This window comes from Lactuca saligna, chromosome 9 (assembly GCF_052625555.1).
Source record: "Lactuca saligna cultivar CGN05327 chromosome 9, ASM5262555v1, whole genome shotgun sequence".
Classification (NCBI taxonomy): Eukaryota; Viridiplantae; Streptophyta; class Magnoliopsida; order Asterales; family Asteraceae; genus Lactuca; species Lactuca saligna.
The window spans coordinates 61,982,881-62,054,969 of record NC_136425.1 but is presented as its reverse complement, the minus strand read 5'-3'; the positions used below and the strand labels follow the sequence as shown (position 1 = coordinate 62,054,969).

Below are 72,089 nucleotides of genomic sequence, written 5' to 3'. Positions count from 1 at the left end.
GTTCCCTGATTTTGGTTCTGGGGAGGGTAAGCCTTGCAGTACTTTGCAGTGTGTCCCTTTCGGTTGCAACTGGTGCACTGAAAATCCTTGCATTCTCCATAGTGATGGAAACCGCACTTGTTGCATTTGGGAAGATTACCAGAATAAGGTCTGGAAGCATTTGAAGTGGCTGAGGTTGGAGCATGTGGTGCGGCTGGAACCGGTGCGGTAACAACATTAACCGCCACTGTCTGCTGCTTCTTGGAGGTGTCGGGGCCCTGGCGCCCCTTCCTTTTATTGTTCTTTCCCCTCTTGCCATCACTTTCCTTCGTCTTCTCAGTCTCCACTGGCTTCTCTCCCTTCTGGTTGTTATGGTCATACAACCTTTTTGCCAATCTTTTCGCACTTTCAAATGTTTCGGGGTTTACAGCTATCACATTCCCTTGAATTGGTGATGTGAGTCCCCAGATGAATCGCTCAATCTTCTTTCCTTCCGAGGTGATCATACCCGGGCACAACAGAGATAGTTCGCTAAATCTCGATATGTAGGCATCGATATTCGCGTTCTGCACAGTGAGGTTCCATAGCTCTTGCTCCATCTTCTGTATTTCGCCTCGTGGGCAGTACTCAGCCATTAACATTTCTTTCATCTCTGTCCACGGCATAGAGTTGGCTACAGGGAGCGTCATGGATTCTACATGTCCGTTCCACCAGGTGAGCGCTTGATCCACAAAAGTGCAGGCCGCGAACTTCACCTTCATGTGCTCAGGGCAATCGCATATCTCGAATACCGACTCCACCTTTTCGATCCATCGCTTCAGAGTGATCACCCCTCCAGTGCCATTAAAAGTTCGTGGTTTGGCGTTTGTGAAGTCCTTGTAGGTACATGTCTTGGGGGGTCCTTGATTCATTCCGTTGTTCGAACTTCCGGCTCCTTGCCCATTGACTCCTCCATTGTTCCCTTGATGAATTTGCGCAATCGCTGCAGTGACTGCTGCAGATACAGCTGCCTGGAAAGCGGCTGAGTCAACTTCAGGTGGGGTTGGTCCTGGGTTTCCGCGAGTAGGTCGGGGAGGCATCTTTCTGTCACAATACGGAAAGATGTTGAGGGTATGTTGTTTCTGTGAGGTCGTGATCCTACAGACTAGGTGCATGGTACGAACTTAAACACTACTACCATTGACCAATCAATCATAATTTCTCAACACATAGCAATTTGCAATATCGTAATAAAACACGTAAAAATTTATTAATATTATCCGCATTTGATACATGAAAATTTGCTCGTAGGAGCATACATGAGTGATACTAGTTCGACAGCACAACGACTCTATGAGTAGTGTAGCCACTTAAACATAGAGTCGGAGTACATAGCATATTTCCTAACGACCTACTATGATAAGTCTATCCCTAACCGCGATGAGCTGCGTCCTACTATAACGGTGAAATCATATGCTGAAGTGCTGAGCCAACAGTTGGGCCATCTCAGTCATGTCTAGAATGACCTCATCCCTCTCAAGCTCTGCTTGCACGGCACGTGCTTCCATGGCGAACAGTTGTTGCCGCAAGTCGGCAATCTCGGCTTCTGGGGAGCGATTTTCCCTCGCGGGATTCACTGGTGGGACGTGGTGATCCTGTTGCGCTTCGCTAACAGGAGATGCGACGTGATCTATGTCCGAGGCCTGATCCTCCCCCATGTCATCGTCGGTCTCCTCGAACTCGTAGTCGGTGTCCATGTATTCGTCAGGTTCAACGCCGTGGACTCCCTCCTGATTCCCCTCTGGTTCGTCTTCGAGTATCCCGTGTGCTCCTAGGGCTTGGTGAAACTGAATGCCCTGATGCTCTCCCTCCATGAAGACTGGGAGAAAGTATACGAATAAGCTATCACTTTCCTATGACTCTACCGCTATTGCACAAGCTAAACAGGCGTTCTCTTTTTGGTGGTAGGGGTATAGTTTTAGATTCCTTAGCTATCCTGATCTCATCAAGACGTGTGTTAGTTTTACTTTGGAGAGAATGTAGTTGATCAGGCTACATTCACTCCTTGGTGTCACTAAGAACAGTCCCGAATCAACCGAGACACTAGTATTATTTTTGTTTGGTTCGTCGTTATGTTCCTATTCCTAGTGCAAGCAAGGGTGTTTTATTTACTTGTTTTGTTCAGAGTTATGTTAGTCCCTCTTTTTGGTTTATAGTTGCATATCCATGTGTGGCTAGATATGCTAGTTCACTATAAACAAAGCTCTGATACCAACCTGTCACACCCCCGAACCAGACGGCGGAAACGTCCGGGGGCTGTCGTGACTCAATTGAATACCATCACAATGAATATACATGAAACATAACATTATACATCACCAACATTTGGAATGATACAACTGGTAGTGTTTACATCCATTACATTGTTCCAAAACATTACATTCTCAAAAATAACTGTTCGATACTAAATTAAACCACAGCAAAACGTCATAGAGTACAATTCATCCTTCACTTTATCTGTTACCTGAGAATACAAGTATTTTGAAAAACGTCAACATATGAAATGTTGGTGAGTTCATAAGTAATGTTTGAAATCCAATGTTTGTAATGTGTTGAAAAACCACCAGAAAATCCGATATTTTCTGAAAATAGTATAGTCAAAAAGGTGTGAAGATCAATAGGTATGCTTGTTTGTTTCTATACTTGTAAAAATTGTTCATTTAAAATTTTGTGCATTCCGAATCCGTATGTATTGAAATACCCTAGGAAAACCCGATGTTTTCCTAATTCTTTGAATTACATGAATGTACATTGAAACAATTGCAACGCGTGAAATTATCAGTACCAGGCGACGTTGGATTATTTTTGAGCATGATTATTTGCTACAAACACACGTTACACAAACGACTAGTCTATAGCAATACTAACGATCCCGTAGGCGTCGTCCGTACTAATCACGTTATCCAACTGCCCTGACTACGTGTAGTCCCACACCCGAAGAGAACGAGGACACGAAGGCCTCGATGGCTCCATTAGCCGGTTGGGGATAAAAAGGTACGAGGGGTCCCAGACCCGCCTCGCATGAAAAGGTAGACTCTACTAGCAATACCAAAGGACCCTTGGGGACCAGTAGTATACAAGCCATTGAAAGTCCTTTTACATTATGTCGGATCGGTAAAACCCAACACTTCGTAAGATAGAGGTCTTCGGGCCTTAAGATCAGGTCATTGGGCTAGCTAGGCTCAACAAACAAGATTTTACACTTTTGGGGCCCAAAGATGGTGCGTAGACGTCTGTGCACACTCGCATGTATATTGAATTCCCAAACGTTATTAGTTATGAATCGTAATGTCGTAGTGTCATAGTGTCGTCGTGTTAGTAGTTTCAGATTTTTATTGGTTCGAGACCGAACCAATTCGTTTAACAACGATTTTTGGTGTTGTAATGTGTTGTAATGTATTGTATTTCGTCGATAGTCGTGGTACCATCATTTGGTCAAATTGCATGTATTGAATTAGCCTTGAAAATTTTCTGTTTTCAGCCCCTCCTTGTTTGTAAAAATTTACTTTTTCAACCCTTTATTTAAATACTTTCCGGTTTGGTCCTTAAATCAATTTTCTTGACATTTTAATACCAAAAAGTATTGAAATAAATATTTTCCAGCATATTTTTCCTAGAAAACAGCTTAAGTCCCTGAAATTTCAGTTTTCTCGGTTATAACCCTTCTTTTTCGCAAGTTTGACAATTTTGGCCCAAATTGTAAAATTTTGCAACTTTAGTCCCTTTTAAATTTAAAAAGCATTTTAAACCTTTGAAAAGGACTTGGATCACTTATAGTCCACTGTTTTACAGAAAAACATAGTTTTGGCCCTCCAAAACAGAAAATTTCGCATAATGGGCCTCATTGGGCCAAAAATGTCATTTTTAGCCCATTAAGCTTGAAATTTATGTTTTTAATCCTCTAAATGAGTATATTTCCAGAATTTTTTTTATTGAAACTGTTTTGACACAGTTCATCCATCAGAATTCGTGATTTGTCAATTTGGGCCCTTAATTTTTGTATTTTTCACATTTTAGGTCCAAAAATTGTGTTTTTAGTCCAAAGAAATTATTACTAAACCACTTAGCTATTTTTCTAGAGACACTTAGTATGTAGAAATATAGTAGAGGCTAAAATCATTTAACATAAGGTAAATCTCGGTTTTGAGGAGTTTTATGGCTAAATCCAACATTATAACTCACAAAAGCACACATATAAGCATGGAAATCATACAAAGCATACAAAACACATATAGATCTACACTTTCACTTGTATTCCCCCCCCCCCCCCCCAAAAAAAAAAAAAAAAAACTCATAAAAACAGAAAATAGGGGGTATGAAGCTCACCTTGAGTTGTAGTTTCGGTTTTGAAGAGAGAAAAGAAGAAAATTTTGATCCTAGCAAGTCTCCTTGGTAGATCTCGAGTTTAGTGACTTCTAAGGTGCATGATCACAAGTTGGAATAGATTTAGAAGAGATTTTTGATGAAATGAGGTAGCTAGATCATGGATTAGTCATCAACTTACCTTAGATGATGTGTTTGTGGGAAAAACCTCCTTGAAAAGCTCTTGATTCTCGAAACTTTTGAAGAAGGAGGAAGGAGATGTCCTTCAAGACTTAGAGAGAATGAAATGGATTTTTGTGAGTGTGTGTGTGTTGTGTTCGGCCGAGAGCAAGAAGAGAGAGGAGAGGAGGTGACCTTTGAAGTGCTATGCATGGAGATATGGGATGAGTTGCATGGATATCCAAAAGGCAATAATGAAGTGGCAAGACAAAGTCAACTCTCATCTTATCCTTGGGTTTGGGCCTTGGGCCGAGATTTTTGGAAGGAAAAAGGGAAAATTTGGGCTTTAATGCCCACAAGCCCATGTGTATGTTAAGTTGGGTGAGTTTTAACCTAAAATTATAATATGATTCTTACACTTTGTTGGGCTAGTCTAGGTTAATCATGGTTCAAAATTTTGAATTTATTTCATTCTAGGCCCAATATAGCCCAAAATGTTGAAACAAATAGATGTGGGTCCAATTAGAGCCCATTTAAGAGTTCTAAACCCAAGATAGTCAAATTGGAAATTTATTGGTCCATTAGGCCCAATAAGGAAGTTCTAGTCCAAAATGGACCTAAATAAGAACTTCTAGGGTTTCCAATTGCTTGTTGACTATTTGTAATGTTTGTATGGTGTATTTGATTGAAATTTTGTTGTCGCAATCATAGGTGTTACACATGTTCTTAAGCTTTTGATTCACTTTAGCTTGAGTGTATAGTTTACATGACACAAAATTTCCAGTTGTGACAACTCGATTTCGACTATCGACCTCAACGTATTGACCTCGATGTGTTCGATTTCAACCACTCAATCCTAGACCATCGACTCCTAAGCTTCAAAATCGATCTTACGACCATCGACATCAAAACCAACAAACTTTCCTATTCACTATCATTTTGAAATCAATATTCAACCCTTCAAAATCGATCCTTCTTCCCTTTTGTTATCAATCAACCTCCAAGACTCATCCTTCGCTTTCAATCACTTAACTTCAACTATAGTTTAGGCCCATTGACATCGATCCCGAATCAACACTTGACATCGAAATCATAGCCTTCATTTTATAGTAAATGACCCTTCGATTTTGATTCCACAATCAGTCGACCCTCAAGTAAATAACGATTTCGAATCAATCTTGCTATTGGGATTAAAACCCTAATTGTGATTTGATGAACAAGATGCGGAAAATAAGAACACACACAATAAAGAAGATATGTTGAATGATCACTCGATTTATTCAAAACATGAGGAATAAATTACACTTTCAGAATAGACTAAAGAATCTAACTCTACATAAGAAACCTCACAATGTTTGGCGGCTACATTTTGCCTCACTCTTAACCCTAATTATGAATAATACATGACTATTTATAGGGAAAAGACAAGTCTTGGGGCTTTTAACCTACACTTCATCGAGGGGGCCATTGCCATAATCCATGGAGTACTTTGAACCCTACATTCTCCCCCTCAAAGTATGGAATGGATGACAAGGCTTCAACTTCCAAAACAAGCATCTAGAAAATATGAAAAGATCTCGCGACGAGGAATATGTAAAGCAATCCACAAATCTTGATTCTTCAATAGTCTTCAAAAATGGGTTGTAGGATATATATATATATATATATATATATATATATATATATATATATATATATATATATATATATATATATATATATGAACCAAGCACTGAAGTAATGTTTTTAAACTTCATTTTCTAATGTAATCCCAAAGATCTTCAATAAAGCCAAACTCGCCATAAAAACTCATTTCTAAATTAAGAAACAAAATCACTTCTTGTCTTTGAAGAACTCCCCCTCCAAGTCACAATGATCTTCAAATAAGCTAATGATATAAGCAACTGAAAAATATCATGTACCAACCCAAATTTAAGATTAATAACGCCACTTGATTGAGAAAATACTAGAAGTCGGAGATATATCAAGGCCTTAGAAGAGCTCGACGAAGAACGGCTACTGTAAATGCTACTTCTCTGTTAAAGCTTTAAAAGAACTCGATTAAGAATTGCTACTGTAAAAGCTACCTTCATTTTTCTACCACAAGCTTCATCAAAAATCTTCAAATTTGAAAAGTCACAAATCCAATTTCGAATGGCCATATCAAATTCTCGCCCGATTTATAATAAAAAACATGATTATAAAACCTTCAAATGGTCATGAGAATGATCTTGAATGGATACATAATTAGTGTGCTCCCCTCGACAAAATGATATAAACAATGAAGTTTAAAATCTGAAATAGTCGAAAAAATTTGACGTTATCGCGAAAAACGACTTTCCGAACTGCCAAGACTTGTTGAAATCCATAATTTTCTGTTCACGAAAAAATATGTGCAATAAAAAATCCAAAACTATTCACCAGCCGTTAAATTTGCAAACTTTTCGAAAAATTGGCTGACACTATCACATTGCTGAAATTCTGGGACTAAAAAGGTAATTTTGCATTAATTTCCCATTAATTGTAACAATTTTTGAATATGATCCAAAACTGCCAAGTCACGAAAAATACAGGGACCAGAACTATCAAATTGCTAAACTTGCAGGGACCAAAAATGAAACATTGAGTTTTCTTCCCCATTTAGACGCAGATGAATGAGCACAGCGACAACAACTCACGATTAAACTATGAATCCAAGAAATCAACAACCTCCAAATTATACTTTCGTTCCGAGCACAAAGTTGCGAATCCGACCCATTCGCAGTCTCGATTGTAAGTCATTTCACTATGAATCATGTGATTTCAGTCTCGCTGCAAATCCCAGTCAACCATGAATCCAAGGTATCAAACTCCGAACGTTCGTGGGAATAGAATTACGAGCCCAGAAAACCTAGTTCCGATCATTCGTTGGTTGTCAAGCCCCAATCATTCGCAGGTTAGACGTTCGCAATACATCAATTTTGACTTTTTGGCTTGACTTGCATGAACATCTGCTCGAATCATCCTGAGTTCATTCGTTCGCATCATACTTTTGGTTACGACTTAAGCCATGATTGCAACACCCATTTTATTACAAACCAGAAGAACATGAAGCACCAAAATTTGATTTTATCAGTGACCAGCAAACTGCGAATGTAAACCCAAAACCATTATGATTCCGAGACCTATTTATGAAGACCGAATCATGTTCTGGTTCCAAATGCTTCCAAAAGGAATGCTAATTACGATTCACATCGCATTCATATTGATTATATTCGCAGGTGAGATTATACATTCCAATTTTGACTTTTTGCATAGAATACCAAAACAATATCCAACACAGTTCATCCCATCTTCATTTGTTCATCATAAGTCGACTATATTCAACAACCACCCAATTCCTACTTTCAAAAATTGATTTCGAGAATAAGCACCCAATCGATTTCAAAAATCGTCAGAGCACTTACGATCAAGGATTCAAAACGATTGAAACAAATAAGTTATTTAACCACAAGATCGTATAACAAATAACACAATTGATCAAGTATTGATTTACAGAAAGAATTTAAAATAGAAAACACACTATAACGTGAATTCTATTATCATGAGGATAAAACCGATTGAAAGCGTTTGTAATCGAAACTTATGGAAAAACACAAGAATTTTGAATCGATTAAAATAAAGAACACTTAATCGACATAAGATTGAACGAACAAGGGGTTTTGAATTGCGACTTGAATAAACACTTGTTTGTTGGGTCAAATGATGAATATAGGACGACAATAATGTTGGGCTCAAGAACAACAATAGATCGACTTGAATAAAAAAATGCGCTTAATTAAGTGAACTAGATCTGGGAGGGAATAGAATAAACTTGAATTGAACAATTGAACAGATCAAATCAGAACATACCTAGATGAACAGTAAGATAAGTCTCCATGAACAATTGCTTGAACAGAAAAACTTGATTCCATGATGCCAAAACACCAAAAATCTTCAATAACCGTGCAAAAAATCATCAAACTAAGAACCGATACTGCAAAAATCAATAGATCTTCAAAGACCCGCTCTGATACCACGTGTTGGGATTAAAACCTAATTGTGATTTGATGAACAAGATGTGGAAAATAAAAACACACACAGTAAAGAAGATATGGCGAATGATCGCTCGATTTATTCAAAACATGAGGAATAAATTACACTTTCAGAATAGACTAAAGATTCTAACGCTACATATGAAACCTCGCAATGTTTGGCAGCTACATTTTGCCTCACTCTTAACCCTAGTTATGAATATACATGATTATTTATAGGGAAAAGACAAATCTTGGGCTTTTAACCTACACTTCATCAAGGGGGTTCATTGCCATAGTCCATGGAGTACTTTGAACCCTACACTTGCATACAATCGAACCCTCTCATCCGATTCTCGATTAACAAACCTTCGAAATTAAGAGCTTACGACCATTGACTTCTATTCCATTATCCCCAAATCTTCAATTTTCAAATCGATTCAGTTTCTAGTCACAATTGACTCTAATTCCAATATTGTTCGACTCTAATTCCTCTTGGTTCAGTCGACTAATAGCATCGATACACAAGTATCGATCATCGACACCTCAAAAAAATCAATACCCAATCAAAAGTAAATTCGACCCCAAGTCAGTCTGAATCTTAATCCAAACATCAGATTTCTAAGCCAATACTTGTCATTAAATCATGGACTGGAAATACTTTCTTAGATGCGAATTCGATTCGACCTTAACTTACATCAGCCGAAATTGCAAGGTGCAATTCGAATTACTCCAACACAATTCCACAAAAATGTGATGTCGACTCCAAGAAAAATGATTCTTTAACTATGAAACCCAAAAACACATTCGACACTTATCATTTGTAATTAGTCACATCACTCGTTTCAATCACTGATTCAAACTCCAACTATCTGATTTTGACTTTTTGAGCTGACATTCGAAACACCTGATTTGGGCTTAAGAAAAGATCGATGAATAGTAATGGACATTTGATTTGGGTATATGAATAGTATCTGAACGAATTTTAATCAATGTGACCTGGATCAAAATTGTTTGGGCTTAGAAAACTGAATTGATTAACATTACAGGTTTCAAAATATTAGATCAATGAATGAAATGTAGGCTAAATCATATATTATGAACAATGAATTTCAATATAAAAATATGTGAGAATATGATTTTATTTTGGATTGATCTAATCAAAAAAATAATCGGATCAACAATGGGGTAGAAACAGATTTGATCCAATGAGACAAATCGATCAAAAATGAAAAACGCAAATCATGAATCTAATTCATGAACGTTTTGGAATCCATTTGAGAATTTGAGATACCTTTTTGACAATCCGAGATCCATTTGCAATGAATGAATCAATCTTTGATGATCTTGGTTCTTTAGTTGGAACAAGGAAATCACCAAATTGCAATTCGTACCACCCTTGATGCGTGTTGTACAATTCGTTCTTCGTGTTCTTCAACGACCTAACACCATCTTCATAAGAACCATCAAAAGTTTTGGGTTTTGAATTCAAATTCATTGCAACATTTGGAGATTGTTGCTTTGGAAGCCAAATTTGTTTCATGGATTTTAGCTTCATAACAACATTTGACAATTTTTGTGAATAAACCAACTTGTTCTTACGTTTGATCTTCTTCTTCTTTTTCTTTCTCATATTTTTGCATCTTGAAGATTTGAATTCAAGAACAATTTCATTCTTGACAACTTCAAATTCGCAAGTTTGAATCAAATCTTTTGGAGTTTGATACTTGTGAATTTCTTGGATTGATGGCTTTCGATAAGGAATCATTCCTTCAAATGAATCACAAAAACACAAAATATCATCGGTTGAAACTCCAATTGAGCAATAAACTTTTTCATCTTCATGAGAATCAACTTGAATATTCTTATCATGAAATTCAAGAACATCAAGAACATTACATTGAACTTCGGAGTCTTGAACATCAACAAACTTAAGGGCATGAATATCATTTGTGTCTTCAATTAGATAAATATATCTCTTATCAAACAAATATCTTTCTTCTCCTTCCTTTTTATTATCACTCAAAGATAACATGTCCATGGGAATTTTTACCAACCATTCAATCTATGAAAGTGGTTGAAATATCAAGCTTCCATGATCATCCTTCAAACCTCCAGAAGAAACCAAAGTCTTCCATGAAATCAACCCAGCTTTCAAAAATAACCTAGAGAATTGATATTTGTTGACTTTGTATTTGACATCTTTAATAATCACAACCCAAGAATCATACTGCAAGTATACCATCTTTGATTAATCGATAAGATCTTGGGTTTTTATAGAGAGAGAAAGTGATTTTTAATGGGTTCCTAGAGAGAGAAAGCAAAAATCACTTGAATTCTAGTGAAGAAAATCAAATTATGAATTAAATCAAGAAACAATTCGATTTCTAAAATCCAAAAACTCTAAAACACAAAGATCAAAACACAATGAAGAATCACCAAATCAAGAATATCATCATGGATCAATTCTTGATAAAATCAAGAACACCTGCTCTTATACCAATTGTAGTGGTGTTAATCATGATAACGAATGCGGAATATGAAATGATTTAGTGAATCATACAAGAATCATGAACATGAAGAACATAAGAGTAAATAAATCTCGTTTAAGCTGTCATTAGTTTTTAGAAAGAGTACAAATGGGTTTGCAATAATTCTCTCCCTAAACTAATCTCTCATAAATGTTCCTTACATAAAATAATTGTCACTCACTTCCTTATAAAGGAAAGATAACTCATTACACACATACAAAGGAGTAAGCACACATGATATCCAAGAGTGACTTTGCACCCGAACTGTAACATCCCAAAAATACGGTCCAAAATTTTCATTTTTAATTATTCATAAAACCATAAATACCATCCAACATCTCATAAAAACATAAGTAATGTATCACAAAATCATCATATCAATATACTGTATCAAAACCATGTGTCAAAATATCAGAGTCTAAAACATCCCAGGCTGAATGAATGGTGTGTGCACTGCAATCATCTTGAGCTCTTCCCTTTGCTATCGGAAGTACCTGAAACCAAAACTAAAAATTATAAGCACGAAGCTTAGGGAGTCTCCCCAAACTACCATATAACATGCAACTAGGAGATTTGGGCCCCACCCACTCTCATGGAGATTTAGGCCCTGCCCACACTCTGTTGTCTAGGAGATTCAGGCCCCGCCCACACTCCGCTGTCTAGGAGATTCGGGTCCCACCCACACTCCGCTACTACATGCATACAAGTATCACACAAATAACAAGTATCTCTATTTCTATCAAACAGTCACATATCTATACTCAGATAATACTACAAGATTCGGCCCCTCCCATACTCGACAACTATGAGGTTCGAGTCCTGCCCACACTCAGCTACTAACATATCGCATATACAGGTCGGCCTTGGTGCCTTGGACCCGTTCCTACTGAACGAAACTCACCTCGCAAAGTTGACTACTAAAATCTCAAGTGAGGAATCTCCGATGGCTGCTCCAACGACTCCTGAGCTATTAATATCACAAAAATACTTAGTAAAAACCTAATAATCCTTCTTAGAGTAAAATGACCATTTTACCCCTAGTCAAAGTCAACGCTTTGGTTAAAGTCAACTTTCTAGTTGAACCTACTCGCCGAGTTGCTCCATCAACTTGTCGAGACCTAGAATCCTGTAATCATGATCTAACTCGTCGAGTCACCTCCCCGACTCGTCGAGTCCCCTCACCGACTCTTCGAGTTCTACCTTAAGCTTAAATGGGACAACACAACTCAACTCGTCGAGTTCGTCTATGTACTCGATGAGTTCCTCTGTCTGATTGGCCATTTTAACAGATTAATCCTCTACTCTCCAAATCCAACATCCATACTTCATCTATGTACTAGAAATGATCTTTTAAGGGTAAAGTTTCCAACTTTACCCATTGATAACCCTTCTTAATGGGTTTATCTAAAACCCTAGTTCTTTTAGGACATAGATTTTTGTCCAACAACCTTATCACTCCAAACCAATGCATGAAAACCCATATCTAGGAATATACCAAAAGAACACGTAAAGCCTCAGACTTTCCTTCCATGCATGGCCTTTTGGGGGACAAAAAGGCCATAACAACACCTTTAGAGCTTGCATGGTGGCTTCAATGGCATAAAGTTTGCACCTTTATGCCTTAACAAACCTTAATGATCTCATATCTGAAAGAATCCTTGCTTGGGACGTCCAAAACCCAAGGGTTAAGTTTTTTCAACCAAAAACCTCAAAAAGTGGAAATAAGTAAATCTAATGAATAAATGATTAAGTTAGAGACTTGATTACCAGAAAGTGAAGGGAATGAGATGTTGCTTATGGATTTACAATATTCTCTTGGATTCCTCAAGCTTCTTCTTCTTCTTCTACAAGCTTCAAAACACACCAGAGCACTCACAAATGACTCACACACTCACACAATACTCTAGGGTTTCGTGGATTAGGGTTTGGGACTTGGAGGCTAGAATGAGGCCCAAAGGTGGGGATTAAAAGGCTTAAATAAGGTGTAAAACCTTGAAATTAGGATTTCACTCTGACAGACCTACTCGCCGATTCGAGGGCTCTTGACTCGTCAAGTAGATAGCTTAAAACCCGCATCCAAGACTTATTTCTACTTGATGAGCCTGGGGATTCCAACTCGTCGAGTAGCTCTATAAAAATGAATAATTTATAAATAAATGTGTACCAGAAACCAGGCGTTACACTAACAGTTATTATCCCAAAACTAGAGTAGAAAAGCAGATAAACATGTAGTAAATTTTACTGAACATAATTAGATTAAGCAAACCAAATGATTAACATGTTCTTGTCTCTAGATCACTTCAAATATTGATCCAAAGTCATAGTATGACCTCCTTAGGGTTTCTAAGGGTTCTTTTGTCATCTTTAGTTGTAACAGATCATAGGATCCCTTTCCAGAATGAATAAGGATTGTGTTTATAGTATTCGCGAATTACGCGCCACCGCGACGTGGTGAAGTGATCACCACGCCGTGGTGGACATTCCTTCAAATAACCTCTAAGTAATCCATCCGCTTCATTCGGGAAACTCTTTAGCTATGACATGTCACTGAGGCATGGAAAGTATATGACATGCCGTGGTGGTTGTCTTTTGATCGGATTTCCATCTTTAGTGCTTGCTTCTAACGCTCCATCTTCCAAGTCAACATTTTAGCTTATTTTCTCTTGAACATGTCTTCGCTGCTACGAAACAAAATATAAACATATTAAGTATCAATTATCAAAATTAATGACTAAAATGCATCTAAAAACATTAAGATATCGCCTATACTATGATTAATATGTAGATATCAAAATACCCCATACTTTCCTTTTAATTGTCCCCAGTAAAAACCGATTTTTATTATGATTTTATTTCAATATCATACATCAAAACCTTGCACACCAAAATGACATAGAATAACCCAAATTGAATTCACTAATTATGTCTTATCACAATGCATATATTTTTGTCTAAAATCCTAATTGCTTCCCAAGTCTCGAATTCTTATAATCCTTATAAACGTTTCCCACTCATTTTGAACAACATTCATGAAGGATCTTATATGCTCAAGAATCATATTAAAGTGATATTGCTAATTAGCATATTATACTAATGGGTCACACTAACAACAACTTGATACAATTGATTGTTTATTAGAAATTGATTTTAATAAATATTCAATAAACTCTTATAATAAATTGGAAATTTTATTTAATGGAAATAATAATTTTCATTAGCAAGTAGCATATTGTTTCATATGATATGAATTAATAAGTCATGTACAACCCTTTGGACTAGTTGAATCCTTTTTGTCTTTTACCAAAAGACAAAGTTTATATTTTATAAACTTTGAGTTTATAAAATTCAAACAATTCTTCTTTCTTTTGAGGCATGGCCGAAAATTGATAAAGAAAGAAAGGAATGAGTTTTTCAATTCTTTAACTGAAAGAAATCAACCTAGTATAGCAGGTTGGGACATGTTCATGACATAAGGATATGTGTTCTCTAAAACTATTAAGACATTGTGGCTATTAACTCTAATTTAAGCATTAATAAGTGGCTTGAATTTTGGCTTTCATTCTAGTGATGAAATCCGTAAGTTGCATGCTCTCTCTCATTCTCTCACTTTTGTTTCATCTTTTAAAGATTTACTCTCTTTCTTATGCTCTCTTGAAGTTCATATTGGTTATGAACTTCAATCTTAGGAGTCTTAAGAGTTTTATGCAAAAGAACTATCATTCTACATCAAGTTAATTCATTGTTGGTGTCTCTAAAGTTCATCATTCTACATCAACTTCCAAGCCTCCCAAGATGACCTAAATAACTAAAAAGGTCGTTATTTCTTCATATCTTCTTTGGTTGTTGTTTAATCTTTCTACAACTTGCAAGATGATCCTTGGTGGATATAAATATGCTTATGTTATTTCGAAATCTCAAGTCTTCCGTTTGCCAAATTTTCTAGTTTATGAAACTGGTTTTGAAATAATCTCCAAGGTGGCACATCTAATCTCCAAAGTGGCACATCTAGCTTCAGTAGTGGCACATTTAGGCTCTAGATGGCTCACTTGCTTCCTAAGGTGGCGCATCCACATCACGGACGAAACACCTTCTTCTAAGATGGCACACTCTTGCACTAGATGATGCATCTATGCACCAAGGTGCTTTATACCCCATTTTAGAATATTTGTTCCTTTGTCACTTGATCCATTCCTTTGTCTGATGATCCATTCCCTTCTCAGATGATATGTTCCTTTGTCAAAATATCTGTTCCTTTATCTGATGATCCATTCCCTTCTCAGATGATTTATTCCTTTATCACATGCTCCATGAACTCCAAGTGTTCCATCAAGTTCCAAGTAATCTTTTGAACTCAAATGCTCTATAAAAATGCTCCAAATGTTGTAACATCCCAAAATCACAATTAAAAATTTCATCTTTAATTAAAGCGAAATAATTGTTTTCAATAAAATCCAAGTAATAAAAACCCAAGATCAAGTATAATTTTTCCAAAATCAATGTATCATAACATCTCCAAAACACATCCCCAAAGGATGTGTACGATCACACCTTTGCTTCCCCCCTCCCCCCCCCCCCTGATCATCTGAAGTACCTAAAACATAAAACTTAAACGTTAAGTTTTAGTGAGTTCCACCAAAGTACCACCTCCAAACATATAACAACATGCATACTGGGTCCACATCCATCAAGCTAGATTACCCCTAAGCCCACAACATGAGTCTAGATTGCCTTTTTGGACCACAAATCATATGTGGGTTTCTCCCAAGCCCACAACATTAGTTTGTTTTTCCTTTCCAACCCTCAGCTTATGTCTGGGTTGCTCCCTATCCTACAACATAAGTCTGGATTGCCTTTCCAGCCCATATCTTATGTTTGGATTGCTCTTGGGTTTGTTGGCTTCTGCATAGAGCAGTATTGCCTCAACCTAACCGCACCATGTTGACATATGCAATAGATAAACATATAAACAACAACCAGATAATCATACAGATCTAATATATAACTACATCATAGCAACGTCCTATATACCAGGATACGTAACCAAATGGGTCGACATTGGTGCCTTTGACCCATGAGTACAATGAGGAAACTCACCTCATAGACTAAATATATAGCAGAAAAGAACGCTGCTCCAAAAGTCAACTCTACAAGTCACCTATACAATAAAAAGTGACCTAAATTCAAACCACAACTCAAAATACTCAAAATACCTCTAGGTCTAACTTGGTCAAAGACAATGTCAAAGGTCAAAAGTTAAAAATTCAACCCAGACTGAGTATGCTCGGCGTACTTAGCCAATACGCCCAATGTAGTATACCCTTAGTCCGGTTAAGGGGTCTCGACTAGCTGTGTGCAACGTACCATCAGGTATGCCCAACGTAGCTAGCTGCCATCTTTTCTTTTTCTATTAAGTGCTTAATCTATTAAGATAACACGTCCAAAACTCAAATATAGTTCCAAATAACATTCAAAGTCATAAAGTTTCCAACTCTATGACTTTCCAAGGCTAGAAAGGGTCCAAAAAATAAACCTTAACTTATTACACAAACCAAAACCTCAAATTTCATGCATGAAGAAATGAAAGGGACCAATACCACATTTTTATGGTCCTAAGCACCTAAAAACGTCTGGAAGAACAAACCTTATGGGTTAGAGTAAGCTATACTCATAAACACCAAGCTTATGGGACCAAAATGAACAAAAAATCCAAGCTAACAAGATCTAAGAAAAATACTCATCAAGTTTAATGATACTTGAGGGTGAAACTAGTGGCGGAGAGAATATGGGGGTTGCTGGATGCTTTGCCCCCCTTGATCTCTTTGAAAGTTATGATATATTATGTATAAAAAGAGCCCATATCTATTACTTATTAATGATGATCCCCTCCCAATTATTAAAAAATAAATGATTATCATATATAAATAAAAATGACGGTGAAAATTACACACGTCCGACTTAAAGATCATTGCCTCCACCCTTATTTCTTATATTTTAATTGCTCATTGATTATATGCCTATTTATTCATTATATTCCTATTTATCTTAATTCGTCACTATCATTTGTTTGCAAACAGATTTTATAATTGACAATTAACCAAGATTGTCCAACATTATGTTTTAAGAAACTGTTTTTAGATTCACAGCTACATCTACAAGATTTCAATACTTTAAATAAATTTTAATTCTTATTACATATATTGTTTTTTATAACTTGTAAATAATAATTTAATTATTATTGATAATTTGGTTTACTATTATTATAGGGTAAATAATGAATAAAAAACAAGCATCTCATCGATTCTTTTGTATTACACACAATTGTATCCGATTAGTGATACTAATAAAAATCGATACGATCCTATATATATCTAGATGATTTTTTTCTTATTAATATCTTTGTGAATTTTACAAACTCTATTATGATATTTTGATATAAAAAATACTTTAAATTTTTATTAAGATATAAGCCCCCGTTATCCCAAAATCCTAGCTCCGCCCCTGGGTGAAACACTTCTAGATCCAAAGTGCCTTAAGCTTCCAAGATAGTTTTCTTTCCTTCTCCTTCATTCAATAACACCACAAATGCACTCCTAAGAGCACAAGGGCTAAAGAATTAGGGTTTGCTGGGGACGAAAATAAGGATGGAGGCTGCCGAATGAAGGGCTCTCAATGAGATAACGATGCTTAAATATGGTTCAAACCCTAAAAATTAGGGTTTAGGCATTAGCCACATATGCCCTGCGTATATAAGTGTACGCTCAGCATACTTGGCAAAACATGTGGCCTCATTAACATAGCCAAGGGACCAAATTTGCAATGAAATTTCATTCTAAGGGGTAAAAACAGAAAATACCGGGATCAAGGGTGTTACAAATCTCCCCCACTTAAATCAGACTTCGTCCTCGAATTCCGGTGCCGTGAACAATTCAGGGTAGTGATCTAGCATCTCTACCTCGGGTTCCCAAGTCCATTCAAACCCTTTCGATGTTTCCACTGGACCTTGACCAAAGATACCACATTCTTGCGCAAGGCCTTCGTCTTCCTATCCAAAATCAGCACTGGTCTCTCAACATAGTTCAGACGATCATCAACCTCAATATCATCCATAGGAATGCCTACTGGGTCATCAACCACACATTTATGAAGCTGAGAAACATGGAAGATATTGTGAATCTGAGTGATCTTCTCAGGCAAATGCGACCGATAGGCTACCCTACTTACCCTAGCTAATATTCGAAATGGCCCAATATATTGGGGCCCTAACTTCCCCTCTTCCTGAAGCATATTACACCCATCCAGGGTGATACCTTCACTAAAACCATGTAGCCGACCTAGAACTCCAACTCCGATTGACGTCAGTCAACATAACTTTTTTACTGACTCTGAGTTGTCTGCAACCTCTGCCCGATCTGTTGAATACACTATCATGTGAAGAACTATCTCGGTCTTTTCCATAACCCTATGAATGGCCTCTCCCCAACAGACTGGGGTATGATACTTCCTTCCATACAGAAGTTCAAAATGGCGGTGCATTGATACTGGAGGGATAGCTGTTGTCGTAAGAAAACTCAGCTAGGGAAGGTAGGAGTCCCAACTCCCACCAAAATCTATGACACAAGCTCTTAAACATGTGCTCCAGCATCTGGTGTAACATCCCAATCTCCAGGTATGAATTTAAAAGCTTATATATGTGTTTTCAGGGCGACTCGACGAGTTGGAAGGCTCCAACTCGTCGTATGGAGTTTAATGGCCACACATTTTTCAGGGTCTACTCGACGAGTTGGATGGCCCCAACTCGACGAGTTGAAGGGTGTTTATGAAACCCTAATTTTCAGGGTTTTGCACCCTATTTAAGGACATTATGACTCATTTGTGGCCTGCCTCATCGTCCCCTCAGTCCATAGAAAACCCTAATCGCGCCTCTTTCACCATTTTGAGTGTTTGTGAGCTTAAAGAGTGTTATTTGGTGCATTTCTTGAAGAAGCTTGAAGTGATAAGTGCATGGATGAAGGAAGAGGCTGTAGATCCAAAATTTACATTGTGGTAGCAACCATTTAGAGGTAAAAAATCTTAACCTTGACCATTTGTTTCTTAGATCTTCTCCTATGGAAGTTTAGTGCATTTTTAGCCCATTTTGGAACCATTTTTGGAGTTGAGCATGACTTTAATGGTGACTTCAGATCTGGACACCTCTAGGCCTCCTTGGGCCCAGAGATTTAAGCTTTATCAAGCTTTGACCGTCCTCCATTCCCAAAACCCCTTATTAAGCTACATATGAGTGTTTTAACCCCTTTAATGCCATGCATGGACGTAAAGTTAGCAACTTTACGTGGTATCTGTTGGGTTTTGAGCAATCTAACACTTCCTAAGTGTGAATTCAACCCTAATAAACCTTGGATCTATGTTTGTCTAAATCCATGCAAAATAATAATTTTCCAAGGTTCATAACCTATCTAACATGGCATGGGGTACTTTTAAACATAAAAGAATTAGATGAGATTACATACCTTTTTGATGAGTTTGATTCTTAAGGAGTTTGAGGGCCAAGCACCAATAGTATGAATGCCTCAAATGGAATCACAAATCACCAAAAACTCTTGGAAAACTTTGAGAGAGTGTATACACACTATAATTTCGGCCACACACAAACACACACACTAGTGGCTATTTCATGCAACATAAGCATGCTTATATAGTGTGCATGGTTAGGGTGAAACCCTAATAACCCATCACCTTTCCTTTTCCAAGGATCTATGGGTTAAAAGCTCCATGGACATTCCATGGACTTCCATATAAGCCTAGCCCATTAACAAATGAGTGTTAGCCCACACCATATAAAACCAATAGCCCACAATCTAATTAGTCTTCCTTTTAATCTATAAATTAATTCATAATTAATTTAAGACTAAGACTAATTAAATAACATGACTTCATATTAATATATTATAACTTATAATATATTAATAATCATATGTGTATAACTCTCATAAAATTATCCATAAATAGTTCGGGTGAAGTGCAACCCAAATGGACCATGTCGGGTCGGGTCAAGTATATACCAAATAAGTTATGGACTTAGACACCTTATCCAACAGATTCCCACTTGGATAAGTCTAATAACTGTATTTGCTTATATTACTTCAGGAACCAACCAGCAATCGTAGCTCTCGAAAACTCTGTTGAACTATGAAGCGCCATTTTGAGATAAGTGATCATATAATCCTCTGTTCTCATGATATCAGCCGGACAAACACATGGAACTATGTCTTGCTTATTGTCTGACAGTTGTTTCTCGATTTCCGATTTGTTTGACAAAGAACTCAACTGAACACATCAATTTAGTTCTGACCGAGCCCGGTACATGGGTCAACACAAAATCATCGAGGGGCCCAGATATCGCTTCTATTTCTAGAAGGAACAGATAAACTTCGACTCATATGCTTGTTCTACTACTTGTTGAATTGTACACAAAGGCACGTTTTATAACATCAAGTTACTAATGCATTTACGTGCAATCAATGCACAACCAACTCATAGGTAACAACTCATATCTCTAGGTTTGAAGACTTATATGATATTACCGTCTCACGATCACTCGAGATAAATTCCATGAAGTGATACAAGTGAGCGTGGGTTTATTCCAATACTCATAACTTATGAGTACTCATGAACGTTGTAGCAACCATTGCCATGTCTAAACACCTTTAGCCATCTACAAACCCGATTCATGACAATCTTGATTCATACCTACTTCCGACGTATGACCGATTGTGGAGGTTTAATTATTCTGGAAGTCAAAACATGCAAAGCTGAAACAATTGTAAATAATTGACAATGATAGCAACTCCTTACTCATAAATAAATCACAATTTTATTCATCATCAAATGTCGATTACATTTTACAAGTTTCAGAGAAACTATCTAATCTGTAAAACTAATATTGTCCCTCAGCCCGATGCGCCTCGCATGCTGAAAATGCTTAGCCCTCGTCAGTCCCTTTGTAAGGGGATCCGCAGGGTTCTCATTTGACGATATCCTCTTTGCCACGAGGAGTCCTTCTTCTATCTTGTGTCTTATGAAGTGATATTTTCTGTCAATGTGTCGGGATCTCCCATGATCTCTCGGTTCTTTAGCTAAAGCAACCGCACTATTGTTGTCACAGAAAATTTCCATAGGCTCCTTAATAGCTGGCACAACTCCAAGGTCACCGATGAAGTTCTTCAGCCATATCGCCTCCTTCGCTGCTTCACTCGCTGCTATATACTCTGATTCACAAGTCGAATCAGCTACTGTCTCCTGCTTGGAACTCTTCCAAGAGATTGCCCCTCCATTTAAGGTAAAGACCCAGCCCGACTGAGAGCGAAAGTTATCCCTATCAGTCTGAAAACTAGCATCACTATACCCTAATACTCTCAAGTCATCACTCCCACCAAGGGTAAGGATCCAATCCTTAGTCCTCCGCAGGTACTTGAGAATGTTCTTTACCGCAGTCCAATGAGCCTTGCCAAGGTTCCCCTGATACCTGCTGACCATGCTCAAAGCAAAGGCCACATCAGGGCGGGTACAAGTCATAGCATACATGATCGAGCCAACAGCGGAAGCATACGGTAATTGGCTCATCTCAGCTATCTCTGCCTCTGTACTCGGACTCTGAGTCTTACTCAGCTTGGTATTGCTTTGGATCAGTAAATCTCCTTTCTTGGAATTCTGCATGTTGAACCTTTTCAACACCTTATCCAAGTAGGTACTCTGACTAAGTCCAATTAGTCTTTTACTCGTTTCTCTTAATATCCTCATCCCTAGGATATAGGCAGCTTCCCCTAGGTCCTTCATAGCAAAGCACTTCCCAAGCCGTGACTTAACCTCCTGCAAGGTTGGGATGCCATTTCCTATAAGTAGTATGTCATCCACATATAGTACCAAGAAGCTAACTATACTCCCACTAGCTCTGACATACACGCAAGACTCATCTTCACTTCTCGAGAAGCCAAACTCTTTTACCTTCTCATCGAAACAAAGATTCCAGCTACGAGATGCTTGTTTTAATCCATAAATGGATTTCTCAAGCTTGCATACTCTATTAGGGTACTCTGCACTGATAAAACCCTCTGGCTGATTCATGTACTCATCCTCAGCCAATTTTCCATTAAGAAAAGCGGTTTTGACATCCATTTTCCATATTTCATAATCATGAAATGTAGCAATGGCTAGCATAGCCCTAATAGACTTAATCTTTGCTACCGGCGAGAAGGTTTCATCATAATCAATACCCTGAGTCCGAGTAAAACCCTTCGCAACCAGTCGAGCCTTATAAGTATGCACTTTTCCTTCCATGTCGGTCTTCTTCTTGAAGATCCATTTGCACCCGACTGTTTTACGGCCTGGTACATTGTCAACCAAGTTCCAAACTTGATTGTCATACATGGAATGTATCTCGCTGTCCATAGCCTCCTTCCACTTAGCAGACTCCGGGCCTGCCATGGCTTCCTTAACACTGCTAGGTTCATCCAAATTTACCAGTGTACTATCGCTGATAAATGTATCACCTTCCGTAGTAATATGAAAACCATAATAAAACGCATGTGTGTTCCTAACCCGTGTGGAACGCCTCGGAGGTACAGACTCGTCAGCTGGCTCAACAGGTTTTTCCTCCTCAGGTTGATTGCTAGTGTCTGAGGTTCCTTCACCAATTGATTCTTGGATTTCCTCAAGATCAATTTGCCTCCCACTGTCTCCTTGGCTTATAAATTCTCTCTCACGAAAGACCCCTCTTCTCGCTACAAGGACCACATTCTCACTGCGTCTGTAGAAGAGGTAACCGAAGGATTTCTGTGGGTAGACGATGAAAATACACCTTTCACTTCGGGGTTTGAGCTTATCATGAGTTTCACGCCTCACGAAAGCTTCGCAACCCGAAATTTTGATGTGGTCCAAATTGGGAACCTTCCCAGTCCACATCTCATGAGGTGTTTTGGTAACCTTCTTTGTAGGGACTAGATTAAGGATATGGGCAGCAATCTCTAAGGCATACCCACAAAAAGAGATTGGTATCAAAGCTCGACTCATCATAGAGCGAACCATGTCTAACAAGGTTCGATTATGCCTCTCAGCTACACCATTTAGCTGTGGTGTCCTGGGAGGAGTCAATTGTGAGATAATCCCACACTCGTTAAGATAGTCAAGGAACTCGGTACTAAGATACTCACCACCTCGATCGGATCGAAGCATCTTAATGTTCCTGACCAATTGATTTTCTACTTCCTGTTTGAATTCCTTAAACCTTTCAAAGGTTTCTGACTTATGTTTGATTAAGTAGACATACCAATATCTACTAAAATCATCAATAAAAGTCACATAATACTGATTAGCATCCCTTGTGGCGGTTTTGAATGGTCCACATACATCAGTATGTATTAGGTCCAACAAACCCTCACCCCTTTCATAAGTTCCAGTGAAGGGTGATTTTGTTATCTTTCCAGCTAGACAAGACTCACAACTATCATCCGATTTAAGATCGAATGACTCCAAGACTCCACTCTTTTGGAGTTGGCATATGCGTTTCTTGTTTACATGTCAAAGACGACAATGCCACAATGATGCTTTATCTAAGCTAGTAGAAGAATCAATATACAACACATTATTTCATAAGTTGTCTACAATCAACACAGTTTCATACACACCATCACAAGGTAATGCTTTAAAATAAAACACATTATTAAAGAAAGCATTAATACCACCACATTCATTATCAAACGAAAAGGTAAAACCTTGTTTGTACAAAGCATGAAAGGAAATAATATTCCTCGCCATTTCAGACGAGTACACACATTTATTCAAATCTAATTTTAACCCATTATTTAGCAACAAAGTATAAACTCCAATCTTGGAAACAGGTGAAGCCTTCCTATTCCCCATGATCAAGTTTATCTTCCCGTGCTCCACATCCTCACTTCTTCTTAGGCCCTGCAAATCAGATAATATGTGAATACCACATCCTGTATCAAGCACCCAAGAGTTAGAATATGGTGAGTTATTAGACAATATTGTGTAAATATCTGCGTGGGTGGGTTTCACTTTCCCATCCTTCAGATCCTGCAAGTATTTAGGGCAATTTCGCTTCCAGTGCCCCTTGTCCTGGTAATAGTAGCAATCAGCATCCTTGGGAATGGCAGAAGGAGTGACAGAACCGCTCTTGGTCCTTGATGAGGAGCCTTCAAGAGACTTTCCCTTGGTACCCTTCGAAGGGTGCTTCCTCTTTTTCCCTTTGCCTTGCCCGATAGCTAAAACAGGGGTAGATGTTGGAGTAGGAGTAGTAGAGGTAACAATTGCCTTGCCCTTAAGACCGGTTTCAGCGGTCTTCAAGAGTCCTTGAAGTTTGCTAAGGGTAACTTCCTCCTTGTTCATATGATATGTCATACGAAAATGGTCATAACAAGAAGGTAAGGAGTGCAAAATGATGTCAATTGCCAACTCCTCAGGGAAGTTCACATTCAGCTTCAGCAAACGGTCCACACACCTTTGCATCTTTTGCATGTGGGCCGTGACAGATTCACCGTCCTTCATGCGGGTTGTTATTATGGAGGAGATTATTTCATACCGCTCCTGACGAGCACTCTGATGGTACCTTTCTATCAGGTCTTGGTGCATCTCAAAAGGGTAGAAGTCCTCATAGGACTTTTGGAGCTCGGTTGTCATCGTGGCCATCATGATGCATGCCACCTTAGTAACATCTCTCTCATGTGTCCTGAATTCAACGATCTCCTCAGGAGTAGCAGTAGACTCATCAAGCTCTTTTAACTCCTTATCGAGGACATATTCCTTGTCCTCATAATGAGTTACCATCCTGATGTTCCTTATCCAGTCCATGAAGTTGGAACCATCAAAGATGACTCTCCCACAAAGATTCATGAGAGAGAAAGAACCAGTTGGGTTAGAGCCCGAAGCATTAGTGTTGGAAGACATCTGAAAGAAGAAAGCAAGTTTAGATTAGATATATAGAGTCCTTAATAAGACACCCAAATGTAATATTAAGGCTAGGATCCAATCACAATATATTATACTTAGAAGAGGGATGTCGTAATCTAAGTAATAATATATTTGAAAGGTAGGTGAATGAAGATTCACCAATTTCCACCATGAAAACGAAATGATTTATTAGGTTTTAATTGGATTTGAAATTCCTAGATTCTTTTGAGATTCATTGAACTTTTCAATGGCATGTTTCAATCTCGATTGTGCCCTTCAAGTTTTGTGACTGGGATGTCGAGGATCACAAAACAAGGTGTGAATAACCATGCTAATTCACTTGGTACCCTTAATATTATCACCTAATCAATGTGCCGGTTAACCACACACGCTCCATTGATCTATGACAAACATTAAGTCACCCTTCGTGATCCTTACTAGTCCAAGTTAGTGTGCCGGTTAACCACACACGCTCCACCAACGACTTGGTAAGGTACAAAGTGTGAATTCCATGGACTAGCACCATGTTCACATTTTTCCTAAAGTAACTAAGATTGTGAATTAAATAAAAGATTTAGTTACTTTATAATATTCATCATACTTAATGAGAATTTATAAGTCCTTGTCTTACCCGTTCGGCTAACGACCCTCCACCAGTCAAGCAAGCGGTGGGTGAGAGTATACACCCATTAAGTCGCCATTTTATAGGCAACAACCTTATACCCACCTTATAGACCGGTTTCGTGAATGAGGCCTACTAACGGTAAAACGACTTGTTCTTATACATATATATAATAATTAACCATTAATGTTATAAATAGTATAAGTGTTGAATTTTAACTTTTAAAACTCTAAGTGTTGGAATTAAAGTTTATTAAAGTGTGTGAAACTTTTCCAAATTCCAAAACTTGAGGACAAGTTTTGTAACTCTTCAAAACTTTTCATTTCATAACTTATGAATTAAAGGTTCATAAAATGAAGACTCTTCATTTTATGTAACTTATGTGTTTTTAATGTGTGTTAAAGAAAAGTGACCTTTGGATATCCATAACTTGAGGACAAATTATGGACTCCATCAAAACACATAAATGATCAAGAATTAATCCTAAACAATTCAGCAAATAATTCCTATCATCTTCTAAATTCATAAGAACATGAACATCAAAATTTCAAGAAAACATGAACACATATAAGACATGAAATTTTGATATGAGCCATTGTAAATGGATTAGAACAACCATTACACCAACTAAAATAAGTTTTAAAACATCAAAAAAGTTTAGGGTAAAGTTTCTAGTCCATTTCCAGCAGCAAAAGTCGAAAATCTGCATTCTGAACCTTCTACTCGCCGAGTGCACGAACCTACTCGGCGAGTAGGATGAATTTTGCCTTGGACTCGGCGAGTCCATCATGCAGACAACAAAAATTTCGACTTTTTTTCACTACTTTGCATCAAGTATCAAACAAGCAAGCTTAGGCTCTGATACCACTGTTGGGTTTTGAGCAATCTAACACTTCCTAAGTGTGCATGCAACCCTAATAAACCTTGGATCTATGTTTGTCTAAATACATGCAAAATAATAATTTTCCAAGGTACATAACCTATCTAACATGGCATGGGGTACTTTTAAACATAAAAGAATTAGATGAGATTACATACCTTTTTGATGAGTTTGATTCTTAAGGAGTTTGAGGGCCAAGCACCAATAGTGTGAATGCCTCAAATGGAATCACAAATCACCAAAAACTCTTGGAAAACTTTGAGAGAGTGTATACACACTATAATTTCGGCCACACACAAACACACACACTAGTGGCTATTTCATGCAACATAAGCATGCTTATATAGTGTGCATGGTTAGGGTGAAACCCTAATAACCCATCACCTTTCCTTTTCCAAGGATCTATGGGTTAAAATCTCCATGGACATTCCATGGACTTCCATACAAGCCTAGCCCGTTAACAAATGAGTGTTAGCCCACACCATATAAAACCAATAGCCCACAATCTAATTAGTCTTCCTTTTAATCTATAAATTAATTCATAATTAATTTAAGACTAAGACTAATTAAATAACATGACTTCATATTAATATATTATAACTTATAATATATTAATAATCATATGTGTATAACTCTCATAAAATTATCCATAAATAGTTCGGGTGAAGTGCAACCCAAATGGACCATGCCGGGTCGGGTCAAGTATATACCAAATAAGTTATGGACTTAGACACCTTATCCAACAGTATCTTAACCATATGGGACTAGATCTGTAGTTTGGAGCTTTGGATTTGACTGAAAAGGAATGAATATGAAAAGGATGAAGGAACTCGATGAGTTACTTAGCCAACTCGAGGAGTTGAGTTGGGTTTGTTGGATTAGTGTCTAAGTCCATAACTATTTTGGTATGTACTTGACCCGATGGTGCATGGTCCTTTTGGGTTGCCTTCACCAAAGCAACTTGATTGGAGAAATGAATAAAGAGAGAGAGGATAATATGATTTATTAATATGTTATAAGAATAATATATTAAAGGAGAAATCATATTTGTTTAATTAATATTGGTCAATAATTAATTAAGAATTAGTTTTGTGATCAAATGTAATTAATTAAACTAGAGGGGCTGATTTGTAATTATGTGATAGTTACAAAATAAGGTAAGAATTATCTTATATATATGGTGAACGAATTTGAGGTGTAAATCCCTTAGAATTAGAGTATGATAAGGATTCAAGGATTATCTTATTGGTTGCTTAATGGATAATCAACTAGATAAGGATAATGACTGAAACCCTATCTCTACACCTATATAAACACCCCTAGGGCCATGAATTCGTGTATCCCTTCCCAAGAGGTCCTAGATACGAATTCTAACCTCTTACCTCTTTCTTTATACCTTCTCCATTTGCTTATGGTGTTTGTGAACCATTAGAGGAGTGACACTTGTGACTCTAAGCATTCCAAAGTCAATTCAAGGAGATTTGTGATTGTTATTGCTACATAACAATCAAGGTAACACTATAAACTTATTCTCATGTTAATATGATTATATGTATGCTAGAATTAGGGTTTATAGTCTTGGATTCAAAGCATGTACAATAGAGAAACCTAGATCCAAGCATTAGGGTTTGTATGAGCACATAGGATGTCTTATGACCAAAACCCATCAGGGTTTTCCCACTTTCTGTATTCTAAATACACTAAGTGAGTTGATAAGATAACTCGACGAGTTAGTTAGAGTTTTTCCCGGTTTTCTGAGTTCTGAAAGAACTCGATGATTCACTAGCTGCACTCGATGAGTTGGGTCAAATATAATTAATATATTAATTAGAATTATTATTATTTAATTAACAATTAATCAAAAGTTAATTAGAATTAATTTTGGGATTAATTGATTAATTAAAAGTATAAGGATCTAAGTTGTATTTGTTCGGTAGTTGAGCAAAAGTGTTTCCACAACTTCCACAAGTGGTGGACAATTTTGAAGTATATTCCAGGGTTTCTAGAGTATCCCTTGAAGATAATTAGGAGACTAGATAATTACCTAATTTGAAATAATAGTATTATATTCAAATTAGAGTTTCCAGGTTTCCTAGTGCAACTATAAATAGGGCCTTAACCCTTCATATTTTCGACCACTCCTCCTCTAAAGAGAATAGCTGAAAATCATCATCTCTCCTCTTTCTCTTCAAGTTTCCGTAGTTTCTAGAGCTTGGGTGTGAAGCATCAGAGACTCGATATTTCTGGTGCTTGCTTCTAATAGCTTTTTAAGAAGGATTTCATTGGTTATTTACAAGAATAATCAAAAGGTATGTAAACCCTAACTCTCTTATGAATTTTGATTAAACTAGGTCTTCCATAGGGTTCTTTGATATTCATAGATTATAACATTCATTAGAGAAAACTTAGATCCAATAGGTTGCATGTGATACGAATTAACGTATATATTAGATAAAAACCAACAATTTTGGTCGCAAAGTTATATCTAAACATTATAATTAGGAATCAAAATTTTTGATACATAAATGGATGGAAATAGATTCGATTTTTTCAATTAAATCAATTAAAAAAGTATCATAAATATTTTCCCAAGAAATTAACGATACTGTAGTAAATATTGTTTTATAAAATTTAGCACAAAAAATATATGAATATATTATGATTTTTTATAATGTTTATATAAACAACTTGAACAACAATTATTGTAATAAATATATATGTGTTTTTCAGGTTAAAAGATGTTAGAAGACGCTGGTCTACATCTATGGCGCGCAGACATTTTTATGCCAACAGTCTTCAAAAAAACAAACAGTCTGTGAAGATTAATGTCCGCGCGGCTTAGATAGAAGATGGCAAAAAGAACTGCAGACAAAAAATAAATAACATCTTGATAAAAGACTGAATGGTAACGATTTGAAAGTTGTAAAAAGGGAAATGAGAAAAATAAAAATTCATGAACTTAATTGTTACGATTTAAACTTAAATTAACGTTTTTGTAATTTCATTTAAGACTTAAAAAATATTTTATTATATTCCATATAAAGTGAAAACTGCAATAAAATCCCTACATATTAGCCTCATAATGATTTAGTCATTATATATATATATATATATATATATATATATATATATATATATATATATATATATATATATATATATATATATATATTTATTCAATTAAGTCTCAAATACCAATAATCGTATTCAATTTAACCCTTTGATCCGGTCATCCAACTTTCAAAAATTACATTTTTTGCCTAGATTTCAAAATTTATTACAAATGTGGTCTAAAATTTACACTTTTGGCCCAAATTTTAAATTATTTTACAAATTTGGTCCAAAATTTAACCTTTTTGTACAAATTTTAGAATTTTATTATGAATTCATCCTAACTTTAGCTTGTTTTACAACTTTTATTCTCAAAAATTTGTTTCTAATATGTTTTTCTTTATAAACTCATATTTATAAAAAAAAACATATTTTCATATAAAAATCTTGTTTTTTCTATATTAAAACCTTTTTTAAAAGTTTTTTGTATATAAAATATCTAGTTATTAAAACAGGTTTGGATTATTTGTGTGATATCTCTTAAAAAGTCAATTAAAAAAATTAAAAGTAACCCTAAATTATAAAAATAGGTTTGGATTATTTGTTCTTTAATCACATTTATATGAAAGTTTAAACTAGTAAAATATATATAATATAATAATATTATATTTTTTTCGTAAGAATTTTTTAAGAAAAAGTTAAAATAATAACTTTGATATATTTTTTTATAACTTTTTAATAAATATATTATCTAAATAAAACATATCCATTCATGGCACGTGTTCGATCTAGGTTGTGATTTTTTATTGCCAATCAACCTCTTCTTACTTTGATTATTTATAATCTTGTATTTCCTTTATTTTTTAATATCTATTATATGGAATACCGGTTGCAACTTATTATCGATAAACATGTTTTTAGGGGAGTGAGAAATGACCAAAAATACAATAGCAACATAAATATATAAAATATTATAACTATCAATAACACAATAGAATTCTTTAACTAAAGTGCTAAAGAATTTACACATGAGTTTGGTTAAAAAAATTACTCAAACAACTGAAACATGCTTGAGTTGAGCTTCAAAAGAAAAGTATCACAACTTACTCAAAAGCATGATGTCGAATTTTTTTATTAAAATAGTTTTTTTCTATGAACTACAATTAAGAAGTGACATTATTTGTTCTATAAATGTGATTAAAGAACAAATAAATAATATTAAAATTAGTGTAATTAGTTTTTGACAAACTATAATTTGATAGTATAATTTAGGATTACATTTAATTTCTTAATTGATTTTTTGAGAGAAACCATACAAATAATACAAACCTATTTTTATATGTAGATATTTCATATACAAAAACTTTTTAAAAAAAGTTTTTATATAGAAAAAAATAAGATTTTTATGTGAAAATATATATACTTTTTTTGTATAAATATGAGTTTATAAAGAAAAAACATATTAAAAACAAATTTTTGAGAAAAAAAGTTGTAAAAAAAACCAAAGTCAGGATGAATTCATAATAAAATTGTAAAATTTGGGTAAAACGGATAAATTTTGGATCAAATTTATAAAAAAAATTAAAATACAGACCAAAAGTGTAAATTTTGAACCAAATTTTTAGAAAATTTGAAATTTGAGCCAAAAATGTACTTTTAAAAGTTAGATGATCTGTTGACCGGATCAATTGGTTAAATTGAACCTGGTATTCGGAACTTAATTGACTAAAAAAATATATTTTATGACTAACTCGATTAAGAGGCCGGAGAGTACAGTTTTTCCCAGATAAATATTAAATATTTCCTTTATATTATTATTTTAGTGAATAAATAAGAATATTTCAAAAGTTTACATCTCATATTTATTGCCCTCTGGCGAACCAGCGGTCTTAGGGTTTATAGATCAAAATCATAAATATATATTTCTATGGGTTTTGATCACAATATGGTCTACTTTTCGATTTGAACGTGAAATCGATGATGCCCAAACAAGATCAAATCTTATAGTGATTTGAATTTCTTCATCAATCAGTCCCGTTTTAACTGGTAAATATTGCCTTCTCTTTTTAATGAACGTAATCATGTTATTCAGAAGTCTAGGGTTTCGATTTCAATCTCAATTTTCGATTTTTGATGTCGAATGTCATCAGTTAACTACCTCTTTATCTTCATCAGGTCGACTTTTTGAATTAATCACCAGTTTTTACGATTTCTTAGAGTTTCAAATTCGTTGTGATCGCTTGTTATGTTAATTAGCGGCTTTGTTAATTCCGTCAACTATAATTTTGATGATAATCGATGGCGCCATGGAATTCTTCTTTATCGCTTCATTTGAAAGTTTAAACATGATCGTTAGAGAACGTACAAACCTAATTGCAATCCTCTTCCTCTGATCATTGTTTGCTTGTGGAAATTAAGAACAATAATATGCTATTAAACCCAATGAGATTCATGATTCTGGAAGTTAGTGATTAATGATGGTAAACCATGCAGATAACGAGTGAAGAAACACAAAATACACCTTTGAAGCTCATGGAGTGCAATAGAGATGAAGCTACGAGGGCAAAAACAATTGCAGAAAAGAAGTTTGCTGATAAAGATTACACAGGTGCCAAGAAATTCACTTTAAAAGCTCAAACCCTAAATCCATTACTCGATGGTATATCTCATATGCTAATCACTCTTGATGTCTACATCTCCTCTGAGAACAAAATAAATGGAGAGTCAGATTGGTATAAGGTTCTTGATGTAAAGCCATCTGATGATATGATGAAACAATCAAGAAACAATACAGGAAACTTGTCCTCATACTCCATCCTGATAAAAACAAATCAGTAGGTGCAGATGGTGCATTCAAGATAGTTTCAGAAGCATGGAATTTGTTGTCTGATAAGACTAAAAGATTAGCATATAACCAAAGGAGGAATTCATCACAAGCTTCTGGTATCAATGGAGTTCATATTTATGTAAACAGAACAACAACAAGAAGAACAACAAGACCGAAAAATCAGAATTACAGGGGTTTTGTTTCTACTTCTAAATTAGATAGTTTTTGGACTATTTGCCATGGATGCAAGATGCATTATGAGTATCTAAAGGTGTTTGTGAATCATACACTTATTTGTCCCAATTGTCTCGAGCCTTTTCATGCTGTGGAAATGGCAACACCAATGAATATTCCAAAACCAGGTTACCAGTATGCTTATCAATGGAATCGGAATTCCGGTGATCATGGAATGTGTAATTCCGGGAGAAGAATGGGGGCATCAGGCATACACTGGGGATCTTCATCAGGAATGAAGGTGCCTGATGACATGTTGAGAAGAGAAGGTGGAGTTTTTTATTGTCAGCCACCTTTGAAAAGGAGAAAAGTGGAGGTGAGATTTGGAGAAAATTAGAGAATGGAATGCAGACAACAAAAATTAGAACTACTTTTTCTGATAATGGTGTAAATAGTATTAAAAGAAATTTTGCTTAAAGTATAGTTTATGGAGAACAATTTCCTTTATTAATCCTTTTGAGATTTGCCCCTTTATATAATAAATCAACTTATTAATTATTTATCGGCACTTCAATAAATAATAAATTAATTCCCTTTATTTAATATTTTTGCTATACAATCTTAAACTAAATATGTAAACTCATAGAGACCCATGTAACTACTGTGTCACTAATATGTTGTGACAATGAGCATAGTTCCGACATTAAAATCTTCTAAAACCATAGTACTTAAAAAACATATGAATTTGAAAGAGTAATTGATCCAGTCGAAAGGCAATATAGTCATATTTAAAAAATTAAGTGCTGAATTGTTTGTTTTGAAGGCTCATTCGTGCAAGATTTAAAAACCACAAAAATGCAATTAATCAACTTTTTGAAAGTTGGACTACACCTATAAATTTCACAGCCACAAGAACCATTTATGTAATTTACTATAATTTTAAATTCTAAAAAATGAAAATATGGCATACATATTTGCCGTTCGACGATTCTTTTTGGGTACAATTGGAACTTGTTTCATAGTTGAAGGATGTATTTGCAATATCACTTTTCGTTCCATTTACATCACGGCGAACACGCAGTCGGTGCTTCGTCGAGGATTAACAACAGTTTCGTGATTCCGAAGGATCAGAGGCATATCCAAGGGCCGATTTAGGGTTCGTAAGCGGTCATACCTCATCGTTATAAATCTGGTGAGTTTTCCATAACATTCGCAAAATCACTTATATGTCCGCTCTTTCATCTATTGTCTTCGTTGATTTTGATGATTGCATGTGTGATTGGCTTGCATTTCCAATTCAATTTGAATTTCTGATCTTATCTGTTCGTGTACTCGATTGTATTATAGAAAACCAATATTTCACAATTAACATTAGATCTCAGTGGAATTCTCTGTTCCTGTTGTCGATTACGTTCATCCTGCTTGATTGGGATTTCACAACTAAATTTGGTAACGACATCGACGGATATAGAGGAGAAATCATGCTTATTGTTAGCATTTGACCATCAATGGAGTTAGATTAACACTTGAAAGACGATAGTTGGTCTTATTCGATTAGGTCCTTCAACATTCAACAACGTGATGTCGTGTTCATTAGCTTGATCTTCGATAGATATATATGAAACCCCCAAAGTGGATGACAAAAAATGTAGGAAAATGATGTAAAATATGACATCCAATAAGAAAGCCTGGCCATTTAACATCATCATTATGCAATTCATATGCAAATACACCACGAAATGACAATTTGATCATAGTCGTATTTACCTGATGCTGTAAGAAATCATGAATACGACATCTTAAATTCCAAACAAGAGTTTGAACAACTGCAGATGCTTGGCATTATACTTGAATACACATTTAATTTCTGAAACCTCTCATTACTTTTTTCAGATCTTGGAGATGATCATATCCTGGGTTCAAAAATAAAATTTCCTATCTCATTACACCATCAACATGTCTTCTGCTCAAGATCCATTTTACATTGTGAAGGAAGAAATCCAAGAGTCTGTAAGTCAGTTTTTCAAGCTTTCATTTTGCTGCAATTTACGATGAATCAAGTCACGTTTTCTTTGTCGCAAAGTTATATTGATTTATATAGAAACATTGAAATGAACATATCCATTTCACAGATTGATACGTTACAAGCTACTTTCCATCAATGGGAACACACCCCTGTAGCCAGTGGGGCCCAAACCCGACTCACAAAAGAACTCCTTTCCAATTGTGAGAGTATTGAATGGCAGGTACGCATATCTGAACATAGAATTTGTCATTCCATTAAAGATTTAAGAATGTAGGCTGAAAATCAATTTTGCTGATAGGAAGGTGGATGAATTGGAGAAAGCTATTTCTGTAGCAGCTAGAGACCCTGCTAAATATGGAATCGATCAACCCGAACTTGAAAGACGATTTAAATGGACAAGAACTGCTCGGACTCAAGTAAATTCTTTTTTTTTTTCTTTAATATTTTTATATAAACGTTAAAAATTCACACAATTGATTTGATTCAGGTGGTGAGTGTTAAGAAATCAGTGATGGGAACAGACTTGAATGGCAGTAGCTCTTCCACATTTAGTGGGATGCGTCAAGAACTAATGAGCCTCCCAAGTCCACGTCAGCAAGACAGAGCTAGCCATTATATTGCTAAAGATCATGATGATTTCATTTCTTCAGAATCCGATAGACAAATGCTTTTAGTCAGGTAGATAATGTGTATTTATTATTAGTATTATTATTATATGAATGATTGCGAGTGTATGTTATTAATTGGTGAGTTTAGGCAACAAGATGAAGAGCTGGATGAGTTAAGTGAAAGCGTCCAAAGAATTGGATCTGTTGGGCTTACTATACACGATGAACTCCATGCACAGGAGAAACTTCTAGAAGAATTGGGTTCCGAGATGGATAGTACATCCAATCGTCTTGATTTTGTCCAGGTTAACATGACATAACCTAACAGCTTGTATTGGTTTATCTAAAATGAAAAAGACGTAACTGCCCTTGTCATTCTATTTTGGTTTACATTCTTCTATTCTTTGCAGAAAAAAGTGGCGGTAGTGATGAAGAAGGCTAGTGCGAAGGGACAAATGATGATGATCTTGTTCTTGATAGTTCTGTTTATCGTTTTGTTTGTGTTGGTTTTTTTCACCTAGAGATTCCTACAAGTCATTTGCCTAGCTATGATTCTATTTTTTTATTATAGAAAAATTTCAGTTTTGACTTTTGACAATAAACACCAACACACTGTAAACTTGAGCAAATTTTGAGACATTATTCTAACAGTCGTTTTTAGGTACTTAATAGTCTGTTTATATATGAAAGAAGTACAAAAAAATACATGATTAAAACGAAGCTTTGCATATCAAGTAAGACTAAGACAGAAGGGGAAGAATTACTGTTCAGGCGTTACCAACAAGAACATCCTTGTATGGAGTTGTAGGAACTGGCGGCGCTTCCGGTTGTTCTGTGGTGGCTTCCATCGCCCTTGGCCACTTTCTCCGTTCTTCTGTAAGAAACGGCGTTTGCCCTTCACGTATTCTCATAAGTCGTTCTTGTGCTCCACCTCGTAATTTCTCCAACCTTAACCTATCCATCTGAAGCATCTTGAACACTTTAACCACATTCGCTAATCCACCAATCAACAACAAAAAACTTGCGAACGTACCCATCCATATCCACGTCCTTGTCTGCAAAAAAAAAAAAAAAAAAAAAAAAAAAAGTCAGCCACCAGCCACCATTTCCGGCGAAGTTCTGTTGACACGTACCAGTAGAATCAGACCATGACGTAACATTCCGGCTTGCTCATGCTCACGGCTGTTAAGAATGGCTGCCACCATGAACAAGAAGCTTCCGGTTAAAAACGGGATCTGGACACTTTGTTGCAGGATTTGGACATGTCCGTCGGCTCTCTCGTAGATCTGGCATGAATTTAGGATCGAACCAATCACCCATAGCACAGCTCCGGCGATAATCATGTTCATCGCGTGATCCTCTCCTTTATCCTCCTAACAATTAAAAAGTGTAATTACTTTGTGATTATTGTGTAAGTTGATATAATTATTTATGATTTATCTTACTTGGATGAGGAGAAAAAGAAGGGCTAAAAAGAAGAGAATCGCTCCCAAGGTCTGAACCACCGGTACGGCGATCTCCACCAACGGAAGTTGAATATCGAGTTCCATTAGTCCGATTCTGTAATCGATTCCGGCGAGATGTGCGATTAGATCGTGTACGTTCACCACTATTATACATGTTAATCCTATCATCAGTAAAACTGACCCTAATATTGGTTGCCTCAAAAGCAGCGCAGCGAATCCACATATCAATATAAGCGCTGAGAACACGTAAACTCCGGCGTTCATATACTCCGCTCTGTTCCGGCTCAGCCGTGGCCCGTACATTCTGCACTCACGCGCCGTCGCCAGCTTCACCATTTTTCGACTGAATTGAAAGAGAGAAACTGAATCGAGTTCTGCTACCAGAGCGATTGGTTGCAGTTGTATCACGTAGAGAAGAAAGAGAAGGAGGTGGTGGCTGGTGAGTTATGAGTAGGGGTACGTGGCGGCCTGCATGGAGGTTTGGAGTTTTTTAATCAAGTGACAGTATCTGACACGTAGTGGATTGAATTTTCAGAATTGATCCCTCAGCTATTTGGGTTTGACCCCACCTACCCATGGAGACGTCACCGGTGGAAATGGGAGTCGAAAATCTTGTTCGACAACTTGGTAAGAATTTATGGCTGGAAAACGGGCATAATCTTGGTGAAAATGGTCAGAGAAGACGGCCAGCCTGATAGTGCCCATAAACTGTTCGACAAAATGCCCAGCCAAGTTAACTGTATGACGTAAAAATGAGATCGGTAAAATAGACAGCTTATAAACTAAATGTGAGACTCCAAATATAGCAGTCCAAAAAAAGCTTATATCTAAATAATTTAACGCATAATTTTATAGATGTTAATTAGAATATTCCAAATATACCAGTCCAAAAAAAGCTTATATTCAAATAATTTAACGCATATTTTTATACATGTTAATTAGAATATAAGTGGATCAATAGCCAGTATTTGGTTCATGGATTATTCAAGTCTATTAGGATGTTTTGGTCCATCTTTTCATATCATTATTGTTAATACCAATACATTCAACCGATACTCTACCACGTACCTATCTAGCGGGTGTTTGTGATTGCTTGTTTAAACTATGAGTTTATAATGGTTTGACATTGATAATAAGCACATTTTAGTGTTTGGATAGGTAAAGATTATAAACATTTTCATATTTAAATACATTTTTTTTTTTTTAATAAGTTGGTTTATTTTTACTTCTTTTTACTTTGTAGGAAACCTAATTATTTTTTTGAACAAATTACACGAATGATCCTTAAGTTTTTTTTTTTTTTTTTTTTTTTTTTTTTCTTTCCTAAAGTACTATTTATGAAACTTTTTCCTTCAAATAGTATCTACAGAGCAAACTTTGCACACAAATGATCCTTATGACTAACTTTGTTTACAGATTCTGTTAAGTATGTATGAAAAGATGAAAATGCCATTTGTTTTTATTTATTTATTTATTTTTAATATTTGTTAATTTGAAATTAAAAAAGTGGGGCCCTCTCTCTCTCTCTCTCTCTCTCTCTCTCCCCCGACTACCTTTTCTTTCTATCTCTTTTCCAAAACACACACATATACACATACTATCAAAGAACACATACATAAAATGATTAAAATATGAAGAACAACTCCATCTCCGCCTGCCATCACCATCCGCCGCCACATCATTTGTCGACAACCACCTTCATCTCCCCCAACCTCACCCCACATCTTTCATTTCGTTAACCTGATGAAACTCATCTCCTATCTGGACCAATAAGGCTACACCTTATAGCTGGAGTCTGTCGAACTTCGATGAAAGCGACACCAAAATTTTCTCTGTCTATTTGTCTCCCTCTTCTGCTAGTATGATCGTCAGAGAAGATGAATGTTAGATTTGGACAAGTGGGCAGATCCAGCTAGGGTCCAGAAAACCACCATCATCGCCAAGATTAACCGGAAAACCGACCCATCTGAAACTTAACTCCAATAGAAACCTCCAGACAGACTCCTTGCCTTCGCCTTCTCCAGAGTTCTACCCCTTCCACCTTCGTTGCCTTCACCGGAAAATGTCGTCTGGTTCGAGGGTTTTAGATCTGAGCATTCAGATTTGTTATAGGGAAAGGCTTTCAGACGATGTTATGGTTAGGTTTTTTTAGATGGTGGTGAACTGGTGATGGAGGTTATATCTGCAAACGAGATCTAGAAATCTTCAAAAGCACCGATAAGAATAGTGACATGTCCGACGAGAATGGTCATAGTGATGTCCAGAGATCTGATATGTTACATGAGAGTTAAATTTTCGTCTAGAACAGGTGGCGGCGATGGAGATCTTTCCGGTATATGTCTGTGACAACCCAAAATTTCCATTCTGAACAAACCATACCAAGCCAATAGAAGTTGGAACAGTTACAGAGAAATTCCAGACTTTAGGTATAAGTTTGAGTATTTCAGGTCTAACACTTAAGGAGATATCAGGAGAGTGGTTGCACTAGGGTTTTGTGCAACACTTTTATTCCAATACTCTATGATATTAGAGTTAATTTCGGGAATAAAATATTTTTTGCCAAAAATCTCAGGACTATATATAGAAATCTGAACCATATTCATTCATTAGTTGCATTTCCAACTAGAGAAAAGCCGAATTCTCTCTCACGGATCTTCGGGTTTTTATCCCAAATCGTGAGTACTTCTATCTAGTTATATTATATAGCTTAGATTGTAGTTTATAACATCAAAATCGAATCAAAACCCCAAGATTTGGGAGTTTACCGCCCAAGAACACTTGGAGAGTAAACTCCATTTTAAGGGCCAAAAGTGTGCCCAATGTCCCTCAAAGCCTTGGAACTCAACATAGGGAGTACCATTACATGTTTAGACCACCAAAATAATTAGAAACAATGGCTAGATGTGAGTTCACGGCCAAGGAATTTCTTGGGCCGTGAACTCCATTTTTAAGTGTCAAAATGCCTCAAAAGCCTTCCTTAAGCCAATAGACTAAATTGGACATGTACCTAAATGAGTTTAGGACTAGCAAACACACTTAGAACACCAAGAGTAAGGTGTTCATGACCCAAGAAGTCCCAGGGCCGTGAACTCCATAAAATGGTGCCAAATGGTGCCATAAACTCTTCTAATGCCTAGTACAAGAGCCTAGTTTAGTTCCTAGTTAATTTAGGGACTTGAAAACACCATAAACATCCTCCCAAGGGGATTACGGCTGTAATATCCAAGGGATATGGTCCCAGGGCCGTAAACTCCTCAAAGGAGTTAAAAAGAAGCCCAAACACTTGTTTAAGCCTAGAAGCACTTCACCACTTAAGTTGTAATAGCTTTTAGCTTCATTTAGAGACCCAATATAGAGTTTACGGCCAAGATTTTACTCCCCTGGGCCATAAACTCCAACACATATGGTCTTTTGACCATAAGCTCCCATAAGAGGTCTTGCACTCCTTTGTTGCAACCCATTAGCCTCCTAGCACTTGACCAAAAGTGTTTTCCTCGTATTAGGATGTTTATACATGTTTAATTAGTGTTATAATCACTAATTGTTTATATACATATGTCTTCATATGTAATTAGGACCATTGTGTGTGTCTAAAGTCTTCACTTGACACCTAGCAGTCCTACCTCTTCAGTTCATCCGTATCACCCACAGCAGGTGAGTTCATACCCTTAATCAATGTTTTAACTGTTTTTAAATATTTTATTTGGGGGGGGGGGGATACAAGTAGAATCATGCAAGTTACTATATCAATCACATGTGATTAGTAAGCAACATTCAAATGATTGGCTACTCATTAGCCATTTTACCAAACAGTTTCCTTCAAATGATTTTCATAAACATTATATGATTAAAACTCCTTATTAAGTTGTACATTTTACTCTGTACGCTTCATTTCAAACTCATTTACAATTTGTGTTTCAAACAAATGTTCCTTTATAATTAAACTGTTTTATCAAACCCATGCTTTCAAACCGTTTTATAGATTGGCATCAAGTCGATCTTTTCTTAGATAATAATTATGCTCAAAGGTTTTACAAAACTTACTTTATGCTTTTATATTATAAATTGCATGCCTATATATGTATATTTATATGAGGAATGTTTAAAAGACTTAGGAAGGCTATCCACCCTATTTCCTTTTCGCGCTTGAGATGTGGTCTGGTAGGATATCGAGTACCCGTTCGAAGGTCGTTTAAATATTAGTTATATATCATGTGTACATATATAGTCATAAAGGTTCTTCCAGTTCATTCAATACCATTGGGTAGCAAGGGTATACGCCCATGTTCATACGTACCAGTTATATTACTAGTAAGCTACCATAGGGGTAGTTTTGGAAGATACTAGAACTATTATTAAAACACGATATCATACAATGAGTCAGTTCATTCATGAGTCAATACTTGCTAGATAGAGAGAACATACATTACAGCTAGTACACATAGTACATTACTATACATGCTAGATAGAGAGAGATCACACGTTACAGCTAGCACATGCAGAACATTACAGTACATTACTATACTATTACATAGATATGTTTTACATGATTACACTTACATGAGTACGTTTACATATATTCATTTACATGAGTGCGGTTACATATACTCTGATAGGACAAACATCATTAGGTGCTATAGCATAGAACAAGTTCAGGATCTAACTATACCGATGAATCGCAACGCATTGTGATAGTTATATCGGGTATACATGATCATAGTAATGTGGATGTTCACAGCATGCATATATGCATGGGCGTGTAAAGGTCTCAAAATCCCTTTAATAGGGGAGCGTTTAGCCTGGGATCTATCCATCACATTATGCCTTATCCCTTAAATAAGGCAATAGGAGTACAGAGGCAGTTACTTATTACAAATACTGCAGTACTTACGAGATTACCCTAGACTTAAGGTAATTAGTACGGTTGTAGTTCGACACTACACCATAGTAATATTTCATTTTCCCATTACATTCACTTTGTGAACATTCACACGACGCACGGTAATGTAGAAACTATATTTTTGGTTAATGATAGTCAGACTTGGGAAAATACACACTCTCACAAGAGACACACACACAGACACTAGATGCCTTGGTAGAAGGCTACATATAGATCAATTAAGTGTTAGTAGAAGACTCCTTGTTATAATAGTAGGAATCATAGGGATTTCTAGAGTTTTTCAAACGTTTACAGTTATTTTACATACATTTTCAATACTTACAATTCTTATACATACAAATTCTTACATACAAATTAAGACACTAAAATACTTATGATCTCACCAGCTTCAAAGCTGATACTCGCTTTCAAAATTACTTGTATCCTCAGGTCAACCATAGACAGGTACCGATGCAAGGTTTAGAGAAGATGGTGCTCGTTCAAGACTCATCTTTCATTTTGACTTATATACTGTAGTGTCTATTATAATTTGACAGAACACACTTGTATTAAAATTATATTATTAATGCAATGGATGATGTTGTTGCTTGTTTACTACTTTTCATTGTTGTGATACCGTACATGACGTCGTCCGCCCTAGAACATTTCCGCCGTTCAATGGTTTTGGGGTGTGACAATGTCTGAACCTTTGATGGAGTAAGGTTGTGCATGTGCTGGAATAGAGGCAGACATAACTAATGTTAAGGTTCTGGCGGTGGTGCTCCATCAAGAAATGGTACTCTAGTGGTGGTGTTAAGAGGATGGTGTCTAGGGGGGGAGAGAGAGAGAGAGAGAGAGAGAGAGAGAGAGAGAGAGAGAGAGAGAGAGAGAGAGAGAGAGAGAAGAGAGAGCCCCACTTTTTTAATTTCAAATTAACAAAATATTAAAAATAAATAAATAAATAAAAACAAAGGGCATTTTCATCTTTTCACACACACTTAACAAAATATGTTAATAAAGTTAGTCATAAGGATCATTTGTGTGCAAGGTTTGCACTGTCGGTACCATCTGAGGGAAAAAAGTTTTGTAGAAACTACTATAAGGAATAAACAAAACCTTAAGGACCATTCGTGTAATTTGTTCTATTTTTTTTACCTCTATCTTAACCTTAATACTTCTTATATATCATTATATATAGATGTCTTTGCTATTTTTTATTCACCATTTTTTTTCTTCACGACTCAAAGGCTCCGACGTTAATCTTGAACTCTCCTCGTTCATCTCCTGCAACTTAATCATTACATTGTAATTTCCTATTTTTTTTATCTAAAGATATATATACTAAAGTTCCAATATTTTTAACAATTTGACAAGAAAGGGTTAATTTTTTTTTTTTTAATAATAAAGTCCTAACTACTGTAGTTTTTAACACACTTATCCATTTTTGCCGGTTAGAAGGTAATTAGAATTTTACTGTAAAAAAAAATAAAGTTTAGGATATTTTTGTGGATTTTACTATCAAAAAAATAAAGTTTAGGAGTTAGGACTTTCTTCTCAAATCTTTGAAAATACTGGGAATTTAGTATATATATATATATATATATATATATATATATATATATATATATATATATATATATATATATCCTTTTTTCTATTAGAAATCTAATGGTATGATAGTCTTTAAGCATAAAAGTTATTGAAATCTGCTCTAGTCAGCTAGATTCTATTAAAATCCTTAACGATTGCTTCTTGTTAAATAGTTTATTTTAAATCTTAACAAATCGGCATTGAGAAAAAAATGGATATAATAAAGAAAGAAAAAAAGAATCAGGGTTGTGTTGGCTTTTTACAATCCTAAAAATGGAGAAATAAGAAACCGAAAAGGACGAAACGGTCATTCTTACCCCTTCTCCACATTCACACCCTTTTGACTAGAGATACAATCTATCCCCTCTTTTAGTTCAAGATTTGGTGACGAACCAAAAGAAAGTTTTACATGTCTTTTCACCCTCTTTCGCTTTCTCTTTTGCATCTGTTTCCACTGATCGTGATTGTAGCATAGTAAAGATGATGATGGTAAGAAAAATAGTGTCCTGCGACAAAAATCACAATTAAAAGTTCTTGGGCTACGAATTGGATCTTACGAGGCTAGTAAAAATATATGTTTCTAGGGAAACCAAGACTATACACTAAAGTCTCAATATTTTCAACTATTTAACAAGAAAGTCCTAAACTTTATTTTTTTTAACAATAAATTCATAATTGCCGGCTAACTGATGAAAAAGATAAACATGTCAAAATCTGCGGATGGTTAGGACTGTAAAAAAAAATTAGAAATTTCTTGTCAAATCTTAGTGTATATATCCATTTTATCTATTTTTTAAATACTATGCAATTGTATCACCACTTATCTTTATTTTCTCTCTTCTTCGACTTTTCCAATGATCTAAAAGTTCATAATTTTTTTTTTTATTCTCACAACTCTGTATAGGTTATTAGACATATTGCTTCCTAAGATCTATTCTAATACATCCCCACTTAGACCATCCGTTATACTCTCCACGACAACGGTCGCGGAGAGCTTCCAGATCAGCCACCGGAGCAACCACGAACCACCCCACCACAACCGGAGTACTCTCCGGTGAGAATGAAGAGAGAGAAAAAAGAAAGGAAGACAAGAAGGCTAAGAAGAAATCGGTCAAGAAGCCCTGATTGGGCGTTGCATCTCGTGGTAGGCACCACAATCCATCACAAAAACGACGAACCACGACCGGCCGGGGTGATGTGCACGGCCGGTGTCTCTGGCCACGTATCAAGATTTAGCTTCATAAATGGATAGTTTATGAAGCTAAATCTTTAATTATTATATGCTATCTTTTATGTATCAAGATTTAGCTTCATAAATGGATAGCTCAGGTTTATAATTGGATGATTTTGTATTTTTTTTTCTAATAAGTATAAAGAACGTTATTAATATTTCTGGTTGTATATTTTTATTTTATAATAACTGTTTTTTAAATCTATTAAAAATAATCATAGACATGTTAATCCAAACATTCTTTTAAAATCTTATTTTGATATTGGATAAACTAGTAAACCCTTTTACGAATAATTATAAACTATTTTAAATGAACACTCCCAAACACCTCATAATTACATGAGATATAAATTTTATATATTTATAGGATAACTAATATCACTATAATATGACATCATCACGGTGCCTTTGGGTCTTTAAGGCTAGCTAGTATGGATGTGTAACATTCGGCGCCAAATGCAATTCTAATTATAGCTTAAAAACGTAAAATTATTACATTTCTAGTCCTTATGCTTGGCGTAATCGGAGCTACTGTGACATCCCCATTTTCACGGCCAAAAAAGATCGATTTTGTTTATGCTTTATAAAAAAAATCAGAGTTCTTCTTTTAATAAAATTGTTGCGGAATTTGTTCCTAGAAAAACACGATAAATACGTTATTAAAATATTTTCAAAGAAACATATTTTATTCATTTTAATACGTTTGGGATGTCATTGTGAATACAGAAACATAAACATAAACAGAACTTACATTTATTTACACTAGTGATCTATATCTCTTTAATCTCTCAGTGTAATGTGATTTCATATCAACACCTGTGATATAAATAAACTGAGTGGGTTAGGTTGGGAAACCTGGTGAGTACATAGGGTTTTCAACGCACAGTAATATAATTATTATGTTTAAACAATCAAACATTCAACCCAATTACCCATCCCCATTATCTTTACTTTTAAGGGTCTACCCTAAGAATCAGCTACTCCTCGTTAATTCATTCCTAAGGATCATCCTAAGGAATCGACACGAAGTCCATCGTTACCAAGGCTTATAGATTATATCTAGTGAACACGTAGTCCAAAACATCTGGTAAACACTTAGTTCAAAAGTAACTAGTGAACACACTTAGTTCAAAATACCTAGTGAACACACTCAGTTCAAAGATACCTAGTGAACACACTCAGTTCAAAATATCTAGTGAACACACTCAGTTTAAAAATACCTAATGAGCACCTAGTTCAAAAACACCTACATGTTACGAGCCTGCTATCGTTCCAATGAACTGTCTAGTATCGTCCATGGTCATCATCTATACTCTACTAGATGATTGGATCACTGTCAACATTGATGTATTCCATCGTCTTATCAACAACTATTTCATCTACCCATGTTTTTTTACCCGACACATTTTGTAGATATAAATACATATACAGTTTAAATCATTTAAAATATGTATAAAAATCTTTCACCCAACATAGGCAACAAGTATTCAGACAATATGCACACATAGCACGTAATTTATATTAAAATACTTCATATCTATGTGTAAGATTAAATGGACTATGCACTCACTTGAAAGGTGGTGACTCAGCACTCGGACAACGCTTCGATACTCTCAAAACAATTTTCCTTCGATAAAATAGCGAATTTTAATGAAAACTGGGCTTTGCTCGGAGCAGCCTTTCCGAAACCGAAAGTCCCTTTTTCTCAGGACTCCGGGAGCCTCGGGGCTTCCTTAGGGTGCTAGGGGGTTTACCTAGGCTTTTAGGGGGTTAGGGTAGGCTAGAGAGATAAACTAGTGAGAGAAAGATGGGAGAAATGGTGTGAGAAATCGGAGCACTTCGCACCTCTATTTATAGTGCCAGACTTCGGTCATTACGCTGGGCGTAGGGAGGCTACGCTGGGCGTAGTCTCGGATATGATTGCTAGCTTCGCACAGCTGGCTCGCACCTTCCCCGGATGGATAAGACACGAGGGTACGCGGGGCGTACTCTCCTCGGACGCGGGGCGTAAAGCGAGGGTGACACGTCCTTCATCCGAAGCTAGACCGTGCTCAGCAAACGACGGCTGAGATTTGGCCACGTTATCGCATCTAGCAACAACTTCACAAATTCGAGTTTAAACTTTAAGAATTCGTAACTTTCGTGTACGACCTCCATTTTTGACGTTATTTATATCCACGTGAAGGTAGGAACGTAATCTACAACTTTAGTTTAGACTCCGTCGGCTAATTTTGACTCGATTTTAAATTTTATATTATTAACAGGCCGGGACAGGATTGGTCCGTTAAATTCTCATAACTTCTTCATCCGACGTATGTTTTTGCCCATATTTTTCTCGTTACGCTACTCTTAATGAGATCTTCGATTCCCGTTTAGGTCGTGTCGGCCAAAAATCACTCGATCTAATATTCGAATCTCGGGCTGTACACTGTTAATCCGAAACTTCGAAAAATCATAACTTCTTCATACGAAGTCAGATTTGAGCGTTCTTTTTATCGATGTTCTTAGTTTAACATACTCTACGATTTTCGTTTAGATCGTTAAGTCTAAATCTCACTCTATCGTAAATTCACTATTTACGCTTCCCGGTATTGTGGCGGTTCCGTTGCGAAACTTCAACCGGTCATAACTTCTTTGTTATAACTCGGATTTCGGCGTTCTTTATATGTACGGAAACCTTGTGACATATTATAAAACTTGGTTAAGATTATTCATTCTAAATAATCTGTTGTCGAAAAGTCGTTTTCGACCCCTATTGCTTCTAAATTGACTAGCCCGGATCTACGGGTGTTACAATTATCTCCCCTTAGGATGATTACGTCCCGGAATCATCAACGAAACATGATTTTATAATGACTCCATACGTTATCTTTTCATCCTAGGTAATAACTGTAACTTTTATGTTGCTTCGAACGAGTATTTATCTCTTGGACTCCTTGACTGCAGGCGGTGCTCGGTCTTGCACCTACTCGTTAGACTTTCAATCATAAAAGTGATGGAATGGATGGAAAATTCGTAATTAAGTTGTACACAAAAACGATAAAAAGTATTGCCACAGATTAATGAGAAGAAGAATCGTCGCAAAGTTCACTGTTGCAACATAGTACCGACAAACCGTTAGAGGCGATGCAAGTATGGAGTGTCTCATCACTATTAGCTAGAAACATTATCATCAGCTACATTGTTGCAAATTTTGTTGTAAAAAATGTTTTTAGTTAGTAATGCTTGCTAACTCTATAGATGGTTGCTCTGTCACTAATGGTCTACAATAACGGATTAGCATCACACTACTAGAAATTCGAGCATCACAAATTAGTAGCTTGTTATAACTAATTGTGATGCTAATCCGTTGTTGTAAGGCATCATGACTACTTGACTCTACTAGAAAAACACATATTGTGAATTTGTGATGTATGTTCTAACGGACCAAGTTGATGGCTGCTCTCTCTCACTAGTAGTGTCTATTTTATCAAAAATATATACATTAATACTCTAGCATATTCAAATAAGTTTATCTTATGATATGTAAGTAAATACTTATGAATATATTCTCCAATATATACTTATCTAGCCACGGATTACTCAAGTAAATATAGCATAATATTATATTGAAAACAATCAAAATATATGCCAGCCTGAGATCTTTCATACACGTATTTACTATAAATCATGTATGATCACACATGCACACACACACCAATAAATTGGCAACCGATGTCAAAACTCTTAAGGTTCGAACACCAATATTACTACAAAAGTTGGGGATGATCAATACAGAAGTTAATAAACTAATCAACAAGCTCTAACTATATTATTGGGTGATGGAGTTTTCTTGTTTTCTAGCCTTCTTAATTGTTTGGATATCATGCACATTGCATTGGATATAACATGACACATAGTGGTGATCTCAAAAGAAGACTAACGATTAGCCGAATGTGTGTTGAATGTGTTCAGCAAGTTCTTCTGCACTTAGTTGGCAGTCAACTCCAATCTATCCACAATAAAAGCCCACCAACCAATCAAACAATTATAACACGAACGAGAGTCAAATTTAAACTTTTAAAACAGTGTAAATTAAAAATTATAGAAACAACGGAATACTGACGGTAATATTAGGATAAATAATTTTTCATTAACTTAAAAAAAAATTGCATTTTTTTTTTTTTTTTTTTTTTTTTTTAAATTCAGTAAGAATGTATTAGGTTTTTTCTTGGAATGAATAGACTGTAGATAATATTAAGTCCAAGATTAAAAGCATATTAAATCAATAAGGCTTCGAATCTTATATGTGGCGTACTCGGAAGTCCGATTGAACTCTTCAATAAATTTACTTTTAATTTTAGTAACATTGGACCAATAAAAAGAAAAAAAAGCATTATAGCATTAATGATTTCATTAAATGAGTACACCAAATTAAAACTACATACATAATCAAAAGACAAATTTTATATTATGAAAAAAGCTGCTAATATAGATTCATGAAATACTGATTTGAGCAAATTATGTCCATTCATGTTTTTGTTTTTGTTATTCATTCATAAAACTAGAATTTCGCAGACTGTAACTTTTAGTTAATAACCAAGTGTTGCTCAAACTTGATTTTGGTGACAGAGAAGTAAAAGCATGCATGCAAATTCATGTGAATATGAAAAAAACAAAAAAACAAAAAAAACAATTTTTTTTTTTTTTTAATCTTTGGCTTACCTTGATCGTAAAGGTGTGAACCATGGCTTCATCAACAATACTAATGTTAGCCTGAAGAACTTCAAGAGGTAGCTTTTCAAGAACCGCTATTACTTTCGTCGTTTGGCCTTGTACCCGCTTTGAACACGTCTTTAGAAGAAGATTACCACCCACCAACTTGACCTCAACTTCAGCCATGGATGACCTTGAATTTGCAGCAACGAGCTCATTAGCACTGTCTGAAGTTATGAAAGTAGTTGAAGGTGAAGGTGAAGGTGGCGGCAGCCTGTACATGTATGGTTGTGGGGTTCTGGGGCTAATCGGCAGGCTTGGCCTAGGGCTAAGCTGCGGTTTCTGGGGGCTGAGAGATAAGGCCCTGGGGCTTGAAACAAGCCTAGGGCTCAAAACTTCACTGTAAACTTTTCTTTGTTTTTTGGCCTCTAGGGATTGTAGAATTTGTTGCAATTCTGTGATGTAATCAACTACTCCTTCGATTATCGATGCTTGATCACCCTGCAAGTTTCATACAGTTGGTGATAGTAGCTTTTATATATAAATGATTTAGAGATTTCATGTACAATTGATTTATGGACAAGATAACAAGATTTGGTTTTGATGATTACCCTTTTGACATAGAAGCAAGGCATAAGTGAACGGAGAACAGACAAGTTTTCGTTCATCTGTTTCCTTCGGTTCCTCTCCACCGTGATATGCGATACCTTCTGCTGCCCATCTGAGTAACCACCGGCGTCCTCCATAGCAGACAGTTTCAGTTTCTTGGTCTTTGGCACCTCCATAACCTCTTGTAAAGCATCAAAAGAACTCGACTTACAAGTCATCGGTGGATTTAAACCGTACACTCCTCCACCTAGAGATGTCATGGCCTTGAGTTCATGAGCGGAAACAAACTCCAGATCAGCCTCGAGAACACGGAAGATGTCGTCAGCAGACACTGCATCAGGTGACAATATATAAGTTGGTTTCCTGAAACTGCTGAGCAGAAGTACGGGGAAATTAAGGTAAAGAAGTACACATACTAGTCATTTTTATCATAAAAAACAAACAAGATGAAACGTCAAATCGAAGTCTGGCGAGTGAAGCAAAAAAGACAAACAGTTGGTGTGCACTTCTCTGGATTTTGTCGATCGATAATCGAGGAAAGAGACCCAAAAAAGATCATGAAGATGTTATAATACGCAGGCTGTCAAGATCAAGAAAAGGAAAATGTCAAAATATTAATAGATCTCTGATTGTAGATGGCGACTAGGCTATGGACATTATCCTGTGTCTGCCAGGGAGCTTTTACCGTGGGTATTCTTATGTGGATGCTATCTAAACCGTTGGATTCTTTGTGATAGGGAAGGGAGATTTTAAGTTACCGAAAAAGTATTTTATTCCAAACCCTACAAAACTGAAATCGGATAACTCTAGTTGGCTCGAACAATTTCAAGTTTATTATGTGATAGGTAATTAATCATGTATTGAGTTGTTCGTTAGGATGACACAACTAACCCGATAAGCAAAGAGCTTGTGTATAAGAAAAGAGCCTATTGAGATAGGAAAAAGCCTCAGGTAGAGGGAAAACACTACCAACCATTGCCACATCTAAAGTCCAGAACATTTGTTTTATGTTAACACATCTTCTCGAGTTCAATTTAACAAAGATAAAAAGGAAATTTATGGAAATAATAAGAAAATAAAATAAATTGATGTTCCCTAGTTTCATTAAAGGAAACATACTCAGATAGGAAAAAGCCTCGGGTAAAGGGAAAACACTTGCAACCACTGCTACGTCTAAGGTCTAGATTATTTATTTTATCCTAACACCCTATTCCCGAGTTCAACTCAGCGAGGGAAAAAATAGATAGTCTATAAGTCCATCCCAACTCATTATGTTAGCCCATGGATTATATTTAGTGTATATATCGTCATATCCTATACGTTCCCATTCAAGGAAATATGTTAACTATTATGGTATTAGAGTTAGCAAATCAAATCTCCTAAAACCAATATAATCAAACCTTCCATGTAACGCCTGTTTTCCTAGATGAATCGAATAGGGTTTCAAGGAGTCAAAAGGTTGGATGTTGGAAGAAAAGGAGTCTCACAACGTGAGACAGAGGCTCACGGTGTGAGATGGGTTAATATGAAAACTTTTGTTCGGGACTGGTCTCACGACGTGACACATAGAGGCTCACGACATGAGATATGATGCATCCCAAGCCCATGATATTTTAGGGTTTCCTTCGTATTTAAGCACCTCTAAACCCATTTTAGTGTTCATCATTAGCCTTTAAACCCATTTTCACCTCAAACAAACCCTATCCTTCACCCCTTGTTTGATCTTTGGTCATTTTGGAGCCTTTCTTGTTTTGAAGAAGAAGAAAAGAAGAAGAAGAAGGTGATCTTTTGTAGAGGCTTGCAAGGAATCGTCATCATCATCACCTTTCATTGTTTCTGGACCCTTGTAAGTGTCCTTAATCAGGCAAGAACATGAAATAAAGCTAAATCAAACATTCTCAGGCTATAGAATCTTTGTTATGTATAACTATGATGAACACACTAAGCGAATACAGTAATGATGTCAATTTCATCTAGTATAAGAAGTTCTCCGAGGCTATCAAACATCACAAATCAAGCAATTCTATCATGCAATTCTTGAAGATCCCTAGCCTATCACTAGCATGCAGTTCTATCATAATCATCATAAACAAGTCACAGTGTGGTAACTTGGGGTAAACTTTCTTGCTCCAGCTAATCGTAAACATATCATCCTTTATTAGTTAATTTTGAAATTAATTTGAATTAAGTTTAGAAATAATTTGAAAACTTTCACAGATCCTTAGTTTGAGTTTGGATTCACACGAATGTTCATCCAATTCGTTCAAACCACGGCTAAGATACCAACTTGTAACGTCAAAATATCTCAATAAACTTTAACTTTTAAAAAACAACCAATTTCTTCCATTAATTATTTACAAAACCAACATTTCAAAAGTATTATTCAAAAACCGAGTATCCTAAGATCTAATATCATAAAAACAGGAAGATGTGCACAATCACGCCTTCACTTTCCCACAATCCTGTGATGTACCTGAAACAATAAACTGAAACCGTAAGCACGAAGCCTAGTAAGTTTCCCCCAAACTACCACCACATGACATAATAACAACATCATACATAAAGGATTCTTCAGCATGACTAGACCTCCTCACCGGGACTACAAACTATCCAGACCACTCTTAGAGCCTTCAGCATGACTGGACCGCCTCATTGGGCGTTCAACATATCTGGACTGGTATCCAGGCCTTCAGTCTGACTAGTCCACCTCACATGCCATTAGTCTATCCAGACCGTCCTGGGTGTCTTGGCCTTCAGTCCCAACCAGTCCACCTCAACCTAGTAAACCATCACATATCAACATACACCATAACAGTCAATAGCTAGCAGATAAAGGTAGTCATACAAATCTAAAAGATCACTACAACATAACAACATCCTATATACCAGGATACAGATCTAACAGATCACTAACACATAACAACATCCTATATACCATGATATAGATCTAGCATATCACTACAACATAGCAACATCCTATATACTAAGAAAAGGATCCAACAGATCACTACAACATAACAACATACAGTAAACCAGGATATCAATCCAATGAGCCAGCTTTGGTGCCTTCGACCCATAGGTATAGTGAGGAAAATTCACCTCTCATCCTGAAAACAATCTGAATGAATCTCTGCTCCGACAGCCAGCTCTACAGGTCACCTATTCAACAGAAAGAGACCAAGGCTTAACTATAGCTTAAAATACCGTAAATACCCTTAAGTCAAACTTGGTCAACCATATTCCAAGTTATATTCAATGGTCAAGGTCCCAAAAGTCAATATCCTTTCCCAGTGGAGTACACCCTACGTACCAAGAAAGTTGCTCAACGTACTATGATGTTGACCAAAAAGCGGGGCGCTGACCGCATACACACAACGTAACTCCTGGTACGCCCAATATACGTTGCCTAGTCCAAAAACTCCATTAAGAACTTATTCTATTAAGCCCTTCCATCCAAAACTCGGATCCAAGCACAAAATGATTTCCTAAGTCATAAGGTTTCCAACTTTATGACTTTGCATGGCTATAAAGAACTTAATGTCCAAAACCCTAAGTTCTTAACCCAATAAGACCATCTAGCACATGAATGGGTTACATAAAACACTTAATATCATATTTTTATGCACAACAACACTCTGAAATATCCAAAAGGACGGCTCAAATGACTTAAAGTATCCCATACTCAAAATTGCAAACTAATGGGACCAAAATGTTCAAAACTTCAAGGCTAACAACATCTAAAACAAATCATTATCAAGATATGAGCTTTTTACCTTGCCAAATGGTGATGAGATTCTGGATCTAAGGTGCCTTATTCTTCTAAGGTGGTCCTCCCTTCTTCTCCTTCGTTCTTAATCACTAAAAGTACCCATAAAAGCTCAAGAACACTCTCGAGGTGGATTAGGGTTCTAGATAGACAAAATAGCAAGTGGAGGTTAAAGAGGGGATAAGAAATGAGGGTTTGAGGGTCCTTCATGTACGACCTGCATACACGGTGTATGTACAACGTACTAAGGCTCGCACATGTATGCCCAACATACATAACGTACGCCTAGTGTACCTAGCCTTGGCCTGATTTTACAAAAATGCCACTAAGGTCCAAAATACAGTCAATTCTCATACTAAGGTGGTTAAAAGGTAAATACTTGAAAATCAGGATGTTATACCTGAAGTGTTACTGCACGAATGTTGCTTGCTTTGTGTGTTGTAGGACCTTTAGTGATGTGAGTTAACTATTAAGTGAATATGATCAGTCACATGCTACCAAGGTTAAATAATCTCAGAGTGGTTGATTTGACCCTATTGTTCAACTCTTGTCTAAATCCAATCGTTGTAGGGGTAAGTCTTTTAGTTGAAGGATTATCTAATCTTTTTGGTATGTGATTGTATTTATGATATTGTTGGATGACATTGACAGGAGTTTGTCAGCATCTTATGACATGGTGAGGAACCTAACATAGACTAGGAAGTGTTTTAGTGGGTTAATTGTGTTGTTTAGCGAGTACTTGAAGTACCAGTTTGAGAAGGTGGCCTGCAGGATTCGAGAAAATTCTTGAGGAATGTATGCATAGGTGTGGAAGTTAGTATTGGGTCATACTACTGAAAACACATGATCCATGCTCTAGTTGAGGAGAGTCATGGAGAATTTATGAATCCTATGGGTTGAGGATTCTTGGGTATGTTCTCATCATTTGTATAATCACTTTTCAGAATGGTGATGAGCATGCATGAAGGAGGTTTATGTTCTGGTTCAGGCCCAAGTGCAGGTACTAAGCTGATTGATGAGCAGATGCGGGAGTTCATCTCACTGGATATCACCCACGATATTTTGGAGCAAACTCATGTGATCATCGGAATAGTCAATGAGAGGATTATGGAGATTTTTGATGAGCATTTTGGCATGTTCCGCATTGAGATTATGACTATTGTGGGAGCTCTCACTCTTTCTTTCTGCAAGTTCCATGCTTTTGGAGCTCCCGAGTTATTTGGGGAGAAGGACTCCATTACTCGTAAGAGGTGATTAGTAGATATGGTAAATGCTTTCCGGATGAGTTTCTGCCCCCAGAGGTCAAAGGTCAGATTTTCTTCCTGTCTTGTGAAAGATAAAAATTTAGATTGGTAGGAGGAGGTAGATTTCTCTTTGGGAGGCAAAGCCATTGTGATGATGACTTGGGATGAGTATATGGTCCGGTTTAGGGTGGAGTTTGTACCAGCTATTGAGGTACAACAGTTCGCGATGGAGTTTCAACACCTTTGCTAGACGACTGAGACTATGGGAAGATCACCGCCAAGTTTAAGGAGAGGGCTCTTTTGGTTCCACATCATTCTACAGGTGCATAGATGAAGAAGAAAAGGTACCATGATATGTTGTGAGACGATATCAGGGAGTTTGTGAGATTTTTAGCTTGTCGGACTTTGGAGGACATGATTGTTAGAGCTCGAGAGCGGGAGATTGATTTGGATCACCTGAGGAAGAGAAAGCCAGAGCAGGTGCAGACAGTTGGGGGTTTTACGAAGAGACCAAAGACTTCTAATCAACGGGTGAGGGGCCAGCAGGTTCAGATCAGTGTAGCGGGATGCTGCATGATAGGGTTTCTCGATCTAGGGGTATGGGTTATTAAAATCATGGCAGGGTTGGTCATATCATCTGAGATTATCCCCAGGGAACAAGCCAATTATGTTTTCACTGAAACCAAGTGGGCCACAAGAAGGCCGACTATGCGGAGTTTATTGGTGGAGTGGTGAGGGCACCTGCTCCAACCACTCTGAGGATTACTAATGGTTACGAGGGCAGGACGAGAGGGGTCCGATTTCCATTAGTTGATGTCATAGTTATGTGTTGTATTCACTTCCTTCAAGTTATTATTATTTTTGTTTATGATTTTTTGTTTGTATGTGCGATGCTATTTGTGGTTTATCTAAGTCTCCACCTAGAAATTAGAGTTTCCTTCATGATGGTCTAGACGTTTTGTCTTGAGAATCTTTATATGCCATATTGCATACCGTGAGTCGTGTTTAGAGAAAGATTGAGTATTCCGCTTGGGAGACCAGCAGTTGGTCCGATCTTTGGTGGTATCGGCAAGAATTCAAGGAATCCGCAAAGTGGGCATGTTGAGTTTGAATGCAGGATATGTATTGGTTATTCATGGTTTCAAGGCATTGAGGAATTGGTTTGATCATGCGTGTAATATTGGTAGTTGTCAAGTTAATACCTTCGAAGATAGCCAGTTGCAGGCTCATATAGGAATCACACTAGTGAAGTACGTCGTTGGATGGATTGGGTACTTATTTCGATAGACGAGATTTTATTCCTCGACATCTGATAAAGTCTTCGAGGACTTGTAGTGGATTTAGTGGAAGGTGCTTATGGATGTTGAGTTCATTGATATGTTGGTGTGTATTCATATAATTTTGGAATGTGTGTGTTTTTTAGGATTAGCTAGTCAAGGAATGTGATGGTTTGTATCGATCAGATACACTTCAAGTACAATTAACAAAATTAAACTAATTTAAGAAAACAAAGAACAACAAGTAAATAACACAAAGATTTCTCCAAATTTTCTGTCACCACGAAAGGATTTGTCTTCACCAAGAATACGTTATGTCACAAAGATGATCACCAAGACAAGCTCTCTACATTAGGGTTTACCATAATGTAGATTATATAATAATCTATACAAGTATATCCGTTGATTAATGGGATTATATCTTATTTATAATAATAACCGATCCTTTTCATAAGGATATAAGATCTACTATCTATTATGTATGTGTGTGTGTGTGTATATATATATATATATATGTGTGTGTGTGTGTGTGTGTGCGTATGTGCATGTATCATTACATAGTATACAAAAGATTACATAGAATAACTATACTAAGATTATGGTGGTAGTCGTGATACTCTGATGTTGTCGGCATGTAGACACTGACGTTGATCGATAGTGTGTAGAATCTTTGACTCATCAGATCATAAAGCGTGACCTTAAAATCTCCCCCCATCTGATGATATCAAAACTAATCTTCTTCAGAGTCATCAGAAGAACCATTGTAAAACTTGTCAGGTTCTTTCAAGATCACAGGCTTGACCCATCTAAATTCATCAATTTGAAGCTCTTCCAATCTTTTACTAAGCTCCATAGATATCAGCACACAATATCATCTTTCCATTTCAAAATGACTGAGTTATTCCAAGAAAAGATGAAAAAAATGTTTAGTGTGAGCAGAAGGAAGATCGTCAGTGAATTGAAAGCACATGTGATTTTGACTGTAAAGATAGAAAATCCCATGCTTTGGGTCTCAAATGAACATGTACTAAAAAATTTCAACACTTGTTGGTAATTCATTGTTGATGTACCGAGTTCCATAAGGAAGAAGAAAGTTGTTATTCTTGGACTATCTGAGAGCACATGTTCTTCCTGAGGATAATGGTCTTGATGGACCAGCTGATGGCACAAGGTTCAGCTTCTTGACTTTGTTGAGTAGCATCTAAATTGTCAACTTCACTTCCTAAGCATGAATACCCTTGTGTTTATCAATAATTACTTTAATTTTCATCCACTCGTTGTAGCCAAAATTGACTAGCTCATGAGTAAATACAACCTAATTATACTCATATTCAGTCTTCTTCCTCGTCAAGTGAAGCTTTAGTGACTCGTTCTTGGGTTTGGCGCATCTCACTTTGATGATAGGATCAGTGTTTGTTCTTTGATTCAGAACGTCACCAAACCTCTTCATGTTAATCTGGTCATTTAGGTCTGAAACCATGTGTTGTTTCTCCACATTGTTATTCAAGAGCTTAAGTAGGCAGACAAATGTTCTCCTTTTCTAGCTTCTTTCTTTTTTCAAATATCATCATTATTCTCCATCATGATTTCTCTTAGTTCATCAACAGTTAAGCTCTATATTTTAGCCAATTCATTCAGATAAAAAATAAGCTTCCTTTTCTAGGAAGGAGGGGTGTTGAAGGATCATCAACAGTAGAACTTCCAGCTTCAATGTAATGAGCTCCCCTTGAGATGGAAGCCTTCCTCTTTCAAGGATTAAGTTAATCATTACCAGAATCAATGTTACTATTAGTTCCTTGAGAATTCTCCCCCTTAAAGTAATATCAGGGTAGATAACATTTAAAGGGATAGTAGGAATAACAGCTGGTGGCATAAATCCAAGATCAAGAAACCCATCATAGTCTTTGGTCTCTAATTGATCATCAATGTCTGGAATGGGCCGCTCAGTTGTTGTATCAGCATCTTAAATGTCAGTAACAACAACAATTTCATTTTAAAGGTTAGTTTCAACCGTTCCAGTTTCAGGTATCTCGGACTGAGATGGAGTTGGTGCAATTACCACAATTTGCATTTGCTGATTAGGAAACCCATGATTATTCTCCCCATTTTTGGTAGCATCAGATTGGGGAGGAGAACTAGAAGATGATGAAGGAGTGTGAGGTGGAAGATGAGATAACGGAGGAGGTGGTGGAGGAAGATTTGTTGATGGAGGTGGAGGTGGAGAAGTTTGGTGGGGTGTCATAAAAAATCATATCATCATCATCATCATCACTTAATGCCATAATTCGTTTCATCTCAACAACATCTTTCTCTACTTTAGTTAAACTTTTACCTAGTGATTGAGTAAATTGCATAATTAGAGAGAGTTGAGAAAGCATAATGGTTTGAAAATTGGAGATGGATTCTTCCTAATCATCCTGATGAGAAGTAGTAGTCTTGGTAGGAGTTGGCATAGGAGGAATAGTCTCAGCTTTAGGAGGAGGATATGGTGGTTTTGGAGAAGTTACATCTTAGATCAATGGCTCAGTTGTTTCCACAAAAGGTAGGGTTAATCCATGTTTTACATCAACATCTACAGAGGGAGTGAATGAAGAAGTGGATGAAAATAGAATGTGCTTTTCCATCCTTGGAGGAGAGTTCATTCCCTAAGCATAGTCTTCTCCCTTATCAGTGGTTGATGCTTCATCATCTTTATCAGAGTTTTTTTCATCATCACCTTCTTTATTTCCAACACTTACTTCATAATCATACTCATCATTCTCTTTAGCAGCATCTTCATCAGTGTCTTTTTTTCTATCATCTCCATTATCCTCTTCAGAGTCAAAAGATTCAACCACATAAGGTTTTTCAATCCATTTTTGCATCCTCATAGTAATAGGAAACTCACCTTCATATGGAGTAGCATTTGTAATCTTTAAAGAAAGGGTAGGAATTGGAATTATAATCCCATGAATTTCAACATAGCCTTCCTTATGAGATAAGATCAATATAAGCCAACATGGATAAGGAACATTCACTGGCTTCTTGTTCCCAATGATGTAGCTAATCACTTGATCAATAAAAAGTTGAGCAAAATCTAGTCTTTTGTTGTACATGATAAAAAATAAGATCCTTTGTTCAAAGAGATTCAGTTGATCCAAACTCCCAGTCTTGTGTCCAATACATTTGCCAATGACTACTGTTAAATACTTCCATCCTACATTAAAACAATGATGAAGAGTATTCTTGTATGAATCACAAGTGATGACCTTAAGTTTATAATTATACCCTAATTTTCACAAACAGACTTGTAACTTTCTTTCGAGGTAGTTTCAAAGTAATTTTCAAACCGAGGAAGTTGAAGAGCTATTTGAATGGATTCCACATCAATAGTAACACAATATTAACCATATCCAATGGTTCTAGTAATGGTTCGAGCATGAGAATCAACAACGCATGAATAGTAGAACATGCATACTTTTTTAGGGTAGAATGGGTATGGGAAATCATAGAAGGTATACCGAAGAGGACATCTCTTGAAAGGGTTGGCAAAGTCTTCGATTCCTAAGTTTGCGAACTGCCTTGGGACTTCATCAGAGAACGCCACATTGGTCGCTTGAATGATGAGAGAGTTATGGGCATGAGGACCTTTAACGACATTAGCGTTGGGGGGAAACTCATACAGAGGCTTTGACATGGCGAAATACTTGAGAAAGATGATGGTTAAGTCTTTTGAGAGAGAGAGAGAGAGAGAGAGAGAATTTCTCGAATAGCTTGTATAAGTGACCTAGGACATAGAATTCCTAACTTATACAAAAAAGTTTCTTCCCTTTTATGTAATTATGATTGAAGAGATGTGTGGCGTAAAAATCTTGTATCCCAAGATAATGATGGATCTTTTAGACATCATTCAAAAAGTTACCATTTAGATAAGGAAGTTACATCAGTGGGTCATGTGATCAGTGGCAATGAACACTAGCATAAACGATCAGTGAGTGAATTGACGATGATCACCTATTTAGTTTTTTTATGTCTCCTGATAGTGTGGGCTTAAAATAACTTTCATTGACATAGTATTGCGAGATCTCATCAGCGTGTGGTTTCATACCCTGACTCATTAATCACTTTTATTAGAAGAAAAAGGGAAAGAGTGTTACGATGCGTGTAATACATTCCAGTATGAAATATAACCATCAGCAAAGAGTGTGAGAACAAGGATCTGATTGCACAGTGACAAGTCTTGAAAAATCAAACCTTGCCTTAATGCTTAAGATCAATGTATGCTTCTGATTAAGTGTTCCAGTCAATTCTGGCAAGACCAGTCAAGACTGAAGATGTGAACCAATAAGTACTTCAAGTATTAAATATGGATATATGAGTATAATCAAAGTAAAGATGATAAATGAACACAAGGAATGTTTGAAAGAGTTAAATTTAAGTGAAAGGTGAAAGTGAAGTAAATGTGAAAATAACTATCTTTGGAGCAACAATTCGTCATATTTTCTTGTCATTAAACACTTCTTATATAGGAAAAGGAGTTACATCGTACATACCGAGATGAATACGAATGATTGGATAAAAGTATAACTCCTAAAACTCTGATTATCTACTTTGTCACAAAAGACTTAGCCCTATGTAAAGTTACATAAAAAAAATTACAAGAATAATTAATAAAGATGGATACACAATCTCTGAATAGCTTTGCACTTTGCACCTCCCAACTTCAATTCATACTTAATCATCATTTCATACATCATCTCCATTTCAGACTACTAAACATTCCGGACTACCACATCATCTCATACCAGAGAATGAGTTCGGAACTTCTTATTAAGTGATTGCTACAGGTTCACTTTCAGGTACTAACAATCTCCCCTAAGTGAACTTAGCAATCAAGTCTTCTAGTTTGATTCTTCTTTGATGAAGACATATGCTCGATACAAGCAATATCTGACTTCGATGTAGCACTACAACTGACTTATGAACTTGGCTTTAACATGTTCTGGTGCCTTGGAGTTGGATTCACGACTGATGAACTTCCGAAGCGCCTTGGTGGGAACCAAATGCTTATAAAGGACTCGAAAGAAGTCCTTCTTATTGGTTTTTCTTTGAAGTTATATGAACCCTAACACTGGTTCGTTACTTGGTCCCTCTGCCAGTATCTCAACTTTTGGCAGCTTAAAGTCAATCTTGGCCAAATATTTCTCCGTGTTGAACAGATGGGCCAGCTAAAAATCACAATGACAAAACTATGAAATGTAGTCTTTGAGAAAGCTCAGGGCATTATGGTATGTTCCCATACTGAGATCATCAGTTTTGAGCGTTTTGAAGTGTGTTGCAAGGGTCAGGATGTCGTTTGGATTGAGTGTAGGGAAGTCAGTGTCAGTGATGGTCTTTTGTGTTGGTTTGTTCCAGAAGATGTGGTATCAGAATAACACCCAGTTCAGCTCAATTTTCACAATATTTTTCTTCCAAACCTGGAAATCTTAGTGATCTTTTTCAGAGACCACACTTCTTTTTGAGGAAATGCGTTCTTGGAGTAAAAGGTCTTCAATCTTTCACGTTCTGTTCTAATGATCATTTATGGATCATCTTCCGGGTGGAGAGGAACGAACTATAGAACTTGTTGTAAAGAGAGAGAGGAAGATCAATCTGGTTTAATTAATTATTGGGAAGATCATAGTACATGAACGGTATTATATCCAGACCATGGATGATCCCTTCAAGACAGAGTAGAGAGCCCTATCATCGGATTAGGATTGTCTTTCAGGGCTTGAATCTGGATGGTTTCCGCAAGAGTTTGGTTAATTTCTTCTTGGGACTAACCAAAATTTTATTTTGAAGGAGGTTCGAAGTGACGGACTTCCTAGATGGGCTTTTTCTTTTGCCTTTTTGTTTAATGAGTGAGGATGGGATCTGTTGCATGTTTTCGTCTATGACAAATTTTGGAGAAGAGGAAGGAAGGGGCTCTTCTGGAATATCATTCGGCTTCCAGAGTGGAGAGCCTTCATTGATTGGAGCAACATTTAGTAAAGGAATTGGAGGCAACATTGATGTGGTGGCTTGGAAGGCATCAACTTGTAGTTAGGTTTTAGCCTTTTCCATTTCTCAACTCTTTTGAAGTACATCAGCCATATTTGATGGCCAAGATACTGCTGACCAAATCCTTTGCTCTTCCTCTGAGAGAAATTTGACTAGAAACTTTATTGGAGCTGGGAGCCCTATGATGGCATTACAAAGTACTTGTGTTCATCATCATCATCATCATCATCATCATCATCATCATCATCATCATCATGTGGAGAACCTGAAAGAACTTGAAGAGAATCATCAAAGTCTTCATCTCGGAGTTGGAATTCCGAGACGGGCATCTAAGGTCGATTTATCCAGTTGGGTCCTTCTCCCCCTCTTACAATGTAGGAATCTGCAACTGGTGCAAGCAATGAAGAATATTTGAGTTTTGAGAAGCATCTGAACACCTTCTAAAATCATGTGTTTATTTTCAAAATCAAAGCAACATAGGCATCAACTGTTGGAGCCTGAGTTTTGAGGTGATCGAAGAGATGGCCTAGGACGGAGAGCATTTCGTCAAACTTATGGTTCAGAATATCGATGATGTTCCAAGGTGCTATGAGAAGCTCAATAAGGACTTGTTGCTTAATCAGGTTCATCTCGTCTTTCTTCCGGATCTCCTTCTCTAACCGTTGAATCTGTTTCTCATGGCGTACGTGAGTTTCTTTGATGAGTTCATTGGTGGCACCAATTAAATCATCATGTACATTGCATTTTGGTGATGGTGCCGATAGTGATTGAGAGAGGCATCATACTTCTATTCTACCTCCTCGATAGTATGCTTGAGACTGAGAGAAATGAGTTGATCAAGTTGAGCTTCTCTTTCAGCAGCAGTGGTTCCGGACTTGTTTGCTTTGGACAGGGAGTGGAGGATTGCATCAAGCTTAGAATCCAATCTGGAAACCTTTACATCAATCTTTGAGTTCAGTCCAACTACTGAAGTTTCTATAGCATCAACTTTCTTCATTGTGTCAGTGACATTATCTTGGAGTTCTAAGAGGGCAAAAGGATCAACGTATTAGCCATCGGATGATCCTGTGTCCGAATTGGAAGTCCAGGGCTTGTGTTTGTCATCATCAAGCTTGGTTGGCTGTTCGAAAGGGTCAGGTTGAGCTGCATTATTAGTGACTTTTTTAGGAGTGGACTTTGTTTCAGTTATGGGATCCATTTGATGAGCTTGGTCCTTAATATTGAATTCTTCATCCACTAGTTCGAAAGAGGATGAGGAGAATCTGAAGTCAAGATCTGATCTTGACGAGGATGGATTTGATGAAAACAAGAATGAGGTGAATCGAGGAGGTGTAGCAATTAAAGCTCTTTCATCATCAAACATCACATCATCTGAAGGCTCTTCATTTGGATCAAAATGCAGACCATCAAGGGGTTGAGTCTTGTAAAGAGTTTCAGAGATGATGTGCCTTTGTGTTTCTCTGGAAGCAAACTCGAGATCTGATGCGTCATCAATAGGAGCAACAAAGGCCAGGTTTGATAGTCTATAATATTGTGGTTTGATCTAGGCATTAATTTTGTATAGATCTAATTAGGGTGGAAGTGTATGTAATGCAGTGTAGTGGGTAGAATTGGTGTATGTGTGCAGCCTCACTCGTGTGTGCGGCCGCACACGCGTGTATGGCTGCACACTCATGTGCTGGTGATGGTACTATTTATAGGGGCTGGTTTGTGACAGATTGTACTTGTTGCTGAGCAGTGCAGTGTGTGTATTTCTCAAGGTATATTTGACATTTATGATACAGATGTGTGCATGCTTGATGTTATCTCTTTTCTACTCCTTCTACACTTCATTTTGATTATTATTTGCTTCATTGATTATTGAATTGGATCCATATTTGGGGACTAACAATTGGTATCAGAGCCAATTTGGTATCAATTGAAGTATTTTAGAGTGTGAGGTTGCAAAATTTCACTGTTTTTGAAGTGCATTTATCTGATTTGATCAAAGAACTGTTGTTTGATTATTGTTTTCAATAGTTTGAAATCAAGTTTCATCAAAAATCTGAGAAAATTTGTGTGCGGGTGACATTTTTAGTGTATGCGGTTAACTGTTGAAGGTGTGCGTGTGCGGTTGAATCGTTTGAAGGTGTGTTGTTAAGGTGTTGAAGGTTGAGTGTGTTGTTAAGGTGTGTACTGTTGAGTGTGCTGTTAAGTGTGTGCGGTTGGGTTTGCTGTTAAGTTCTGTGGGTTGTTAAGTGTGTATGGTTACACTTACTGAATTGAATTCGAGTGCTGTTGAGTGTGCTGCTTAATGTGCGTTTGGAGTTGCAGTTAAGTATAAAATTGTGTGTGCGGTTAAGGGTAATTTTGTGTGCGGTTATACTTTATGTGTGTGGTAAAAATCGTTTAAGTTTGTCAAAATAGAATCTTAAAGCATGATTGCTCATCAATATTTGGATGAAATTGTGCGAGCAACTACTCGAATTCCCCGATTGTTGTCAGCAGAAGGATTTCCTGAATGGAAATATCGAATTGAAAGGTATATCAAGTTGAAAGATTTCAAAATTTGGAGAAGTATTTTAAGAGGTCCGATTCGGATTACATCAACTCTAGAAGATTGCACTGTAATTGACAAACAGGTTGAAAACTACACTGATGATGACTTTGAAAGAGTTGAGGAACAAGAAAAGGCACTCGCTACACTCACCATGGCATTGTCTCCTGAGATTGCTCAAGGATTTCGTGAATACACATCAGCAAAGGCATTGTGGGAAGATCTCATAGAAGTCTACGAAGGAAATGAAGACATGAAGCAAAGCCAACAAGACATGCTCCGACAAAAATTCAACATGTTCAACTATGTCTTGGGAGAAAAACTGGAAAGTCAATTGCAAAGGTTTATCACACTAACCACTGAAATGAGCTCTACTGGTGTGATGGTTACAAGGCCCGAGATCAACAAAAGGCTGCTAAATTCTCTTCCAAAATCCTGGGACATGAATGTCTCAGTGATTAAAAAGACTAAAGACCTGAACCGATTGAGCTCGGCCGAAACAATGGCAAAGCTTGTGATCTTGATGATAAACAAAGAGAGATCAACCATGTCAACTCGTACTCTATAGCTAATCTTGGAATTCAAAACAACAACACTGCTTTCTCAAGATTTACCACTCATTCAAATTCTCAAGTTCATGTTCCTCAAGTTCAACTTTATGCAACCCATCAAACCGTACCATACAACATACCTCAAATGCAACAAACTCAAGTCCCTCAATCTCAAAACATATCTCAAGTTGATTCTAGTGTTGGTTCTTCCACAGCTATTTTAGTTCAAACTCATGGAATTGGTTCTCAAAGTTCATCTGCAAGTGAAAAGGAGGAAAATATGGCTCTCGCTACTGGATTAGTGAACTGTTGCAATGCCTTTGTGGCTGGAGAGCTCTCTCCACAACTCTCATTCGCTGACCTCGACCAAATCCATCCTGAGGATGTGGAAGAGATGGACATTACTTGGAAAATGGCAATGGCAGTATTCAGGGCTAAACAATTCTCCAAGAAAGCAGGAAAGAACAACTGGGGTCTAAATTCTAACAAGAAAATGGGATTCAGTAAAGGAATGTTGCGTTGTTACAATTGTCATGAACCTGGACACTTTGCAAGGGAATGTCCAAAACACGATCGACGAGAGAACTCTGAAAGAACCATGGTGCCAGTTACTTATGTTCACAACAACAACAAAGGATCATCTTCAAACAATCAGTCCGCCAACTTGGCAATGGTGGCCCAATATTTTAGCTGGGAAGATCAAATTCAAGCCCTAAACATTTTAGGACCTGAAAAGGCACATCTTGCTCAAATCAAGGATGAAGTTGAAGAAGAAACAGAGGCAGATCCAGAAGAAGAGATGATGAATCTTCAATTTGCATTAATTGTGCAAACTACTCCAGAACCGGTCAAAACTGAGGTTAGTGAATTTGGTTGTTCTCAGTCTTGTATTAAAACTGTTAAATTTTTGAGAGATCAAATTGAGATAATCAAAAGAGAGAATGAGGACCTGAAATATGATGGATACACAATTATGAAAAATCAAAAGCCCTTAAAGACTCAATTAGAAAACAAAACAAAGGACTTTAAAAAACTGCAAGAGGATTACAACAACAAATGTGAGAACTATGATCATCTCAAAAGAAAATCTACTGCTGTAACCGCGGAACTTGACACATTGAAAAATTGTTTTGAAAATGCTGAATTTAATTTCAAAAAATTCGATGGGTCAAGTGAAACAATTGCAAAAATGATCAAAGGTCAAATGCACTGGAGAGATATCACTAATGGTAATCAAATAAAGGTTGGACTAGGATTTGAGAGTGTCCCCCTTCCCTTCAATCATAATTACACTGCTATTCCCTTGTCTCAAGAAGAAATTGACAGAGAACCTCACATGGTATATGGAAAGTCAGCTTCTGAGCAGGCAATACAGTCTAATAATGAGAGTTTGCATACTAACATTTCTACCTTAAGTGCAGATATATCAGTAGTTCAGGGGGAGAATGAAGATGAAACGTTTGAGTCAAATAATCTTGTGTCTAAGCTTGGTGTTAATTTCTGTGATGAGTCTGTGTCAAAATCAAACGCTAATGTTTTTGTGTCTGGTGGTATATTATTTCAGTCTGATAATTCTGTTAATGATGGTGTTGTTTCTGATAAAACTGCTAAATCTGATTTGAATGTCTCTACACCTTCCACATCTGCTTCAAAATCCTGTGATGGTTCTTGCAAGTGTGGAAGCGTTAAAAATGAAAAAGGAAAGAATAAATCTATCGATAGCAGTGCCATAACCATTGATAATAAACAAATCTGTTTTAACTGTGGCACTGCTGGACACATTGCAAGAAATTGTATGAGCCAGATGTTTGTTTCTCATACAAAAAAAAAGAGGAGAGAATGAATTTCGGGGATGATCTTTAACTAGAAAAACCCCCAGAACTCGTTCTCAAAATGGTGACTTGAACACAAATCCAAACAAGAAAATGGTAAATTCTCAAAAGAATAAACAGGTTTTTCGAAAATTCAACAGTAGTTTGCCAAAATCAACTTAGGCTAAGCCTAAGTCAAATTTGTCAAAGAGCAGGACTGGATCTTCACACTCTTTGAGTAGAAAATCCACCAGCTCAAAGCAAACTAACAAAATTTCAAAACCTAACTTTCAGTGGATTCCAAAATTAACTTCAGATTAGTCACCATTAACCTCTAAATCAAATGAAAAGAAAGAATCAAATGAAAAATATGTGAATGGAAAGGGTCAACCCAGGATTGTGATGACCTGGGTCCCCACAATTAAATGATTCCGCTCATCGTGTAGGGACAGTTGCGTAGGAATGTCGTCAAACCCTGGTATGTCGACAGCGGCTGCTCCCGGCACATGACTGGAGACATATCCCAACTACACGATATTCAAACTTTTAATGGAGGATATGTTTCCTTTGAGGGAGGAGAGGGCGGAAACATAACTCAAAACGGAACTGTTTCAAATGGAGTGCTGAATTTTGAGAATTTTAACTTTTCTCCCGAACTAAATCACAGCTTGCTGAGCGTATCCCAGATCTGCGACAAGGGTTACTCCACTCATTTCACAGATAAAGAGTGTTTGATCTTAAAGCCAGGCGTTGTCATTCTGGATGATTGGATTCTTGTAAAATCTAAGCGAGATGGGAATGCCTACATTATAGACATGAACATCAATATCCCCGACGAAGTCACTTGCCTTTTCTCCAAAGCTTCTAAAGAAAATGCGATGTTGTGGCATCTTCGTCTCGATCATGCTAATGCAAAGAACCTGAATCAGCTTGCAAAGAACGAGCTGGTCCGAGTATTACCTGTCAGAGATTTCATTACATTTGAAAAATGTGTTTCCTGCGCTCAAGGAAAACATCATCGGAAACCACACTTTCCAAAGAAAATTAAATCCATTAGTCATGTGCTCGAGTTGTTACATATGGATTTATTTGGTCCGGTTAACGTTCTCAGCATCAATCGCAACTCATACTGCCTCATTGTGATAGATGATTACTCTCAGTTCTCTTGGGTTTTCTTTCTATCCAACAAAGCTAGGATCGCTGACCTCATCAAAAGATTCATTGTGATGATCAAAAACCAGACCAACAATCGAGTGAAAGCTCTGCGTACTGATAATGGAACAGAGTTCAAGAATGCCATTCTTGACCATTTTTGCGCTGAGAATGGGATTGTGCGTCACCTCAGTTTTGTTCAAACACCTCAGCAAAATGGGGTTGTCGAACGCAGAAATCAAACTCTTAAAGACACCGCAAGGGCAATGCTCTGTGATTCCAAACTTCCTGTGTTTTTTTGGGCGGAGGCGATTAACACGACATGCTATGTTCAAAATCGCTTGCTGATCAACAAAGCCAGAATGAAGACACCGTATGAAATTCTATACGGACACAAGCCATCTGTCATCCATTTCCGAGTATTTGGATGCCCTTGCACCCATCTCCACTTGGAATCAAACCCCAAATTCAACGCAAAAGTCGATGACTATTACTTTGTTGGATATGCTGCTCAAACTGCCTACAGGGTTTACAATAAGAAGACAAAACAGATAGTAGAATCTTTCGATGTTCGTTGGCTCGAAGAAAATGAGACAGATGCAAGAGTAGGTCCCGATTGGCTATTTGACTACACATCTCTTTTCAAATCATTCAATGTGTCCTCAAATAATCAAGCAGGATCTTCGTCAAATTCAAAGATTACTATTGAAGATGAAGAAGATGAAGTTGTCTACGGACCACCACTGGTTTCTTCTGATCTTGTAATAGTGCCATCTGTTCACACTGATTCTTCTGAGTCTTCTCCTCAACGACCTTCTCCTGATGCTACTGCTACTCCTCTAACACCGGTAGAAAGAGAGTACATGAACCACGAGACTTCCACTGTAACTTCAAATCTGATGGAACTTCTCTTTCCAGAAAGTATTGATGAAGAGTTTGTAGCAGATCCTCCGAATGAACCTTGTTCATCTAATGTGGACCACACAACAAATGATGGAGCGGTTAACATTCATACTCTTCCAGTCTCTGTTAATGATATCAGCTACGAGATCTCTGCACGCATTCAGCGCGATCATCCAATAGAGAACGTCATTGGCCAGCTGGGCGACGGTGTTCAAATGCGAAGTCAAAGTGGAGATGTTAATACGTGTGTCTACTCTTGATTTATTTCTCAGATTGAGCCAAAAATGTCGAAATGGCTCTGAATGAGCCCAGCTGGTTTGACGCCATACATGAGGAACTTAATCAATTCGAAAAACTCGGGGTTTGGAAGTTGGTGGAGCTGCCAAAAGGAAAAAAATCTCTTGACACCAGATGGATCTTTCGGAACAAGCAAGACGACTCAGGCATCATTGTACGTAACAAGGTGAGATTAGTGGTTCGTGAGTTTCGGCAAGTTGAGGGTCTTGATTATACAGAAGTTTATGCTCCGGTCGCTCGCTTGGAAGCCATTCGTATCTTCCTTGCATATGCTTCCTATATGAACTTCACCGTATACCAAATGGACGTCAAGACGGCTTTCTTGTACGACAAGTTCAAGGAGGAGATTTACATAGACCAACCACCCGGTTTCGTTAATTCAAAGCTTCCCAACCATGATTACAAGTTAGACAAAGCTCTGTATGGCCTGCATCAAGCTCCTAGAGCTTGGTATGATACCGTAACTAAGCATTTGCTCAACCATGACTATTCCCAAGGCACCATTGATCAAACCTTATTTATTAAACATGTCGGTTTGGATCAAATTCTTATTCAAATCTATGTGGTTGACATTATTTTCGGATCGACAAGCCAACAACTTTGCAAAGAGTTCGGAGCAGTGATGAAGAAGCGGTTCGAGATGAATTCAATTAGGGAAATGACCATGTTTATGGGGCTTCAGGTCCAATAATCTTCAACTGGAATCCTTATTCACCAAGACAAGTATGTGGATGATGTGCTGGAGAAGTTCGGGTTCCGAGATGCGAAGCCTACTCTTACACCCATGGCGGAAAGACCTCTACCGACTCGTGATCTTGAAGGTGAATCCGTAGATCAGACACACTATCGATCAATGATCGGATCCCTCATGTATCTGACTGCCAGTCGCCCAGACGTAATGTTTGTGGTCTGTCAATATGCTCGCTACCAGGCTAATCCTAAACTCTCTCATTTACTTGCTGTTAAATGGATTTTTCGGTACCTCAAAGGTTGCCCAAAACTGGGTCTTTGGTATCCGAAAAATCAAGAATTTGACCTTTATTCTTTTGCAGACAACAACTATGGCAGGTGTGCGCTTGACAGAAAATCAACTTCAGGAGGATGCCAATTTCTGGGAGATAGATTGGTCTCATGGCAGTGCAAGAAGCAGCATACCGTTTCCACCTCAACAGCAGAAGCAGAGTATGTCGCCGCATCTGCATGTTGTTCTCAAGTCATCAGGATCCAACATCAGTTGTTGGACTACGGTTTGAATTTTCAAGAAACCCCTCTTTTCTGTGATAATGAGGTTGTGATCCAAATTGCCAAAAACCCAATCCAACACTCAAAAACCAAGCACATCGACATCAAAATTCATTTTATCAGAGAATGTTATGAGCGTTCGCTCATTCGGCTAGAACAGGTCCGCTCTGATAATAATGTAGCGGATCTGTTCACCAAGCCGTTTAACAAAGCTCGATTCGATGTGTTGGTTAATTTTCTGTAAATGATCCGTTTCGAGGATTAATTTTTTTTAGTGTTTAGTTTAGGATAAATTTGCGCAATTTTTTTCTTTTATTTTATGCACAAATTTAGGCAGAGAAAAATCAAAAATCCAAAAACATTAAAAATTTGAAAATCCAAAAACATTAGAAAATTAAAAATTTAGTGTATATATATATATATATATATATATATATATATATATATATATATATATATATATATATATATATATATATATATATATATATATATATATTTCTGTGTTCCATGATATGATTTGGGAAGTGATATTATCAAGTGATAACGGGCAATCTGAGTCTGTGTAAAGTACCAAAACTGGATTGTCTAGGCTCTGTGTTCGATGCGCTGGTAGGCACGAAGGATTTTAATGGACTTGACTAGGTGCACATGAACTTAAGGAATCTAGAGACTTGATAAATCTTGACCTAGATAGTTTCGTTTAGTCTAACAATACGACGCTCAGATAGGTTGAGCAGGGAGATATACATGAGAATCCACTAGTCACATTAAGAAAACCCGTATATAGAACTGTGGTTTAACTTTTCCTCGATGTACGGATTATGTCCTTAATTCCGGTATTGACGGAGCGACTAGGGAATTCCAATAAAGTAGGTCTGTAGAAAATTATTTTCTTTCTTTCTTACTGTTAGTCATATGTTGCCTCCTTTACGTGATTGGAAGAGATCTGACCTGGAATGCAACGTATGCAAATCTATTTCTCTACATATTGAATCTATGAAACTCTTCCTATCTGTTAGCCATATGTTGTCTCCTTTGCACGATTAATAATCCGACCTGGTACACAGCATATGAAACCTTCTACTTCCCAATCCCTCTAATAATATAATTAGTTATAATCCAAATCTATCCTCTCTATGAATAATAATCTGCTCACCTATAGTAAGGAGTATCTCGGAAGTTCTTAATTATTGGGGTATATCAGGAAGCGGGAAACATGTTCTAGTACATCTAATATTGAATAATTGTAGATTGTCTGTAGATCTTGTTGCTCAATTTAGGTGTACAACAATATCCTTGGTCGTCGTCAGATAGATGGTCCTTAGGAATTTTTATCTAGTAACTTATGGTCAATTTGTCTTATCACTTATAGCATGTCCAAAATTTGTCACAAATTTTTCGTGTTTAAGTGGACTACAATACCGACGATCGACCAGATCTATTCATGAAGGATAAGGAACTAATAAATGAACAACGATTGTCTAACAATTTTGATCCCTCATCTCAAAAGGTTAAAACAATTTATTGGATTAAAATTAAATTTAATATTTTTCGTTATTAGTATTTCCATTTTATTTTAT

General features: G+C 36.8%; 4 protein-coding genes and 1 long non-coding RNA gene across 5 annotated transcripts; 3 read left to right on the top strand and 2 right to left on the bottom strand.

Moving 5' to 3' along the window:
- Positions 1-31,455: 31,455 nt before the first annotated feature.
- Positions 31,456-33,170, top strand: LOC145014203 (uncharacterized). Its single transcript, XR_013665451.1, has 2 exons — positions 31,456-31,647; positions 32,095-33,170. It is a non-coding gene; the product is annotated as an uncharacterized LOC145014203 (long non-coding RNA).
- A 473-nt stretch (positions 33,171-33,643) lies between these two features.
- Positions 33,644-35,900, top strand: LOC145018813 (syntaxin-61-like). Its single transcript, XM_078976661.1, has 7 exons — positions 33,644-33,794; positions 34,496-34,612; positions 34,735-34,848; positions 34,931-35,044; positions 35,116-35,306; positions 35,385-35,541; positions 35,647-35,900. Exons 2-7 carry the CDS (start codon positions 34,559-34,561, stop codon positions 35,755-35,757), a joined length of 741 nt encoding a protein of 246 aa, XP_078832787.1. The 5' UTR covers positions 33,644-33,794; positions 34,496-34,558; the 3' UTR covers positions 35,758-35,900.
- LOC145018812 (polypyrimidine tract-binding-like protein) lies at positions 35,893-37,384 on the bottom strand. Its single transcript, XM_078976660.1, has 3 exons — positions 36,682-37,384; positions 36,370-36,609; positions 35,893-36,291 (listed from the first exon to the last, which is right to left on the bottom strand). The coding sequence occupies exons 1-3, from the start codon at positions 37,036-37,038 to the stop codon at positions 36,004-36,006; spliced, it is 885 nt and encodes a 294-aa protein (XP_078832786.1). The 5' UTR covers positions 37,039-37,384; the 3' UTR covers positions 35,893-36,003.
- Positions 37,385-48,106: 10,722 nt separating this feature from the next.
- Positions 48,107-50,274, bottom strand: LOC145015905 (transcription factor SPEECHLESS-like). The gene is made up of 4 exons (XM_078974375.1): positions 50,123-50,274; positions 49,709-50,037; positions 49,107-49,598; positions 48,107-48,393 (listed from the first exon to the last, which is right to left on the bottom strand). Exons 1-4 carry the CDS (start codon positions 50,136-50,138, stop codon positions 48,328-48,330), a joined length of 903 nt encoding a protein of 300 aa, XP_078830501.1. The 5' UTR covers positions 50,139-50,274; the 3' UTR covers positions 48,107-48,327.
- Positions 50,275-64,431: 14,157 nt separating this feature from the next.
- LOC145016402 (uncharacterized) lies at positions 64,432-65,118 on the top strand. The gene has a single exon (XM_078974728.1). The coding sequence runs from the start codon at positions 64,432-64,434 to the stop codon at positions 65,116-65,118; it is 687 nt and encodes a 228-aa protein (XP_078830854.1).
- Positions 65,119-72,089: the final 6,971 nt, after the last annotated feature.

Coding starts and splice junctions, on each gene's coding strand:
- LOC145016402 (XM_078974728.1), top strand. CDS start 64,432: ATGATTGCTCATCAATATTTGGATGAAATTGTGCGAGCAACTACTCGA.
- LOC145018812 (XM_078976660.1), bottom strand. CDS start 37,038: ATGGTGAAGCTGGCGACGGCGCGTGAGTGCAGAATGTACGGGCCACGG. Junction 36,610..36,681: donor TTCTTTTTCTCCTCATCCAA/GTAAGATAAATC, acceptor TTTAATTGTTAG/GAGGATAAAGGAGAGGATCA. Junction 36,292..36,369: donor GTCATGGTCTGATTCTACTG/GTACGTGTCAAC, acceptor TTTTTTTTGCAG/ACAAGGACGTGGATATGGAT.
- LOC145018813 (XM_078976661.1), top strand. CDS start 34,559: ATGTCTTCTGCTCAAGATCCATTTTACATTGTGAAGGAAGAAATCCAA. Junction 35,045..35,115: donor CAAGAACTGCTCGGACTCAA/GTAAATTCTTTT, acceptor GATTTGATTCAG/GTGGTGAGTGTTAAGAAATC. Junction 35,542..35,646: donor ATCGTCTTGATTTTGTCCAG/GTTAACATGACA, acceptor TATTCTTTGCAG/AAAAAAGTGGCGGTAGTGAT.
- LOC145015905 (XM_078974375.1), bottom strand. Junction 49,599..49,708: donor CTTGCTTCTATGTCAAAAGG/GTAATCATCAAA, acceptor TGAAACTTGCAG/GGTGATCAAGCATCGATAAT. Junction 48,394..49,106: donor TTCACACCTTTACGATCAAG/GTAAGCCAAAGA, acceptor TATTGTGGATAG/ATTGGAGTTGACTGCCAACT.